We start from the raw sequence: 72,089 nt of genomic DNA, 5'->3' as shown, positions 1-72,089 counted from the left end.
TAAAAACCTTCAGTTGAGGTGGTGTTATCGGGATTACTTGGATTTGGGGTGACGTGGGGTCACCCACGGGTCTATGTATGGTTTGTTCACTCAGTGATTGATAACTTCGGAACGATTCTTGGCACGGTCGAGGACGAACATTTGTTTAAAAGGGGGAAAAGGTAACGACCCGAACGGTCATTTTGAGAATTAGTGTCCCGTTTGCCGGCTTAAGGTCTCGAGTAGCTTCATATTTTGTATTATGACTAGCGTGTGTGGTGGAGTTCTGATTTTTGATGATTCAGGATCAATTTGGAAGAAGGATTCTTGTTTTAGAAGCTTAACCGATAAGAGTTCACCGGGGTTTGACTTTTGTATAGACGACTCTGAAATGGAATTTTGATGATTCCAATAGCTTCGTATGGTGATTTTGGACATAGGCGTGTGTCTGGATTTGGATGTGGAGGGCCGTAGGATAATTTGAAGCATTTTGGCGAAATTGGAAATTTGAAGTTTTGGAAGGTTAAGAGGTTTGACCGAGAGTTGGCTTTGTTGATATGGGGCTCGGATTAAGATTCATAGAGTTTGATCAGCTCGGTTACGTCATTTGAGACTTGGATGCAAAATTTTATGTCATTCCGGGTTGATTTAATATGTTTTGGCACGAGTTGTAGAAGTTGAAAGTTCATAAGTTTATTAAGTTCGATTTGAGATGCGATTCGAATTTTTGATATTGTTTGATGTGATTTGAGGCCTCGAGCAGGTTTGCGTTATGTGTTGGGACTTATTGGTATGTTCGGACGGGGTTCCGAGGGGCTCAAGTGAGTTCCGGATAGGTTTTGGTTGTGTTGCGCTGGTTTTTGATGTTTCGACATTATTTCTTCAAGAATAAATGCTACCACATTAATAAAATGACCTCCAATTGTTGTTTTGATTGAAGCATTGGATCTGTGTCGTAATTACGGAGCAATAGCAAAAAAAATGTTGAATTTGGACATCGTATGAGCGACTTATGCTCATTCTAGTATCGGAGAAGAGAGCTAGTGCTGGTGCTTCGCATATGCGAAGTTGGGTCTGCATATGCATCTCCGTAGGTGCGAAGAATGATCCACAAATGTAGAAAATACAGCTGGTAGACCGCAGGTGCGGTGTTTTGGTCGCGGAAGCGAAATTCTCTCTGTATTAAAAAAAATCTTACTGCGTTTATTTAGTATTTTGAGCATAACTTGAGTTCTAGAGCTCTGATTGAGGTGATCTTTGTGGAGTTCTTCTCGTCTTTTCATGGGGGTCAGTATCAAACTAAACTTTTTTTATTTTAATATGATTACAAAAGTTCATTTTTGAATTAATCTTGTTTTGATTGGAGGATTGGGAGTTTTTATCAAAAACTTTTATGAAGAGAATAATTGGATTTTGAACATCGATTCAGAGTCGGAATTGGATGAAATTAGTATGGTTGGACTTGTAATTGAATGGGTGTTTGCATTTTGTGAATTTTATCGGGTTCCAATGTATGGGCCCAAGGTTGATTTTTGGGTTGACGTTTTAGTTTTTTTTAAAGATTGAAGCTTTATTATCCAGAATCGTTTCCTATGCGTTTTGTTTATGATTTGAAGTTTCTTTGGCTATATTTGAGCCGTCTAGAGGTTGTTCCACTCGAGAAGGACATCTTAGAGTAACGGTCCAGCTCCTTTGAGGTAAGTATCTTGCCTAAATTTGTATGGGCGAAACTACCCCTTAGGATTTGAGTCATTTGTGCTAATTATGTCATGTGAAAGCCGTGTACGCGAGATGACGAGTATGTACTCGGGCTTATATATGGAAATTTGACCGTTTAATGCTCTTAGGTTCTTATGTTCATTAGATGTGAAGTTGTTTTAGCATGTTAAATCCCCCATTTACTAAATTTACCCTTACGCGTCTTATTTGGAATTAATTGATTCATGTTTTACCCTTGTTGCCAATTTAATGCTTATGTGCCTAAATTGAAAATATGACCTCTTTATTGACATGCTATCTTTTCTGTAATTGCTTATCATTAATTAAAGTTATTATTATCCTTTCCGTAATTGCTTATCATTAATTAAAGTTATTATTATCCTTTCCGTAATTGCTTATCCTTAATTGAAGTTATTATTATTCTTTCCGTAATTGCTTATCCTTAATTGAAATCATTATTATCTTTTCCGTAATTGCTCAAACTTAATTGAGGTTTTGTTATTCCTTTCATTATTGACTTATCATTATTTAGAATCATTGATTCATGCTATCTCTCTTACCGTCGAGTTGTAGTTATGTGGAAATCATTGTTGCACGCTATCTCTCCCCTTGTTGAGCTATTCTTTGTGAAACCATTATTCTCTGTTATCTCTTTCATTGTGAGCTCGTTCGTCCGTTTTTTTATGTTATGAAGTTCTTGAGTTGATTTACTTATTTTATTCCCCTGTTATTGTTGTTGTTGCTGTTGTACCGAGTATTGGTGAGCCGAGGGCTATGCGTGGTTGTGGTATTGAAACTGTTTTGAGGAAATATTGTGGCATATGTGCACATGTTGTAAAGTTATTTTATTGTGTTGTTATGTTTTGGCACACATGGTAGTGTTGAGAGGATTGCCGGGGTGTTTGCACATGAGTTGTCCGTGCTATTGTTACTATTGATATTTGCACATGCGGCGTGACAAGGTGGGCTATATATGTGGGTTTGCGCATGTGGCGAGACAAGGTGAGAATATTATTATGTGTTTGCGACGAGACAGTGTGGGCATTTAATTTATTATTGTGCACGTGGCGCGACAAGGTGGGCTATGTCGGGGAATTATTTGTGATGACTTGTGATGGCCTGGGGGCATTGTTATTGTTGTTATTTGTGTAGTGGTATGCATACCCTGTGTGAGCTAGAATGTGTACATTTTGTGGTGATCGTTTCTTATGTGTCATTCATTGTCTCTACTCTTGCTTGTTTACTTGAATTGTGGTAGAACACTTGTACAACCATACACGTAAATAAATCACCCATATCGGTTTAAGAAGATGAATCCTGATGTTATTAAGAATTTACATGTACTCACATGTACTTGCCTTCTGTGTGAGAGTTATCCTGTTGGTACGTGAGTTGTCTGTGCAGCCTGATGGTAGGCTATAATCCCGTATTTTAGTCGCTTATCGCACTCTAATTTACTGCACTTCAATTGAGTTTGAGCTTTAATCGCTAGTGTTTTGCACTAATTAGAGCTTTGACGTCTGAGTCGGGATCGCGTTCGGAGGTCGAGAACCACATCCGAATTTCAAAACGCAAGGAAAACGATTCACTCTAACAAAAACACACAACCGCGGCGCGTGGGGCAGCGTGTGGGGCACCGCGCCTGCCCAAATTCTGCCCCAGTCAATTTTGCATGCTCTCTGACCAATCCCACTACAGCCCCACCTGGCACGCCGCCCAATGTGGTGCGCCTGTGCAATTTTTACATAGCTGGAGTCCAATTCGCCTAGGAAAAGGTATTTTTGTCTGGGCACGACCCTACTAAGTATAAATACATGTAAAAATGTTATTTTTAGGACTTGTGACACATCTTAGACCTAAGGAAGCCAAGGAGGAGGTGGATAAGCAAAAGCACATGGATTTCATCATTCAATCCTCACTCAAGATAAGAGTTTTGATCGTTTTATATTTTTCTTTTATTTAAATATTGTTGTGATGAATTGCTCCATATTTATGGAGTAGTTCTGTATAGGGTTTGATGGATTTGGTGTATTGATACTTGTTTGTGGATATTAACTCTAATTTTTATGTATAGCATCATTTTGGATGTTTTAATCGTTGCATCTATATTCACTTGTTCATTTAATCAATAGAGGCATAACTTGTGATATTCTTGCATTCTATCTTGTTGGTTGAATTCATTAATTCTTCTTAGTAATCGAAAGAGACTAATTGAATTGTTGATTAAGCCTAGTTAGGAGGATAATCGAGAGAGGTTCTCCTAGAGACCAATCCACTACTATCTCGTGCATATCTTCAATAATCTTAAATTAGTTTATCTTGTGAGGTTGAGACTTAATCGAGAGAGGAGTTTCTACTAAACAATTGAATTAATAAACTAGTGAATTCGAGAGACTCACTTGAACATTAGATGTGAATTATCTAGATTTAAATCCCAACATTTGTCTTGCACCTATCCTATCAACCCTATCTTCTCCCAATTGATAATCTTCTTTGCTCACAACTTGCGTCGTTTGTCATTAGACAAAAGTTTAGATTCTTAGTTAACTTTAGTTTTAATTACAAAAATCTAAATTGTTGATCATCTTCGATAGCAATCTATCTATAAACAATAAAAATACTATTTAACTCCAATCCTTGTGGATACAATATTATATTTTACTATATTCGTTTATCGAGCATATTTAAGTGTGTGTTTTGCGCTCGTCAAATTTTGACATCATTGTCGGGATTGGCAATCAATGGTGTTGGAAATAGTTTGTAGTGCTAATTCACGAATTTTTATTTTTATTTTATTTTTCTCTTTTTACGGTTGGTGTTCTTTGACTATGCGCAGGCTATAGGATAGATTGGTACATGACTCGATCATCTGGGAAAGAAGTGCAACCATACGAGCTAGAAATAGAGAGACAACTGTGATAGTTGAGGAAGGTAAGAAATCTCCCTGAGTATATAGAGAAGGTTGGGAAATCCTCAACCAAAGAAAACATGGCCAGAGATGATAATAATGTAGATTTGGCTGCGATGGAGGCAGCCCAACGAAGAGAAAAGGCTGCAAGGGATGCTGAAGAAGAAGTTATTAGAGATGCAAAAATTGCATATGAAGAAGAGAGAACTCAGAGAATGGCTCAGAATCAGCCCTTGGGTGCATACCAAATCGGAAACATAGCTCCCGGCCAAGGGTTATCAAGTGTGAGACCATCCCCAGTTGCAGCTAATAATTTTGAGTTGAAGTAGAGGTTACTTCAAACCCTTCAAAATTGTTGTGTCTTCTGAGGAAAGCAGAACGAAGATCCAAACAATCATCTAATGGACTTCGAGGAGATCATGAACACCTTCCAATATAATGGTGTGTCACAAGATGCAGTTTACCTAAGGGAATTCCCCTTAACTCTCAAAGTTGATGTAAATCATTAGTTTCGAAGCTTGCCCCAGGGAACAATTAGAACAAAGGAGGAGATGACTAAAAAATTTCTTGCTAAATATTTCTCCTCAGCTAAGATGGGCAAGTTTAGAAGAGAAATCCATAACTTCTGCCAGAGAGAGACTGAAACAGTGTTTGAAGCTTGGGAGAGGTTTAAGGAGATTGTGCAAAAGTGTCAGCATAGCGGAGTTGAACTCTGGATGCAACTCCAGGATTTTTGGGATGGATTGACACCGACCTTACATAGAACATTGAGCAATGCTGCTGGAGGTCCATTGATAAAAAAGACTCGAGAAGAGATAGTCACAATTCTAGATGAGTTATCTAAAGATACAAATCAGTGGCCCTTGGAGATTGCTAAAAGAAGAATATCAACTGGTGTTCACCAGGTTGATACTAACACATCTGTGCAGGTACAACTTGATGACATGGCCAAAGAAATAAGGAATCTGACCTTAGCCTCAGTACATAATGAGCCTCATTCAGCTTGTGATATATGTGGAAGAGGACACCCTACTCATGAGTGTCAAGCTACCATGGAGGAAGTGAATGCGGTGGGTACTTATAATTTCAATGCAATGGGTCAGAAGCACCCCGATTTTTCAAGGAGCTCACCTGGGGGTACAACAAATGCATGGCAATAAAATAACTCCAGATTTCAAGAGAGGCCGCAGTGTCAGTCTCAACAACCAATTTAGACTGGGTTAGATGTTTTGATGAAGTCTTTCCTTATCAAGACAGATGAGGGATTAGATGCTCATGGTAAAGCTATTAAAGAACTTGGAACAGATTTGCGTAACTTGTAGAGACAAATGCGACAAATTGTAAATATATTGTCTGAAAGAATCCCAGGTACTCTACCAGCTGATACTAAAAATAATCCCAAAGAAACGGTAAATGTTGTGCCCTTGAGAAGCACGCAAGTATTGAAAGATCCGACTCCAGTCAAAAAAGAGGTTATACCTAAAAAAGAAAGTGGGGAGGAGCTGAAAATTTAAGATGGTAAGAAGAATAAAGGTAAGAAGGGAGTAGAGAAAAAGAATAAGGAGGAAACTTCAAGAAGGGAGGACTCTAATGAAGAGACCAAGCACATGCCTGCTTTACCTTTTCCCTAATAGCTCTATATAGAAAAGTTGGACAAGCAGTTTGAGGGATTTTTAGATATGCTGAGATATGTTAATGTAAACCTGCCATTCACCGAAGTTCTCTCACAAATGCAAGCTTATGAAAAGTTCTTGAAGGAAATCCTTACAAAGAAGAGGAAGATAGAAGAGACATCAGTAGTCAAGCTCACAGAACATTGCAGTGCAATCTTTCAAAACAAACTCACACAAAAGTGTGGAGATCCAGGGAGTTTTACTATACCTTTCTCTTTAGGAACTCTTAACTTTGATAAATCTTTATGTGATTCTGGTGCCTCAATGAATCTAATGCCTTTTTCAATTTTACAGGAAACTAGAGAATTAGATTGGAGAGATAAGGTCTGCACCAATATCATTGCAGCTGGCAAATCAAAAACAGATAACACCTGAGGGGATATTTGAAGATGTCTTAGTGTGGGTGGATAAGTTTGTATTTCCCGTAGACTTTATAGTGGTGAAGATGGAGGAGAATAAGGAGATACCCCTCATCCTAGGAAGACCATTATTAGCAACAGGTAGAGCAATATTAGATATACATGAGAAAAAGCTCATTCTTAGAGTGGGGGGAGATACTGTAACGTTCAAGATGGATGTAGAAAATGGGGTGAAAAAGGAGAAGCCGGCTGCAAGTGTTGAGTAGAAGGTAAATGGTGTGAAAGAAAAGGCTGCATTGAGTGAAAATGATAAGTGTGGGGTGTACCCCAAGAAGCTGAAAAGAAGTTCTCTTCACGGATGTGTGCACTAGTTCGTGCGTGTGGAATGGATCCCGACTTTGATTCAGACCCCGACTAGTTCAGACGTGTGGAAAGAAGTTGTCTTCACGGGTCTACCTTATGCTTTTTAATTGTGTGCCATGGGGACATGCCACAACTTAAAGTGTGGGATGGGGGATATTTTTATGTTGTATGTATATTAGTCTTAGTTGTTGCTTTAGTTAGTTTGATATTTTTTCCTTTTGTTAGTTTGAGTAGTAAAAACAAATTGAAAAAAACATGAAAATTTTAAAAAAATTTATTTTTCACGATGATGGATATCATTCGACAGGTTTCTTGAGGGATTAAAGTCGAAAGAAAAAGACAAAAAAATCTTTTATTAGGTAGTGTGTCAATTCCCCATTGGTTTTTCTTTGTTCCGCGATTCTTTTTCAAGGGTTTTGTTTGAATCGGTGTAGTTGGTTTTTATTTTGTAGAAGTAGGAAACCTTGTGCTGTGATTTGAAATGAAATCAATATCTCTTGACTTTATTATGCCTTGAGAATAGTGAGTGCTTTAGTTGTGACACTTAGGCTCAGTTTAATAGAGTGTCTTGATAATCCGATCTTGAGTGAGTTATGTGCTATGTGTGTGAGAGGTTTTGTGTTATTATATGCATTGCATTTGATGTCTAGAACTTGCCACGTTTGTTTGCAAAGCGAAATAGTAGTTTTGTTCGGTCTTGGAAGTGATATAAGCATTTCTTTGTTGAGCCAGTTATATGCTTTTTTAATCACCTAATTGTTATGTATCTTAGTTAACCTGTTTGATCCAATAATCCTATTTCTTTGGCAACCACATTGGAAGCTTTACTCATTTGTTTGAATTGACCATCTATTTTAACCTTGTACCTCTCGTGAGCACTTGAAATTATTACGAACTTTGTAAAAGTTGAAGTGTGGGGTGGCTAGTTTGGCTTTTGAGTGGAACTAATGAAATAAGGAGAAAGGTGCACTGTTTTGAAAACGTAAGAGCCACATGAATTGAAAATATTAAGAAAGAATAGTTGTATTGTTGCTAAAAACTTTCATGGATAAGTGGTAACTCTTGATGTAATTGTGCTTAAATAATTTGGGAGTTGATGTATATTGATGTGAAGGTGGAGTTTTGGTTTGACATAAGTGTGGGGTTTTAAATGTTCGAGTGCATGTATTAAAGAGCTTAGGGAGGTGTAGTCACTCTTATATCTAAATGTATCCTACCCGTCCCGCAACCTACATTACAATCAATTAAAGTCCTACTTGATCCTTGACTGAATAAACTCGATTAGTAGAGTAGTACACTACGGGCAATCTTATGGTTCATCTTTGTCGCATATGAATGTTGTTTATGAGAGTGAGAAAATTCTTTCTATCTTGAGTTCCTAATTGTTCTTAAATTTTATTGTGTGGAACTACTCTATATTGTTGTGTAAGGGAACTTGATTTAAGAAGGAAAGGCAATGCCGTTGACCTCTATGTCAGAATAAGTGAGCGAGTTATAAAAAATGTGTGGTTCTTTTGAGTCAAATCCTGAGGTGAATATGTTACACTATTTTGCTTACACATTAAACTGTTTGTCGATACGACATCAGAGTATAGAGATATTCACATTTTAACGGGGTTGGACGCCTCATTTTTGGCTATTTGTGACCAAGATAATTTCCCAAACTCTCTCAACACCACTCTAACTGCTCTCCAAGTTTCCAAGTCTAATCCAAGGTGGTTTTACCTAGACCTATCCTCAAAATATAGCCTAAGTGAAGAAAATAGTCTCTATGGTGATATGATTCCATTAAGGGTGCTTGTAAGCTAAATGAAGCTTTGGTTCGAGTTTTTTCTAATTATTTAAGGTATGTATAACACTCTATTTCTTGGGCTTAAGCATATATATGCGTTGGTTAAGTTATTTGGATGATGAATTACAAGATAGAACTTGATGTTGTATAAGTTGTTGTCTCTTATTGGACTATTTTGGAGTTGTGTATATGACTTCATATGGCTGGAAATCATGAGGAATGGCTTGGTTATAATTTTCGTATTGTTGTTATACTTGTATATATTATTAGTATGCTTACCGCTCGTCGTGTTAAGTAGTAGTTCTGATGGTGACATTTGTGCACTTATTGTTATGTAAGGTGAATTGTGTTGTTGGGTTGTTTGGTATGTTGTGGTGCTGAAAGTATATAGTTGAAGGTCATATGTAATCTTGTTGTTTTTATAGACTTGGGGAAATAAAGGAAAACAAGGGAGATGCTGCCCGTTTAATAATAAATAAGCTTGTCGTTCGTTGTACGATAGTTGCATCTTTCGTAGCTTAACGATAGCACTATTATCGTTGTTGTAGATTAAAGTTCGATGAGACGATTTCAACGTGTTCATTGGATAGACTATGATAAGTCATATTAAGGCTATCTCTTCTTTACTTTTGGAATGATCCATATGATACAAACGAAATGAGCAAACATGCAACTTTCACAAATGGTGTTATATACGCGTATATTATATGTATATGTGTTATGGGGAAAGGTTACAGTGTTATATATGCACCAGCCACCTGATCAACTGGCATATATTTATGATTTCGCCCACTGAGGCCGAGATGATATGATATGATGCCCCCAGAGGCTTGATGATATTAGGTACGCATATACCTATGCATGATATGACATTTATACCCATATACATGACACTATGAAGATTTCAGGATTACTGAGCTATTCAGACGTACAAATTGAGTCGTTTACTCCATGTTTCTTTCACGTCTTTTATATACTTATTTTCATGCCTTACATACTCAGTACTTTATTAGTACTAAAGTCCCTTTTTGCATGGGGACACTGCTTTTCATGCCCGTAAGTCCTGATAGATAGGTTGACAGTCCTCCTAGTAGGCTATCTGCTCAGTTTAAGGTGTTGGTGCACTCCACATGCTCTAGAGTTGACTATTTGGTCAGTATGCTCTGGGCATGTATTGATTGGTATGGCGGGGCCCTATCCCAACCATTATGATTTTTATGTACACTTAGGGGCTTCTAGATAGATGTCATGTATATGGGTACTTGTATGGCCTTCTCGTCCTATGTATTGAGTCTACAAATGATCATGTCGCCCTTATAGGCCCTTATGTCACATGTGTATGTTTCTATATCATGCTGGATCGTCATATGTTGAGTATTCATTTAGGTTTTATTCTGGTTATATCATGAAGTCCCTTCTATCCTATTTACCCATGATGGTGTGATAAGAAATATACATTACGTTGGTACTCGATTGAGTAAGGCACAAGGTGCCCTTCGTGGCCCTCCGATTTGGGTTGTGACAATAAGTCCTTCTAAGGAGCCATCTAAATACTCGATAGGTAGATGTTGTTGTAGGCGAACATTGCAATCAGTAGAAACTGATCCCATGAACCTCTAAAATCCCTAACACAGGCACATAGCATATTCTCCAAGATCAGAATGGTGGGCTCGGACTGCCCGTCTGTCAGGGGTTTGAAATGTTCTACTCAACTCAACTTGTGTGCTTAACTCACGCTACACAGCTCTCCAAAAATACAACGTGAAGAGCATGCCTCGATTGGAGATAATTTACACTGGCACACCATGGAGACAAACAATCTCACGGATATTGGTAGGCACAACCGGAATGAAGTGTGCAGACTTGGTCAGTTTATCCACAATAACCCACACTGCATCAAATTTCTTCAAAGTCTGTGGGAGACCAACAATGAAATCCATGGTAATACGATCCCACTTCCACTTTGGAATCTCAAGTCTCCGAAGCAAATCGCCCGACCTCTGATGCTCGCACTTCACCTACTGATAGCTCAAACACCGAGCCACATACTCTACTATATCTTTCTTCATCCTTCTCCACCAATAGTGCTGACTCAAATCCCGATACATCTTGGTGACACCTAGATGAATGGAATACCGCGAAGTGTGAGCCTCCTCAAGGATAGACTCATGAAACCCATCCACATTGGGCACACATATCCGGCCCTACATCCGCAATACCTCATCATCTCTAATAGAAACCTCCTTGGCATCACCGTTCTGCATTGTGTCCTTAAGGGCAAGCAAATAGGGGTCGTCATACTAACGCGCTCTAATGCGCTCATACAGAGAAGACCAAGAAACCACGCAAGCAAGTGTCATGCCCAAAACTCAGGGTGCGCGACCGACGCTCAACCGAGATAACCCGACTGAGAAAGCATGTACATTACCTTCTACCCGAACTTATTCAAGAATAACAGTAAAATCCAATTTATTAATTAAGCGGTGAGGAGGATCAAGTAAACAACAACTCAAACTCGTTATTAGTAGTTACATCATTTATAAGTTTCAAACTACATACTCTTTCATATTTTGATGTGGAACATGTGATACAATTATAACATTACCAATTTGACATTCCCCATACCAACATACCACCCACGCTATGTCTACGGAGCCTCTATTAGATACAAAAGAGTACAATGATAGTGCCGGCAACAAGGCTCCGGCTATACCTCGAAACATAGTGATAAAATGAACAAAACATACCTGACCTCGAGTGAAGTGGGGCTCACCAAATTAGCTGGGAAAAGAGTGTAGTGCTATCGCATATTAGTGTCACCTATTGTGGAACCACTTGCATTCATTAAAGATGCAGTGCCCCCGGCAAAAGGGATGTTAGTACTGTTGAAAAATACTAGTATATATACTAAACGCTCTCTAAAAGAAACGAGCAGTAATGCAAGTAAGGACAGTCGTAATATCAGTAAAAGCCTCAAACAATTACCAAATATCAAATTAGAGATAAGATAAGTTTTAAATAAATTTCAAAATTTTAAGTTGGGAAATCTTTGGTACCGGTATACCACTATTCACAATTTCGATTACGATTTCCAACACATTCACCACCATTGTGCGGCATGGCGTCCGATCATGACCCGATCGGCTAGGACGTCTCATGTGAGACATCAACCAAATCACAATTTAAATTACCATTCTAACACAATCACCACCATGTGTGATTGAGACGTCCTAGAATGCACGAGTTATTCATGTATACAAATGATATTATGATAAACACAAAATGTCCTAGTAGTTTTGGTAGGAGTCATACTTATGGATCGGTTATGACTTGAAGAGGTTGATTTCGAGGATGACTCGAATGAGGAAATTGCTGGATGCATGATGTGCTATACTTTGTGGGCATATTAGAAATCTTGGAATGATTCGGGTTTGTTATTCATGGTGGATGTAATACGCACAGAGAAGGGATTCACACAGTTTCGTAAGATGGGCTTTCTTCATGAGGTATTTGAGTGCTAATTGAGCACAAGTTGTTCGCCTCGTATTGGCAATGCATTTGAGATTATAGTAAAGTGGATGACTTTAAAAAAAGTTCTAATCAGTTTAAGATTTATGTATCATTAATGATTCTAGATTTTAGTACTTCTGATGTTAAAGAAACAATTTCAGATTCACAAAAGGACTCTTTGGTATTGGCATTTTGGTTGTGGTATTATTGGATTATTAAGAGGGAATACAGTGTCTTATGTGCTTTAGGATAACGTGGATTTATTCTATGATATCTTGTGATGAGCTTTGGTATAGGATCGTACTGTACTGGCAATAATAAGTGTTAACTTGAAGGCAAGTCGGGGATAATTAAAAGAATGGGGTCAACTTGGTAGTGATTTGGGTTGGCATGGTAATACATTTCATCGATTCTGATGGCTTGGTTTTGTGCTAATGTGTTTCAAAGAGCTCCCAATGATTTCAACCACGACTTGGGGCAGATGTTTTCGATAGAGATGAGGACACGGTGGTATCAACAACTGAGCAACCCACCAAAAGAATGCCCATTCGGATGCCCAACTTGCCTCACACAACACATTAATACGCAATATAGAAAGTTAATAGGGCAAATCTCTCAAGCTCTAAATTCTTGTCCTAAGGGTGCACTAACAAGTGAAACGGTGGTAAACCCAAAGGGTGGTAACAATATTGGGCATGTTATGGTAGTTATCACAATAAGTGGAAAAGGTGGGAATGCACCCACCTCAAGTGGAAGGCGACTTGCTGATGCTGATAATGTAATGCAAGAAGAATAGATCTCGAACAATGTTGCTCAACCAAATGAGGAAGTTCGAGTTGATATATATGATAGTGTGGAAGAGACTCAAGAGGAGGTGAACCCGTCTAGGGAACACATCATTGACAAACCGGAGCTATTAGTGCATAAGTCAAGGGCACCATTGCCTAATCCTCCACCTACATACCATCAAAGACTTGTGAAGTAAAATTGTGAGAATCAATTCAATAAGTTCATTAAAATGATGAAGTGTCTTTCAATCAATGTGTCATTGGTAGAAGGTTTGGAACAAATGCCCAGTTATGCAAAGTTTATGAAAGATTTTGTGACAAAGAAGCAGTCGATGAATTTTGTGACTATCAAAGTCACTCATCAAGTGAGAGAGATTGTCGATTCAATGGCTCCTAAGTTGGAGGATCCCGGTGCTTTCACGATTCCTTGTACAGTTAGAAGTGCCGAGTTTGGTAAAGCTCTTTGTGATCTTGGGGCAAGTACAAATTTGATGCCCTATTCAGTTTTCAAGACTTTGTGGATTGATAAATTCATTCTTCTGGCGGACTTTGTCATTCAAGATTGTGAAGATGATTATAAAGTGACAATTATTCTTGGAAGACCTTTCCTTGCTATGGGTAAGGATCTTTGTGATGTTGAAGTCGGAGTACTCACTTTCCGGGTTGGTGATGAAAAAGTGGTATTCCATTTGTGTATGGCCATGCGACAACCAAATAGCAATGAGGTATGTTCTCTTGTGGATTTGGTGACTGATGTTATTGATGATGATACAAGTGATACTATCAATGTTGGTGATATGTTGGAAGACGTTTTGCTCAACTTTGATGATGATGAGATGGATGGTTTCGTGGAATGAGTGAACTCTTTAAAGGGAATAGTGTCGTACAACTATGCACCCCAGAAATTGTCTTTGGATCTTGAAAATAGGAAGACTCTTCTTACAAATCCTTCTATTGAAGAGCCACCTACCTTGGAGTGGAAGCCATTGCCTCCACACCATTGTTATGAATTTCTTGGCCCTTGTTCAACTTTACCGGTTATTATTTCCTCTTGTTTGACTAACGTGCAGGTAGATTCCACATTGACAGTTTTACAAAAGAGGAAGAAGTCTATTGGGTGGACCTTGGCGGATATTTGGGGTATAAGCCCCACCTTTTGCATGCATAAGATCAAGTTGGAGGATGGCTCTAAACCATCCATTGTACATCAAAGAAGACTAAATGAGGCTATACAAGAAGTTGTCAAGAAGGAGATTATCTCCGATAGTTCATGGACCTCTCTGGTTCGATGTGTCCCAAAGAAGGGGGCACGACGGTGGTCACCCATGTTAAGAATGAATTGATTCCTACAAGAACGATGACTGGATGGAGGGTGTGTATGTATAATCGCAAGCTCAACAAAGTAACAAGGAAGGATAACTTTCCACTTCCTTTCTTAGATCAAATGATTGATATATTGGCTGGTCGTGCTTTATACTGCTTTCTTAATGGGTACTCGGGCTACAACCAAACTCTCATTGCTCTAGAAGATCAAAAGAAAACAACATTTACATGTCCCTGTGGTACTTTTGATTTCATGAAGATGCCATTTGGTTTGTGCAATGCACCGGTGACTTTTCAACGGTGTATGATGGCTATTTTCACGGACATGGTGGAGGACTACCTTGAAGTTTTCATGGATGACTTCCCGGTGGTTGGGGATTCTTTTGATGATTGTCTTGCAAATTTTGACAAAGTGTTCACTAGATGTGACGAAACCAACTTGGTACTCATGATTGTCTTCCTCATGGTTGAGGAAGGTGTTCTCCTTGGCCATAAAATCTCAAGGAATGGAAGTGAAGTTGACAAGGAAAAGATTCAGGTGATTTCTAATCTTCCACCCCCAACTTCGGTGAAGGGCGGGCGGAGTTTCCTAGGCCATCCGATTTTTACCAGCTCTTTTTCAATAATTTCTCTAAAGTGGTGAACCCATTGTGCAAGCTCCTTGAGAAAGATGCCAAGCTCAATTTCAATGATGATTGCGTGAGTGCTTTTGAATTTTTAAAGCTCAAGTTTACAACTACTCCCATCATCACAGCTCCAAATTGGAGTGTGCCTTTTGAACTCATATGTGATGCAAGTGAAATAGCGGTGAGGGTTGATTTGGGGTAATGTATCAACACGATTTTCCATTTGGTCCACCATGCTAGTAAGACCATGAATAGTGCCCAAGTCAACTATATCGTTATTGTATTTGAAATTTGAAATTTCCTCCTGTACTTGATGGGTACCAAAGTTATTGTCCACACGGACCATGCGACGCTTCATTATCTTATGAGCAAAAAGGACTCCAAAGCTCGGTTGATGAGATGGGTACTCTTGTGGCAAGAATTTGATGTTGACATCCAAGATAGGAAAGGTAGTGACAACGAAGTGGCGGACCACTTGTCTCGTTTGGAGGAGGAGGGGTGGCCACATGATGGACTTGAAATAAATGACTCCTTCCCCGAAGAGCAACCTTTGGCAATTTCAATGAAAGATGTGCCATGGTTGGCGGACTTGACAAATTTTCTTGTGTGTGGAATCATTTCAGATGAGTTCTCTTCAAGCCAAAGGAAGAAGATCAAAAGGGATTGTCAAGATTATTATTAAGATGAACCATACCTTTTTCGGATTTATACGGACGGGGTAATTAGGAGGTGTGTATCGGAATAGGAGCAAGGTGATATTCTTGGGGCTTGTCATACTTCGCCATAGGTTGGTCATCATTGTGGAGCAAGAACGGCGGCCAAAGAGCTTAGCTGTGGTTTCTATTGGGCTGCTCTTTACAAGGATGCTAGTGAGTTTGTGAAAAGATGTGATGAATGTCAACGGGCCGGTGGAATCTCAAGTAAAAATGAAATGCCTCTCACAACCATTTTTGAGATTGATATTTTCGATGTTTGGGGCATTGACATCATGGGTCTTTTTGTGAGCTCTTGTGGAAATACCTACATCCTGGTCATGGTGGATTATGTGTTCAAATGGGTTGAGGCTGTCGCTTTACCCAACAATTAGGCGATAAGTGTAGTCGTTTTCTTGGAGAAGAATATTTTCACAAGATTTGGTTCTTCACGTGCAATCACAAGCAATTGAGGGTCACACTTTTGCAATAAAGCTTTTGAAACTTTATGTAGCAAGTATGGTGTTACTCACAAGGTCATGACTCCCTCTCACCCACAAGATAATGGGCAAGTGGAAGCCTCCAATCGGGAGATAAAGTGTATCTTGTCTAAAATGGTGAATGTGAATCGAATGGATTGGTCCAAGAAGCTTGATGATGCGTTATGGGCTTATCGGACGTATTACGAAACACCTATCAGGATGTCTCCATATAGGTTGCCAATCAATTAACTCTATTTCTTAGAAAGAAATTCATTGTGTTTAAAGTGGTGTTCGACAAAGCTTGTCTTCTTCCGGTGGAACTAGAGCACAAGGCAATGTGGGCTCTAAAGATGTTTAATCTTGATTGGGATGTAGCCGCTAACTTGAGCGGTGCACATTTGAATGAATTGGATGAGTTTCGGTACCATGCATATGTGAGTTCATCCTTTTACAAAGATAAGATGAAATATCTTCATGACAAATACATTTGGAACAAATAGTTCAAGGTGGGCGATCTAGTATTGTTGTTTAACTCAAGGTTTAGAATGTTTTCCGGGAAGCTAAATTCCAAGTGGAGTGGTCCATTTGAAATTGTTGGTGTGACATCTTTTGGTGCATTAGACTTGAAGAATAAGAAAGATGAAGTATTCTGAGTCAATGGGCACCATGTGAAGCAGTACTTGGTCAAGGTTGGAGATAGCCACATGATGTCGATCATTTACTTCACTTAAGGGAGCTTTGACATTGCTTCTTGCTGCGACGTTAATTAGGCACTTCTTGGGAGACAACCCATGTTCTTTTCCTTTTCTTTTGTAGTTAGATGTTATTTGTGTTCTCGCGTGATTTGAAGTGTGCTACAGGGTTGAGTGGACTTTTAAAAAGGGTGAAGTAAAAAATGGCCAAGTGTTCAAGGACCTGCGAACCGCACAATTCTATGTGCCACAACAGAAGGACATTCACGGTCGCACATTTCACATGCAAACCGCATAATTATGATCATGCAAAAGTGTAAAAATGTCAACTCGTTGAAGTTTGAGCCTATCAGTGCGGGGATAATCTGTGACCACAAGAGGAAATTTGCGACCGCACCCAAAAATGTGCGGACCACACATTATGATCAAAGAATGCTGACCCATGTGATAGATTGCAGACCGCACATGGAAATCTGCGGCCGCACTTGACCCCTTTTCCCTCTTAAGATTCTTAGTATAAATAGAAATCTTGAGTTCATTTTACACTTTTCCCTTTCCTCAAAATCGTTATTACTCTGCAAGATTTCTGAGAGATTTTCATTTTCCTCCCACACACCCACCTGTGCTTATACACCCAGCATACTCACTCTATCTGGTATGGTTCATTTCATGTTAATTTTTTGTGTTAGTTTAATTTTAAAAATTTTAATTCCTTTTTAGGACTTCTATTATTAGAGTTCATCCATGTGTCCATGTGGGGTATATCTGAATTGGGTAGTTGATTACCATGTTGCCATGTCTATTTGTACAAGTAATTGCCAAATCTAGGTAGAAAAAGAATGCATGTGCGTAATTTTTAAAATCTACGGCCGCACTTGAATTTGTTTCTTCCGCAGTTTAGGTGTTATGGGCAAACTGGTGAAGCAAGTGCATCTACAGCTGCACTTTAATTGTGCGGACCACAGAAATCTTAAAGGGGTCCCATTAAAAAATGTACAGACCGCAAATGTATTTTGCGGCCGCAAAACTGCCTCTGCACTATCGTTATAGAGGGGCTTCTGGGCCTTTGATATTTTTTGATAAATGTGTGGCCGCACTAGTAATTGTGCGGTCCGCACTTCCTGTCTGCAGCCGCACAACAAAAATCTGTGGGATGTAGATCCCAGTTCCAATAACCTATTTTTTTGGTCGTAATTTCACTGTATCCACAATGTTTTCCCTTGCCTACATAAGTCTCGCATATGTTGAATGATGAGTTGAAACTAACAATTTTCTTTGCTTTCATATAAGCAATGGTTCGATCGCACCGCGGTGGTGAAACTACTAAAGGAAAAGGTGAATCTTCTAGGGGTCGAGGTAGAGGTACCTTGCCCCTTGGCCAGCCCAAAACCATTAGGAAGAAGACCACAACAGGTAGACGGAGAGGTGCAGACCTCTCCGAGTCTTGTTCCTATGTCCCATCTAGGGAACCTTTAGAGGGAAACTCAGTCTATATTTAGGAGGGTTAGACACCAACACAGTCTAAGCCATAGGGAGATTTCAACTCATAGATGAGGCCTACTCATCTCACAACAATTCCGAGGGGTCAGAAAGTGCTAGCCAGACCTCTGATCCCGCAGCTGCCCCAGACACAAATGCACAGACTGTATAGGATATCCCCGATGATGTTAGAGGGGGAGATGGTACATCCACGGGTGTGGAGAGATTGAAGAAAAAGGAGATATGGGAGGTTAGGTTCATTAGCTTGATATCCTTCATTGACTTCCGTATGTGGTGGCCAGTATGATCCTTGACACTTGAGCAGCAGTTTCCTTTGAAGTATTTGGATAAATACAGCCTGACAGTGTTGAGGAAGTTCAGATCAACAAAGAGCTAGAGTCACATTGAGAAAGTTAAAGATGCCCAGGAGTACCTCGTCTGTGAGTTCTACGCAAATGTTTCTCTCATCAAGAAGGGGATGAAGGTGACTAATGTACGCAACCTCAAGATGAGGTTTGATCAGCACATGGTAAATGCCCACTTGGGGTTTGAGGACTTGAAGTTAAGGGAGTATCTATAGAAGTGTTCAATGAAAGAAGAAGTCCGACCTTGGCTAGTAGAGATCTTAGCACCACCAGGGCCACCACCACCATGGATCACTGTTGGGGTTCCTATTTAGCGGAACACATTGAGCTTTGAGGTGAAGGGATGGCAGACCTTTGTTTGTAGCAGACTGGATCCGTGCCAGAATGAGACTCATCTTCCTCTTCCTCGTGATGTTTTTGTGGCATCTATCATGGCCAGGTACCCAATTAATGTGGGTGTTGTGATGTCGTCCAACATTTCATTGGTAACATAACATACCAACACGGCTTACCCTTATCCCAACACTATCACATAGTACCTCACTGATGTAAAGTTAGATCCAAGATCATATGACACCAAAGTGAAGCCGAATAATCCATTTGACTGGTTTTTGTTAATGGATGTGACAAACCCAAAGAAGTGATCTCAGCCTTGTACCAACACAGGTCAGTCTGACAAGCCGAGAGTTGTAGTCACCGAGACAACTGACATTCCATCTACCTCTGTTGATACCTCTTCTAGTGCTACTACTATGCCTCTGCCATCACCCTCAGGTCTTACCACAACCCCTAGGGCAGCCCCTGCTACAGCTCTGAAGCCGGTGCCCATGCTTACAACTCGATTATCCTTTCAATACATTGGCGAGTCTCAGCAACTGGATGCAAATGACTACTTCAAAGTTGTCTGACATATATAGTATTTGTTGGAGCATAGTAATCTATACTGGTACCACGGGTCTCCTATTATCTTAATGAGAAGTTGAAGAAGATTCTGGACAACTAGAAGATGACCATGGACACTATGGTACATAACAAGTCGGTTATTGAGGAGTTGGCCAAAGAAGTGAAGAAGATGAGGAAGTCCCAAGCAAGCAAGAGATCGGTTGATAATCTTAGTAATGAGGTGACCAAACTTGTGGCGGTTGGGGATCTACCCTTTGGTATGTTACTTGTCCCAGACCAGTCCGTCCCAGATCCATATGCACCATCTGCACAGGTTGCACTAGCTGGCCAGTCTGATGAGCCGTGCCTTACTGCTGAGGCAGTATGTGTGGTGTTTGCCACTCCCACCACTCCTAGATATGATGATGATGATAATTTGGTTGATCTAATGGCAGATGATGTTGTTGGGGACACTGAGATGTCCAAGGATCCATAGGGAGTTTTCTTCGCCCTCTCTCTTTTCACTCTTATATTTTTAAGCATTTGGGACAATGCTTACTTTTATTTGGGGGAGGGGGGGGTGGAGTTTATTTGATTTGACATATGACACATTTTTTAAACATTTAAAGTGTAATAATTTGATGATTCTGTTCCTTTTCTTATTTGTAGTTTTTTTATCCTTAGTAGTTATTGTTCATTAGCTTCATTAATTTTCCACTTTAGTTCTTGTTTTGTTAGTATCATATTCTTATGTTTTCGTAAATAATAAGGCTTTGGTTTTCTTACTGCAACGATTATTTCCAGAGGTAATTTTTGTGTGAACCGGGTGACTCGTCCCGAGGATCGATGGCGTGACAACCTTCTTAAGGGAGTGAGTCAGTTTATATATGTTTAGGTAATTATAATAGTAATAATAAAAGGCCTAATCAATTCATTCTCATAAAAAGAGTGATTCATGCTTCATTTGGTACCAACACACTTAACTACGTGCTTATGGTTTGAAACAAGGTTTTTGAAAGAAAATAACTCTAGTTAGTGACTTTGAGACTCTTGAGTTGACTTTCGTAATTATTGAGTGGGTTATTTGACCATAGTGGTCTTTAACTTGATTGTGGTTGTTGTAGACTTTCGACTCTATCCTCTTTTAAGGTTTAGTTACGTGAGGAGTGAGGTGATCTTTCGTTTCTAGTCCAAGTGCCCATGCGAATGATCTGGAACTTTTCCCGAATGTGCTTCAAGGCGAAATCCTGGGTTTTCTTTGTTTGGGAAATGATGGTAGGCTTTCCTTGGTCAGTTTGAGCTTTCTATTGCCAACCAATGTTGTTATCCCTAGTCAACCCCCTTTGAGCTTCTAGCCTTTCTCATTTGATAACCATGATATAAGCCTTTACCCATTTTGTCGTGATCCTTTCTTGGCACCCGGACCTTCCTTAACACTCTTGTGAAATAAGTGGCCTAAGGCATAATGAGGGAGAGTTGAGGAATTTGAAAAAGGTAACAAGGAACCAAAAAGACAAAACAAATGATATCTATGAAACGAGAAGGCAAGAAAAGAGAAAGAACAAAAAAACAAAAAGAGAAGATGCAAGAAAGATAATAAAGGAAGGGTTGATGATTCAAAAAGAGGTAATGATCCCTAACATGAGCATCGAGGGAGAAAAATAATGAAATGCACAAGAAAGAGTGATGTCAAGTCTCTCTAGCCCCCAAGAAAAAGAGAATGCCTATAAAAATTGGTAATTGAGAGCCAACAAATGTAAATATGGAGTGCTTAAGGAAAGGTGTAACCACTTAACCATATGATATCGTACCCCAATCCAAAATCCTTCATTACAACCCGAAATCAGTCTTACTTGATTTTTAACCGAGTAAGCTTACATTAGTGGTGATGTACACAGGGGCAAGCCTATGGTACTCGAAGCCGCACTTGTGACATTCTGTTGTGAGAGAAGAGAAACCTTTCATTGATCTAAATATTAAGGGCTAACCTTTATAGTGAACTTGGCAAATGGAAAGTAGAGGAAGAAACGTTAGGATTCCACCATGATCTACATGATAAAACAAGAGTCCTCGATGAGTAAAGTCAATTCTTGAAGCTCAAATGTCACATTAGAACTATAGGTGCATGATATGTGAATGGTCAACTTGTTGACAATGCACGAGTGTTGTGTGTAATTGCTGGTCCGAACTGAGTACGGATGGCTTACCATTGACTCGCTGAAATGACATTTCACTCTGAGGAGATGGGAACTAATCTATTTGCTAGAGGACAAGCAAGGACTTAAGTTTGGGGGAGTTGATAAGTGTGGATTTTGAACAAGGACTTTGGACAAGCAAGGACTTAGTAACTTCTTGCTTTAGTTTTAGTCTAAAAGTGTTAATTTATGTTCCCAAAACTAATCGAAGTGTGCAAATTGCAGGAATGTTGGAGCTTTGGACTCTAATGATGAAACCCAACTAAAAGGAGTGTTTCAGATCATATGGAAAGAAGGGGCCAATAGACCAGAAGTGCGGACCGCAGAATTCTTTCTACGGCCGCAGATCTTATATAGAATCCCATAAGTGATTGAAGAGAAGTGTGGCGACAGAACATGGTTGCACTGACAATAATTCAAAAAGTTCATAGAGTGCACAAAATGACCAAGAATGAAGCCTTGCCAGAAGTGCGGACCACACATGATTTTTGCGGTCGTAGAAGCTAAAATGCAGCCACTGATCAAATTGTGCGGATGCAGAATCTCTCAAACTACAGACTCAAGCAATGTGCGGACTTTTTAAGGTCATGTTTTGATGTTTTCCTAGCTGTAGCCATCAATGTTTATCATTTCAAAGCCATCAATGTTTATCATTTCAATTTTATATTACGGCTTTAATTAGTGTTTCTTCTTTGTTTTCTTCATTTTCTACTATGAGTAGCTCGATTCTTACTAGGGTTGTGACCCAACCCTAGTGTGTAAACCTTATGGGTATTTAGTTTAACCCTTGTTTATGATTGGCTGTTTGTTATTTAGCCTTGTTCATGCTTTAATTTTATAATTAATGGTTGCAAACATTGATTAATGCCTATTTTACTTGCTCTTTACTTGAGAAAGATGGACCTAGTCTAGAAAAACATGGCTAACAAGAAGTTGGCCAGTTAAATATTTGACTAGCCTAATTAAAGGGTTTGAATTAGAGATAGGGAAAACCCGACTTCAGCTCATATCAACTATTTATCTTGATACCCATTTGAGCTTGAGAAAGTCAAAATGGGAAAAACCACTCTATGACCGGGATGTATTGAGTGGATAACTTAGAGTTGAGAGCTATGATAAACCCCAATTACTAAAACAAGTGTTAACATAATTAACCCATTAGGAGAACACCTAGGTGAAGGTTACATCCCTAGGCCTTTTTGCATATTTGAAAACAACCAAAAACAATTAGTCAGTTTTTAGTTTCATTTCTCTAGTTGATCATTGATAGTATAGTTTATAGAAGTAATTAGCAGAACCAACTTGATTGGAAGTGTATTTAAGTTTTTTCGTCTCCATGCAACAAGGATAGACTATAACATCCATTGTTAGCTCCCTGAGGAAATCGACCCTGACTCATAATTGCATACTATTCTTCCAATGATCTCTTCCACTCATTGTCGAGTATGGATTGGGAGTGGATCATATATTGTGCTGTCCGTTTATCCATGGTTATAGACATGTACTTCGCGTGTTTGTTGTTATTGCGCATATAGTTATTGAATTTAGAGCATCGTGGCATGAGCTATTCCATATGGACCGGTGTTCAGATCGGGTCATGTATCGCATTAGAGTAGATCGGAATATGATCCATTTTCTTATTTCATGTTTATTGTTCCTCCTTTATGTGACGGGTTCATAGAATCACGCCTTATAGTGGTATTTTTTCAGCTTGTGGTATGGTTCTCTTATTTGTTTTTCTTTCCAGTATTGGGTACATTCGAGTTGTTGCCTATTTGGTGCACGGGTTGCACTAAATATGGATCAAGGCGGTTCTGATGTGGCATGTTGGTTGAGCAGCTTATGCTGAATGAGATGAGGTTATTGGACGTGGAATAAGTGCTACCGGATTTAATTATAGTATGTTGGGAAAAGTAACTTTACTAGCCAGCTTAGAATTCGGCTATGGTTCTTTTCGGGTGAGACAACTCGGAGTTTGAGCCTTTGTCATTCTATTCTCTCACATATGGTGAGGACACGAGCTGGAGTTACTGAGGACCATGCCTCCGGAGCCGGTGTTGCTTGAGGTCAGGCAGGGGTAGAGGCACAGGCTGAGGAGGATCACGTGCTATAGCTAGATCAACTATCAGAGCAGCAGTTGAGGAGCTGCCAGTAGCTCCTGTTAGGGGCAGGTACTGGAGGTGCCTGTTGTTGCCCCGGACTGCAAAAGACCTTAGCACAATTCCTGAGCATGTTTAGTACATTGGCTCAGGCGGGGGTTGATTCCGGCTGCACCAGCTACTTCACAGACTAGGGGAGAAGCTCAAACTGCCGTCGCCCGCACCTTAGAGTAGCGGGCTCACATGGGTCAGGTTCCGGGTGTGGTGCCGGTATAGCCAGGTTTTCAAGTTCAACCCGTGATTAGGGCAGCAACATCCGAAGAAGAACAACTTGGACTTGTAAGGTTCAAGAAGTATTACCTTCCTACCTTCAGTGGTTTGGCTTCATAGGATGCACATGGTTTCTTAGAGGAGTGCGAGCGTTTTCTCCACACTATGGGTATTGTGGAGACGAGTGGGTTGTTTTTACTACATTCCATCTTAAGGGAGCAGCATATCAATGGTGGCGAACGTACGAGTTGGGTAGCATGGCCAAGGCAACTTCACTCATATGGGATCGGTTTTTCAGAGTTCTTCTTGAGGGAATATGTTCCTGAGACTCTTCGGGATGCCTGGCGCATGGAGTTTGAGAAGTTGTGCCATGGCACTATGTTATTGTCATAGTATGCCGTCAAATTCAGTGATATGTCCAGACATGCACATGCTTTGGTTTCTACAGTTAGAGAGCATGTCCGCAGGTTCATTGAGGGGCTCAACCATGAAATGTGGTTTAGCATGGCTCGGGATATGGAGTTGGATGTTCCATTTCAGAAGGTGGTAGAGATCGCTCGCAAACTAGAGGGCATGCAGGACTAGGAGGGAGAGGACTTACGGGTTTAGGAGAGAGAGAGGACAGGGAGGCTAAGAGGCCTCGTAGACTGGGAGGATCTACTAGTCGCTATTTTGGAGGCAAGGTACGCTATGATAGAGGTTTTGTGGGTCATTCTATTAGTTTTCACTTCAGGCTTTGCGCGGTGCTTCAGATATCCACGGGTCTTAGAGTGCCCATGCAGGACAGCTTACACAGCCACACCAGTGGAGAGTCTTCTTTGAGTGTGGAGATATCAGCCACATGGTGAGAGATTGTCCCATACTCCGAACAGATGTGTCACGGCGGGGTAACCAGGCTATGCGTTCAGCTCGAGTTGCTGGTATGACTGCACCGCCAGCTTGGGGTGCAGGTGAGGCCGCTAGAGGGCGCCCAAGAGGGGGCCTCGGTCCGTTGATGTACTTTCTATGGTAGGGATGAGGCTGCTGCACCAGATGATGTCGTACAAGTATGGTTTTGATTTTTTATAGTGGAGCATCATTCATATTTTGTTTTGGTTTTGCTTATCGGGGTAGCCTGTGTCTATTGTTTCGTTTTATTCATTATTGAGGGCTATAAAACTAGGAATGACTTTCTATTACCCATTAAGGTAGGTTTTGATGTGATTTTTGGGAGGTTGGTTACGATTTATGAATTAGATGCTCTACCGGTGTGGGATTTAAGCACGTGTTATGACATTGCTAGAGGAAATTGAATTAGTGTAAGGTTTCAGTTGGTATGATGTGTAATCTACTTGTGATTCAGAGCTGAGAATGGGATCCTCTTGTTTACATGAGGTTGTTATGTTTGGGCCGGGCTGTGTGCCGTGGTGAAGTTATATTAGGATGAGATCCTTGTGAGTTTTTGTATACTTTGATTCTCCCTTGTGGAATTAATTCGTAGTATGCTACTGATATGGAGTTGTGCCGGTTGGGCTTTTTTGATAGTACTTTCATATGTTCCCTCGTATATTCAGTCATATTCATGTTGTGCTTATTGGGGTTTAGCTTGCGAGCTGTGTGCCCAAGTGGTGTTGGGTGTGACTTGTTTATTTGAGTGAATAATCATGGCATCTTCGTGCTTCTTGCATTCTTGTCGGTGTTATGGAGGTTTGGAACAGGGTTCTAGCAGATATGAGGTTAATTGTCGGTGCTAGGTTTGGGTATGGACATCTATTGTGATTAGAAATGTTGTTATGGACATATGTGTAATGTGTTAGGTCATGTGTTTATATCTGGTAAGTGTATACATAGGTTATTGCAGCTAGTTGAGGCTGATACCATGTGTTGATGTAGGAATCAGGTCTTGTGGAAATAACCGGATGGTGAGAAATTTGGTTCTAAGGCCTAATATTATTGGTGGAAGGAAAAACCTTCAGTTTAGGTGGTGTTATCGGGATTACGTTGATTTGGGGTGATGTGGGGTCACCCGCGGGTGTATGTATGGTTTGTTCACTCAGTGATTGATGACTTCAGAAGGATTCTTGGCACGGTCGAGGACGAACATTTGTTTAAGAGGGGAGGTTGAGAACTAGTGACCCGTTCACCGGCTTAAGGTCTCGAGCAGCTTCAAAGTATGTATTATGACTAGTGTGTGTGTTGGAGTTCGTATTTCAGATGATTCAGGATCAATTTGGAAGAAGGATTCTTGTTTTACAAGCTTAAATTGTAATAGTTGACCGGATTTTTACTTTTGTATAGATGACTCTGAAATGGCATTTTGATGATTCCAATAACTTCGTATGGGGATTTTGGACATAGGTGTGCGTCCGGATTTGGATTTGGAGGGCCGTAGGATAATTTGAAGCATTTTGGCAAAAATTGGAAAGTGAAGTTTTGGAAGGTTAAGAGGTTTGACTGACAATTGACTTTGTTGATTTGGGGCTCGGATTGCGATTCATAGAGTTAAATTAGCTCCGTTACATCATTTGAGACTTGGATGCAAAATTTGACGTCATTCCGGTCTGATTTGATATGTTTCGGCGCGAGTTATAGAAGTTGAAAGTTCATAAGTTTATTAAGTTCGATTTGAGGTGCGATTTGTATTTCTGAGATTGTTTGATGTGATTTGAGGGCACGAGCAGGTCCGTGTTATGTGTTGGAACTTATTGGTATGTTCGAACGGGTCCCGAGGGGCTCGGGTGAGTTTCGGATAGGTTTGGGTTGTGTTGCGCTCATTTTGTATGTTTCGACATCGTTTCTTCAAGCATAAATGCTACCACATTAAGAAAATGACCTCCAATTGTTGTTTTGATTGAAGCATTAGATCTGTATCATAATTATGGATCCATAGCAAAAACATTGTTGAATTTGGACATCGTATGAGCGAGTTATGCTCATTTTAGTGTCGAAGAAGATAGTCGGTGCTAGTGTTTCACATATGTAAAGTTGGATCCGCATCTGCAATCCCGCAGGTGTGAAAAATGGTCCGCAAATGCAGAAATTACAGTTGGCAGACCGCAGGTGCGGAGTTTTGGTCGCGGAAGTGAAATTCCCTGTGTATTAAAAAAATCTAACTACATTTATTTAGTATTTTGAGCATATCTTGAGTTCTAGAGCTCCGATTGAGGTAATCTTTGGGGCGTTCTTCTCGTCTTTTCATGGGGGTCAATATCAAACTATAATTTTTGTATTTTAATATGATAACAGAATTTCAGTTTTGAATTAATCTTGTTTTGATTGGAGAATTGGGTGTTTTTATCAAAAACTTTTTCTAAAGAGAATAATTGAGTTATGAACATCGATTCAGAATTGGAATCGGGTGAAATTAGTATGGTTGGATTCGTAACTGAATGGGTGCTCGGATTTTCTGAATTTTGTCAGGTTTCGAGGTGTGGGCCTGGGGTTGATTTTTGGGTTGACTTTTTAGTTTTTTTTCAAGATTGAAGCTTTATTATCCGGAATCGTTTCCTATGAGTTTGTTTATGATTTGAAGTTTTTTTGGCTAGATTTGAGCCGTCTAGAGGTTGTTCCACTCGATAAGGACATCTTAGAGTAACGGTCTAGCTTCTTTGAGGTAAGTATCTTGTCTAACTTTGTGTGGGGGAAACTACCCCTTAGGATTTGAGTTATTTGTGTTAATTGTGTCATGTGAAGGCCATGTACACGAGGTGACGAGCACGTACTCGGGCTTATTTGTGGAAATTTGACCGTTTAGTGCTCTTAGGTTCTTATGTTCATTAGACGTGGAGTTGTTTTAGCATGTTAAATCCCCCATTTACTAAATTTACCATTACGCGTCTTATTTGGAATTAATTGATTCATGTTTTACCCTTGTTGCCAATTAAAAGCTTATGTGCCTTAATTGAAGATATTTCCTCCTTATTGCCATGCTATCTTTTATGTAATTTCCTATCCTTAATTAAAGTTATTATTATCCTTTCCGTAATTTCTTATACTTAATTGAAGTTGTTATTATTCTTTCCATAATTGCTTATCAGTAATTACACTCATTATTATCTTTTCCGTAATTGCTTATCCTTAATTGAATTTATTAGTATCTTTTCCGTGATTCCTCAACCTTAATTGAGGTTTTGTTATTATTTTCATTGTTGACTTATCATTATTTAGAATCATTGATGCATGCTATCTCTCTTACCGTCGAGTTGTAGTTATGTGAAAATCATTGTTGCACGCTATCTCTCCCCTTGTTGAGCTATTCTTGTTGAAACCATTATTCTTTGTTGTCTCTTTCATTGTGAGCTCGTTCATCCGTTTCTTTGTGTTCTGAAGCTCTTGAGTTGATTTACTTGTTGTATTCCCGTGTTATTGTTTTTGTTGCTGTTGTACCGAGTATTGGTGAGCCGAGGGCTATGCATGGGTGTGGTATTGAAATTTTTTTGAGGAAATGTTATGGCATATGTGCACATGTTGTGAAGTTATTTTATTGTGTTGTTATGCTTTGGCACACGTGGTATTGTTGAGAGGATTGCCGGGGTGTTCGCACATGAGTTGTCTATGCTATTGTTATTATTGATATTTACACATGCGGCGTAACAAGGCGGGGCTATATATGTGGGTTTGCGCATGTGACGTGACAAGGTGAGAATATTATTATGTGCTAGCGGCAAAACAGTGTGGGCATTTAATTTATTATTGCGCACGTGGAGAGATAAGGTGGGCTATGGCCGGGAATGATTTGTGATGACTTGTGATGGCCCGGGGGCATTGTTATTGTTATTTTTTGTCTAATGGTGCGCATACCGTGTGTGAGTTATACCGTGTACATTTTGTGGTGATCGTTTCTTATGTGCCATTCATTGTCTCTACTCTTGCTTGTTTACTTGAATTGTGGTAGAACACTTGTACAACCATACACGTAAATAAATCACCCAATAAATCCTGATATTATTGAGCATTTACATGTACTCCTGTGTACTTGCCTTCTGTGTGAGAGTTATCCTGTTGGCAGGTGAGTTGTTCGTGCAGCCTGATGGTAAGCTATAATCTCGTATTTTAGTCGCTTAACACACTCTAATTTACTGTACTTCAATTGAGTTTGAGCTTTAATCGCTAGTGTTTTGCACTAATTGTGTGTTTTATGCCCAGTAGGAGTGATTCCAAGCGATATAGATATTATGGAATGAAATCTAGCTATTTGGAGCTTTGAATACTGAGTAAAAGCCCAGGGGATTAAGTCGGAATCGCGTTCGGGGGTCGAGAACCTTATTCGAATTACAAAATGCAAGGAAAAAGATTCACTCTGACAAAAACACACAACCGCGGCACGCGGGGCAGCATGTGGGGCGATGCGGCTGCCCAAATTCTGCCCCAGTCAATTTTGCACTCTCTCTGACCAATCCCACTACAGCCCCGCCTGGCGCATCGCCCCATGCGGCGCGCCTGTGCAATTTGTACAGAGCTGGAATCCTATTTTGCGCAAGAAAAGGTGTTTTTGTCTGGCCACGATCCTACTAAATATAAATACATGTAAAAATGTTATTTTTAGAACTTTTGACACATCTTAGACCCAAGGAAGCCAAGGAGGAGGTGGAAAAGCAAAAGCACAAGGATTTCATCATCCAATCCTCACTCGAGACAAGAGTTTGGATCATTTTATGTTTTCCTTTTATTTAAACATTGTTGTGATGAATTTCTCCATATTTATGGAGTAGTTCTCTTTAGGGTTTGATGGATTTGATGTATTGATACTTGTTTGTGGATATTAACTCTAGTTTTTATGTATAGCATCATTTTGGATGTTTTAATCGATGCATCGATATTCACTTGTTCATTTAATCTAGAGAGTCATAACTTGTGATATTCTTGCATTCTATCTTGTTGGTTGAATTCATTAATTCTTCTTAGTAACCAAAAGAGGCTGATTGAATTGTTGATTAAACCTAGTTAGGAGGATAATCGAGAGAGGTTCTCCTAAAGACCAATCCACTAGTATCTCATGAATATCTTCACTAATCTTAAATTAGTTTATCTTGTGAGGTTGAGACTTAATCGAGAGAGGAGATTCTACTAAACAATTGAATTAATAAACTAGTGAATTCGAGAGACTCACTTGAACATTAGAAGTGAATTATCTAGAGTTAAATCCCAACATTTGCCTTGCACCTATCCTATCAACCCTATCTTCTCCCAATTGATAACCTTCTTTGCTCACTACTTGCGTCGATTGTCATTAGCCAAAAGTTTAGATTCTTAGTTAACTTTAGTTTTAATTACAGAAATCTCAATTGTTGATCATCTTGGATAGCAATCTAGCTATAAACTAGAAAAATAATATTTAACTCCAATCCTTGTGGATATGATATTATATTTTACTATATTCATTTATCGAGCATATTTAAGTATGTTTTTTGCTCGTAAAATTTTGACATCGTTGTCGGGGATTAGCAATCAATAGTGTTGGAAATATTTTGTAGTGCTAATTCAGGAATTTTTCTTTTTGTTTTATTTTTCTCTTTTTACGGTTGGTGTTCTTTGACTATGCGCAGGCTGCAGGTTAGATTGGTGCATGACTTGATCGTCTGGGAATGAAGTGCAACCATACAAGCCAGAAATTGAGAGACTACTGCAACATTTGAGGAAGGAAAGAAATCTCCCTGGGTATATAGAGAAGGTTGGGAAATCCTCAACAAAAGAAAACATGGTAGGAGATGATGATAATGTAGATTTGGCTGCGATGGAGGCAACCCAATGAAGAGAAAACGCTGCAAGGGATACTAAAGAAGAAGCTATTAGAGATACAGAAATTGCATATGAATAAGTGAGGATTCGGAGGATGGCACAGAATCAGCCATCGGGTGCAGTCCAAATCAGAAACATAGCTCTCGGCCAAGGGTTATCAAGTGTGAGACCACCCCCAGTTGCAGCTAATAATTTCGAGTTGAAGCAAGGGTTACTTCAAACCCTTCAATATTGTTGTGTCTTCAGAGGAAAGCAGAACGAAGATCCAAACAATCATCTAATGGACTTCGAGGAGAACATGAACACCTTTCAATATAATGTTGTGTCACAAGATGCAGTTTCCCTAAGGGCATTCCCCTCCACTCTAAAAGATGATGCAAAGCATTAGCTTCGAAGCTTGCCCCATGGATCAATTAGAACACGGGAGGAGATGACCAGAAAATTTCTTGCTAAATATTTCTCCTTAGCTAAGACAGGCAAGTTTAGTAGAGAAATCCATAACTTCTGCCACAACGAGACTGAAACTGTGTTTGAATCTTGGGAGAGGTTTAAGGAGATTGTGCAAAAGTGTCAACATAGCGGAGTTGAACTCTGGATGCAACTCCAGGACTTTTGGGATGGATTGACACCGACCTCATGTAGAACATTGAGCAATGCTGCTGGAGGTCCGTTGATGAAAAAGACTCCAGAAGAGATAGTCAGAATTCAAGATGAGTTATTTGAAGATGCAAATCAGTGGCCCTCATTGCTGAAAGAACAAAATCAGTTGGTGTTCACCAGGTTGATACTAACACATCTGTGCAGGTACAACTTGATGCCATGGCCAAAGAAATAAGGAATCTAACCTTAGCCTCGATACATAACGAGCCTCATGCAGCCTGTGATATATGTCGAAGAGGACACCCTACTCATGAGTGTCAAGCTACCATAGAGGAAGTGAATGCTGTGGGTAATTATAATTTCAATGCAATGGGTCAGAAGCACCCCGGTTTTTCATGGAGTTCACCTAGGGGTATAGCAAATGCATGGCAACAAAATAACTCCAAATTTCATGAGAGGCCGCAGTATCAGTCTCAAAAACCAATTTAGACTGGGTTAGAAGATTTTATGAAGTCTTTCATTATCAAGATAGATGAGAGATTAGATGCTCATGGTGCAACTATTAAAGAACTTGGAACAAATTTGCGTAACATGGAGAGACAAGTGCGACAAATTTCAAATATATTGTCTGAAAGAATCCCAGATACTCTGCCAGCTGATACTGAAAAGAATCCCAAAGAAACGGTAAATGTTGTGACCTTGAGAAGCACGCAAGTATTGAAAGATCCCACTCCAATCCAAAAAGAGGTAATACCAGAAAAAGAAAGTGGGGAGGAGCTGAAAATTGAAGATGGTAAGAAGAAGAAAGGTAAGAAGGGAGAAGAGAAAAATAGGAAGGAGGAAACTTCAAGAAGGGAGGACTCTAAGAAGGGAGGACTTTTAGACATCGTGGTTCACGCTAGGATCTCTTGCGGTTATCTTTGGTTTAGGATCATAGTGTACCTGCAAGGAGAAATGTTAACTTGAAGTCAAGTTGAGAAGGATTCGAAGAAATTGGTCAGCTTGGTAGTGTAAGGTCAGGATAGTAATAAAGGTAATTGGTTCCTTTGGTGTGGTGATGCTTTACCGGTGTTTTGTATCAATACACTTGGGTTTGACGGCTTGCGTGACTTGGTTAAGTTAGGGAAATTCAGTTTTGATTGCTTAGTTATGGGTGGGAGGGTTTCGAATAGTTCTTGATAGTGTCGAGGACGGCTTGGGTTGGATGTCTGACAGCTTCATAAGGAACATGCTGCATGTCATGATTTTTCTCCTGTATAGAGTCACGAGTTCTATATAACATGGATGGTTTTAGGTGTTTAGAAGAATGCTAGAATTATCTGGTACCGCACTCCAAAAGGCGCATTGTGCTTTGACTTGCAGATGCCTGACATGTATTACGCTAATGGCCCGATTGATTGAATATTGGTTTTCAAATTTATCTATGTGGCAATAAGGAATTATGGAAGTATTTCTCGTGGAATGATTGTGTATGATGAATATGTCAGTAATTTGAATAATGTAGTTGGGATCGGGAGATTATGGTGTTATAGGGATTTGAAGACGAAGAGAATTCTCATAGGCATGTGTTATAGATCATTTATTGTACAAATTTCTATTGTTATCTACCTATTTTGGGAGGATCGGAATTGATTTGGAGGCCATTGGTGGGCCTAATGAGAATGTGTATTCTACATCAGGTCAGATTTGTCTACCCAACACAGTTATTGTGGAGGGATGTGTTATTAATTCGAGTGGATCATATTCGTGTTCTGATATGTTCCATGTGTTACTCTCATATGCTATGATGGGTTGTGATCTGTTGATTACTTTTACCTGATGCGATTCTGTTGGGGGCCTTGTGGCGAAATTCGAGCGAGATAATTCTCGGGGTGTTGATTGGTTGATTGCGCCTTGGTTGTGGTCTTTCTATTTGTGGTATATTGTGCTATCCATTTTTGCATGGCTATTGTCATGCACTTCGCGTGTTTGTTGTTGATGTGTATATGGTTGTTTATAATGAGCATCACAGCTTGACGTATCCTATGTGTACATGTGTTTCGATTGGGTCATGCATCATATTAGAGTTATGTTGGGATATGATCCTTTGGGCTTAATTATTGTGTTGTTTTTCTCTCCTGTGTGATGGATTTATTGCATTGCGCTTCATGGTGGTATTTGTTGAGCTTGCGCGGCGGTTCTCTCATTTGATTCTCTTCAATTATTGGGTACATCGAATTTGTCGCTTAGTTGGTGCACTTATTGCATGGTATGCGACTCTAGGTAGGATTTGTGTGGCATATTGGTAGAGCAACTTGTATTGGATGAGGTGAAGTTATTGGGCCTGAATTGAGTGCTATCAGATTTGATTAAGCTATGTTTGGAACTATAGTGTCTTTAGTTAGCCTAGATTTTGTCTTTGGTTCTCGTCGTGCAAGAGAGCTCCATGACTTGATGATGTGATGGGGGGTTATGAGTTTCTTTGTGTTTCTTTCATCATTGGTTGTGTTCGAATATTTGGAACAAGGTTTTTATTGATAAGATGTTAGATACCGGTACATAAATTTCTATTTGAATGACTATTGTGGACGGAAGCTATAGCTATGTGTATCTAAGTTATGTGGAATATCATTTGAATACACTTGGGATATGGTTAAGGCTTGATGCAGTTTAATAATGAATTATACAACATATAGATGTGAGAATCATGTCTCATAATTAATTTGGGAAGTTAGAGATTGGGTTCTAAGGGTTGTGAGCTAATGTTAAGGTAATGATCATCAGTTAGATTGTGTTGTCAGACTTATATAGATTGGGATGAAGTGAGATCACCCATGGGTAAGGGCATGGTGAGTTTATACAGTGACTTGATGGCTTTGGGAAGATTCTTCGCACATCCGAGGATCAACACATGTTTAAGTAGGGGAGAATGTATTGACCCGAGATGTTGTTATGATAATTTGTATTCAGTTAGGTGTTTTGAGGTCATGCGTAGAAATGTATGGTGTATTATGACATATGTGTATTGTTTGTTTTAGTTCCTTGACAGTTCATGATTGAGTTGCAGGTACTATCACGCTACTCTTTTTGTATCTATTAGCGGCTCCGTAGACATAGTGCAGGTTGTACCTTGGTTATGGGGAAGTCAATCTAGTAATGTTGTAATTGTATCACGCGTTCCCCTCCTAAACTTCGAATGTGTAATGCATTATTTGGTAGACATATCCGCCACCTAGTTTGATGTTAGAATTCCAAGTGCTAGACATATTCGCCACCTACAACTTGTTATCGGTACGACCATGGATACACATAGATGGGGCAGTCACTTCTACTCTGCGCCAGGTTATGAAGTTTGAGAGGAATCATCAAGAGGTAATTATTCACGGGGATGGAAGCAACCCTATCTACACCAACCATATCGGTCTACTTATCGAGAATAATAGGAAATTGGGTGGAGAAACATACAACCGCATTGAGCGGGTAAATGCAAGAAAGTGAAGTTTCCTAGTAGTTCGGTACACTTTCAAAGATAAGTACAGAATTCATCGTACTGATCCACAAGACTCTACTAAACTAGCTCATTACTCGTGAGACCTAAGAAACCTAGTGCTCCAATACTAACTTGTCACGATCTAACTCCCACGGGAGCCACGATGGTGCCTAACACTTCTTGCCAGCAAGCCAACGATCTCATAATATCTTCATCATTTGAATATATCATAAGTATCTAATACAAATAATTGAAATTGTTCTACAACCATCCCAAAATCTGGTGTCAATGAGTACATGTCTGTGTAGTAGAATAGTAATGAAGAAAATAATGGAAAAGAGAGTCAAGGAATGCTGAAGTCATAGCACCCTTTAAGTTTCCAAGCAGGTACTAGCACAGATATACCGATCACTACGTGCCGATGCACCTGGATTTACACACGAAGTGTAGAGTGTAGTATGAGTACAATCGACCCCATGTACTCCATAAGTAATAGAACTAACCTTGGGCTGAAAGCAGCCACCAACTCAGAAGAAGACAGTCAGCTTCCAATGTAATGACAACACAAGTATAATAATGAAAATAATAATAAATAACTCAAAGGAATTAACATAGTCGACTCATTCATATTAAAGAAATTTAGACACGATTTCAAGTTCAACAATTGAAGCCCAAAACTGATAAGAACAAGTCAGCTACAACTAGCATGAGGAATGGTACATCTATATGCCTACATGTCAAATATGCATGATTTCACAGTGATATTCACATGTACTCTCACTCTTAAAATACTCAATCTGCCTGTCTCAGATGCTCACTCATCATACGCACGTAATCACTCATCACTGTACAGGTGTTTGACATCAATGCCCCTCACCAATGCACATGTACATATCACTGTGCCTGCGCTAACTATTGATATGTCAGACTCCGCAGGGGCGGATCCTACCCAAGCACTAATCAAAGCCAATAAGGCCTGATGCGGCATGCAACCCAATCAACATAATAATAATAGTAATAAAGCCAATATAGCCTGCTGCGGCGTGCAACCCAATCAACAATAACATTCTTAACATGGTTCTAAGGCCCACCTCAATCATCAATCTCTCAAGTCTCAAGGGCTCACAATCTCATACCACTCAGCCCAACAATGATAACATGCGATGTAACAATGAATGATGAACATAGACTGAGATATGAAATGCAAACTAAGAACCATGACTGAGTGTAAAGTTACTGTTAATGCATATAAATCAAACAATGTAAATAGCATCATTAGGTCTCAATCGAATAAGCACATAGCCTAAACATTATTTCTAACAGGAATCAAAACTCAATTGCTCTAACAAGTAGGAATTACACGGATAACACAAGACTTGAAAGCAACACAGAAAACAAATCAACACGTATTATGATTACCACGGTTCACGCCCACACACCTGTCACCTAACATGTGCGTCACCCCAACGCAACACAAATAACATGTTTTCCAAGGATATATACCCTTAATTCCAAGTTTAGAAATGTTACATACCTCAAAACGCATAAATCAATACTCCAACAAGCCTTGCCTCACTAATCGACCTCCAAACGACCAGAATCTAGTAAAATCAACTTAATATAATCTATACGTGCTATGGGAATTGATTCCATATGTAAAGCTAAGATCTTTAACAAAAATCAAAAAGTCAACCCCGGGCCGCACCTCGGAACTCGAACAAATTCAAAAATTCCGAAAACCTATTCAATTACGAGTCGAACCATACAAAAATTATTTAATTCCAACCATAAATTGACCCTCAAGTCATCACATCTCGCTCTCCAACAACATAATCTAAAACCCCCAAATTTCACTTCAAAATCACATAAACTAGGTGTAATAATCAATATTTATCAATAAAAATGATGAATCATCACTTACCTCTTCGATTATGGTGAAAAGTACTCCACATATTGCCCATAGCCGAACTCCACAACTCCAAAAATGAGAAAATTTCCAAACCCTTCGAGATATAAGATCTATCAGTGAAATCGCATCTATGATCAAAATCACCGCTTATGTGGTCAAAATCTCGCACTTGCGAGCTTTACTTAAGTCCCTGACCTTACACACTTGCGACCACATTAACGCACCTATGGGACCTCTTCTTCGGTACTTGTTTTGAATTTATGGATTACCAAAAATACACCCATTCTCGCTTCTATACTTAATTGACCGAACCTACGGTCTCGCAGATGCGGAACCTACCTGGCACCTGTGCCTTTCCCGCGTCTAGCCAAACCCCGCTCCTGCAGACCTTCATGCACAGAAGTGAATCTGCTTATGTAGGAACTCCTTCATATCTGAAACCCCTCCTCAACCAAGCCAACCTCACAGAAGTGCACAACTTGCCACACCTGCTACCATCACCTCGTAGGTGCGCTTATAGCAGACTTGAAGCCATCAACATTTCCTTAAGTCCAAAATTCAGTCTGAGTCGCACCTAAGGCCCTCAAGACACCATCCAAACATACCAACACATCCTAAAACATGATATAAACATAGTCGAAGCCTCAAATCACATCAAACAATATCAAAATCATAAAAGACACCCCAATTCAAGCCTAATAAAATAAAAGAACTTCATACTTCTAAAAATGTTGTCGAACCGCATCAAATAAACTTTGAATGGCCTCATATTTTGCACACTAGTCCCAAATGAGACAACAAACATATTCCAACTCCAAGAACCAAAATCCAAACCCGGTGCCAAAATATTCTATGCTCGGTCAAACCTCTCAAACTTCCAATCCTTCAACTTTTCAACTTTCGCCAAAAAGCCCCAAAAAAACCTACGGACCTTCGAATCAATATCCAAACATACGCCTAAGTCCAAAATAACCATACGAAGCTAGTAGAATCGTCAAAACTCCATTACACAGTTGTCTACACAAAAGCCAAACTCTTGTTAACTCTTTCAACTTAAGCTTCCAACATTGGGACTAAGTGTCTCGATTCACTCCAAAACTTCCCCAAAACAAATCCAACCACCCCGAAAGTCACATAACCACAAATAAACGTAGAAGAGACAATAAATAGGGTAACATGGATACAATTTACAAAAAGATCGGCCGCGTCATTACAATACCCATGATTTTCGACCTCTTGAACATTTTAGTAAAGAAGGTGTAGATCATGCCCCCAGGATCCCCAAAAAGAATGTTGCTTTCCCCTCAGGATAAAAACCACCATCTAGTGACATTGAATCAACAATAAATTGGCAGTCCAAAAATTCTATTACTCAAAATAGAATCGTGAACAACATAGATAGCACTTTTATAAATATTTCACACACTCATAGTAAAATGCTTAGAAAGGTGGAAAAATATTGAGAAAAAAGTTAAGTAGGTTGTAGAGAAGCCTTCTCAGCATGCAAAACTCATCAAAGCCTTACATCACAAGTTAGCAAGCGTGTAGTACGATATTTGTCCGTCGGGTACTTCTCTTTTCCATTTCTTCCAATAGAAGCACAAGGAGATGGTGTCTTTAAGAGAACAAATAAACCTCACGAAAACTGATCACTTTGTTCCCAGACACCCAAAAATTCTCAGGTCACTTCTCTTCCTCCCAAGTATATTCTCTTCCCAAAGCTATTCGCTTCCTAAGCTAGATTTTCATGTAACACTCCATATATTCGAATTAGGCATGAATGTGTAAAAAGAGTATACAGAGTGACGTGTATAAGATTCAATAAAATCGACAAAGTTTATGGAAGGCCTGTCTTCCAGCCTGATCAAGTAAAAATCTATTAGGAATTCAAGAAAACATAAAACACTAAAATTGTAGTTTTTTCAAATGCCCGAACGGATCTCCGTGTAATAATTTACATATTTTTTACTGGACAATGCGCAGTCTGCATGCTCAGCTATGCCATCAGCCATCACGTGTATGGTAACGCACTTGTTGTAGTGCCACCGCCCTTGCTGCACGTTCAGGTGCACGGTTGGGCCCTCAGTTGCATGGGCGCGCACCTGAAGGGTTGTTTTTAAAGCCGTACCTTGTTCGCTATACCCATTCCCCATAAATGTTCTATAGAAATGGAAGATCTCGAGAACCCAACTTCCTCCAAGGTCTCTCCATCATCCAAGGTAAGTTCTAGTGTTCATTCTAAGTTTATTTCAATTCACCAACACCTTATTAATATGGGTAAACCATTCAAATCATTAGTTATTCGATTGAGACATTGTTGTTGAGAAAAGAAATCCTAGAACTCAAATTCAAGATGATTGAACGTTCACCCTCTAATTGATTATATCATTGGATTAATGATTATAGACTTGAAGTTCATGAGATATTAGCTGATGGATTTGATAGAAAAGCATGAACGGTTATATGTTTGGGTTGTTGTGTAGCACCCCAGAAAATTTTGAAATACTTAAGCGCTATTAAGAAAGTTGATGTGTGCTAATTATATTATTTTTTGTGCAAACGAAGTATGGATATAAATTTGATATGATAATAAGTGTACGAGGCATATTATAAGTGATGCGGGTTCTAAGGAGAGCCCTAAGTCTAAGTCAAGTTGGAAATTACATGATAGACTAAAGTTCCAAATTGAGTACGCACAAGACCAAAAATTGGACAAGCATATATACATATATATAAGGGGTTATGTGATGAACAGTCTTTCAAATGAAAGACCTTCGAGTCTAGTTTCTAATGCCTCAAACCCTTTGGTTATTTGGACACCCCTACAAGAAGTTATGACAAAATTACCAAAGGCTGGCAGAATGTGATTCTGCGACCGCAGAATGGTCGCAAAACTGACCAGTTTAGCGGTCCATTTTGCGGACCGCATACCCGTTCTTCAATCTATTCTGCGACCGTAGATCTGAGTTCTGATAGTTCATTTTCCTATTTTTGTAACCCGACCCCATTTTGATAAATAGCCTTTGGGGTTCATTTTGAAGAGAAAAACCTGATATTTTTAGAGAGAAGTGAGAGTGTTCTAGAGAGAGGAAGAAGCTCAAGTGCTTTGTTCATCAAGATCTTGTCCAAGATTTGAAATCCAACAAGGAAATCTCACAAGATCTTCACTCAAGAGGTAAGGATCAAACCCTAATCTTCAATTTCGAGTTTGTGGTAAAAGATGGATGATGAGGAGTATGATTCTTGGGTGTAAGAGTATTATTTGTACATGCATGTACTAATAAGGTTTGTGGGAAAATTGTTGAGCTCAAATAAGTAAGGACTGGGTTGTGAAGTGAAATAAATCTTGTGGAAGAACCTTGTAACCAACTTCCACACCTAGTGTTTCATAAAATGCTCGAATGAGCTGAGGCCAAGAATATCTTCGTAATTATGGTTCACTTTTGATATGTTTCTAATTAGATTGAAGTTCCTTGGATTTATGGAACATTGTAGTAATTTAATGATAGTTCAAAGTGAGGTATGTTTGCTGAACTAGTCTCTTAGAATTGAATTCCATGATGTTCCCATAAGTTTCAAGTATGGTTGGTTCAAGTTCCATATTCTCATGTTCCGAGTTGTTCCCAATAAATTCAATCATCCTGAGTAAGCAAAGTGTTGAGAATTATGTATTCAAAATGTGTTCCTAATGTTCCTATCACGTTACGTTATGAAATTACTGACGCAAAATTAAAGTACTTTTAAGCTCAACAATAAATTTAAGTCAGGAAAATAATCGAGACTGAAAAATATTGCAATAATCATAGTATTTTATTTCAAATATTTGAGTGTACAATCTCTATGAATCCTCTGATTCTTCTTTTCAATAGTAAATAAAAGAGCCTTTGAGCTTAATCTTGAATTTTAATTTATTTTAATCCAAGTGCTTGAAGCTTGATCTCGATCTTGACGTATTTTTAATCCAAGGGCTTGCAGCTTGTTCTTGAATCTCCGTCTTGATCTTTTAATCCTTAGAACAATTAAATGCTTGTAGCTTTTAGAGAAATCTGCAGTCGATCCCTACGAACAGGTTTTGACATCACGAACTTGATGGGATTTTCTTTAGAAACAAGACGAACAACATGAGCTTGCAAGTAGTGGTTCAACTTTTGAATTGAGAAGACTAGCGCTAGACACAACTTTTCAATTGGCGAATAATTTTGCTTGTTTGGTGTCATCATCCTGCTCAAGTAGAAAAGAGAGGTTTTTTCCCCTCATTATTTTCTTGGGCCAACAGCGCTCCAACAGACCTTTCTTGTGCTGAAATATATAGCCAACCAGGTACAATGGGCGCTAATGAAGAGTGTCACCTAGCAGAAGATCATCATTTGTGAACGTTATTTTTTCCTCACAAGCATTAACTTCTTAAGGAGTGGACTCGATGAGCTTTTCCGAAGATGGTGCCAACGGTAGGTCATCACTCTTTTCTTCCCCTTCGTCAGCATGGCAACATGAGGCATCAATACTCCCATGGGAAATCTTCGTGCGGAACCATCAATACTCCTCTCCAAGGTCACTGGATGTCGTGGCTTTTGAGGGTAGTGCACCTCCACTTTTGGTTTCTTTATCACCAATCACTCGATTAATTTCTTGACGCAAATTTGTTGCAAACAAATTGGCACGCCCAATGGGACCAGTTCTGCCCTTCATCTCTTCATCCTGTAAATCGAAAACACCAAGTTTCAAAATCATTTGTTGCGATGGTCGAGTACTTCAAGTCTCGTCTACATGTTTCGGCAAGCCTACACTCCGACAAACCTTGAAGTATGGGGCATTTGTAGACATCAAAATTTTAACGAATCAAGCTAAATCCTAAATTCAAAATACTACAAGACTCTTGAAATCCTAGGAGTATATCAGGGTTTCTTGGAGGTTACTCTACCCTAAACCCTAACACACACCTATATAAAGGGATACATATATTCTCTTGAAGAGACATCTCGAAGATATTCTCAAAGAGATCAAAATATGGCCGGATACTTCTTCACAATCAAATAGTTCAAGAAGTTGGAGATCAAATACATCCCAGGAGGTCTGCATCATCCTACATTCGAGAAATATGCTGCTTCAGCCCTCGAATCACGGAGAGAAGAATCAAGGTAGAAACAGAATTGTACTCACAGTAGATTAGTAAATTTTTTTATTTATTTTGTGATTGTAGTTTAGTTTTCATATGACGAAAATTTGTTCTAAACAGTTTCAAAAGTCCATGATGAAAATATCTCAGACCATCCTTCACATATCTCTTCTTTATATTGATGATATTTTAGTATTCCGTGATACTTGGGAGGAGCATATAAATTTTCTCAATCATGTTGCATCTTTAATGCAAAAAAATGGCATCATCCTTTCAGCCAAAAAAAGAGATTGATTTTTTGGGAATGAATTATTCCCACAGAGAACACACCTCAGGTCCTCATATTACTAAAGAACATCTCAAGTTCCCCGATATTGGGTTCACAACGAAGCAAATACAATAGTATTTGGGAATAATAAATTAAGTGAGAGATTTTATTCCTATTTCTATACATATATTTCTCCTCTGACAGAAATTTTGAAGCACAATGCGCAGCCATGGGGCCAGGATCAAAACGATGCAGTGAGAAAAAATAAAAGAGATGTCTTAAAGTGTCAGAATCTTTGCACATTTCCTCATATGGAAATAAAATATTGCAGACAGATGCCAGTAATGCATATTGGAGCGCAATTGTATTTGAGGAAGAAAATATTTAGAGAAAATGTATGGTTACGCTAGTGGAAGATTCAAGGATGCTGAACAACACTATCATTCCACGTTCAAGGAGATTCTTGCTGTTAAAAATGGGATTAAGAAGTTTAATTTTCTTCTAATTCACTAACAATTTCTTATACAGATGGTTATGAACGCTTTTCCAAGGATGATACAGTTGAATTCAAAGGTCATTCCGAATCCGCAAATTCTCGGATGGGCTGAATGGTTTTGTCCATACAAGTTTCAAGTCAAGCACTTGAAAGGGAAATATAATGTTTTAACTGATTTTCTTTGAAGGAAAGTGTGATGACCCAAAATGTCATCTTTAATTTAAACATTCATTTCTATGTTATAAGACTTCGAAAGCACTATTCATCTCTGCTCGACTGCGTGCACATTCCGAATAATGTTTTGGAAAGTTGTTAATTGAAACATTGATTAAAATGTGAAATAGAGCTTTAAAACGCAACTAAGTTAACTTTGGTCAACATTTTGAGAAAACGGAGTCAGATTAGTGTTTTGATAGCTCCGGTAGATCCGTTCGTGATTTGGGACATGGATGTATGCCCGGAATCGAATTCGGAGGTCCCTAGCTCAAATTATTGCTATTTAATGGAAACTAAAAATTTAAAGGCTAAAGATTTCCAAAGTTTGACCACGGATTTGACTTTTTAATATCCAGGTCGGAATCCGATTTTGGAAATTTGAATAGGTTCGTTATGTCATTTATGACTTGTGTGCAAAATTTGAGGTCAATCGGACTTGACTTGATATGTTTCGGTATCAAATGTAGAAGTTGACAATTCTTAAGTTCCTTAAGCTTGAATTGGGGCATGATTCGTGGTTTTAGCATAGTTGGATGTGATTTGAGGTCTCTACTAAGTTCGTATGATGTTTAAGGACTTGTTGTATTTGGTTGAGGTCCAGGGGGCCTCAGGTGGATTTCGGATGGTTAACGGATCAAAATCTGGACTTAAGGAAAATTTGATATTTTGGCCTTCTGGTGTAATCGCACATACGGATTTTAGACCGCAGATGCGATCTCGCAAAAGTGGACAGTTCGCAGAAGTGGACGGGGTGTCGCAGAAGTGGCCCACGCATTGCAGAAGCGGGAAAAGGGGGAAAGGGAAGCCTGCCAGCCCACAAAAGCGACCCCAATTTTTGCAAAAGTAGAACCACAGATGCGGTCAAGTGTCCGCAGATGCGAAAAAGCCTGGACAGAACCTATAAAATCGGAAGCTAACCATTTTTACTCATTTTTTGTATTTTGAGTATAGGATTTAGGCGATTTCAAAGGGATTTTTCACGACTTTGAATTGGGTAAGTGTTCTATAACCAAAGGTGATTATATTTCATAAATCCATGTATATATTCATCATTTATTTCGGATTTAGATTGAAGAAATTTGAAATTTTGTAAAACTTTCCAAAAAACAAAAAATTTAAGATTTGAAGGTCCATATAACATCATAATTTGATAATTTTTGTTTGGTTGGACTCGTCTCGGAACGGGTGTTTGAGTTTTGTATGTTTTTCTGAGATTCGAGACGTGGGCCCCACTGTTGAGTTTTGAGATGAATTTCGGATTTTTATCCGGAAAATTGGTAAATTCATATGGAATTAATTCCTAGGATTTTTATTGAGTATATTGAATTGTTTATGACTAGATTTGAGGATTTCGGACATGCATTCGCGAGGGAAAGGTTTATTGGAATGTTGAATTTGGTTGCAAAGCGAGGTAAGTGTCGTGGATAACCTTGACTTGAGGGAGTAGAAAGTATTTGTCTATTTGCTACGTGATTTAATGTGCGGGAACAATGTATATGTGAGGTGACAAGTACTTATGCATTGTGGTTGAGTCAAAGCATGCTGGAGGAATTTATTTCATTTTGAATAATTGCTTATTTAATTAAGATATTCCTGCTTAAGTTTATTATTATTTATTTGATCATTATTCATGAAAGTTTTATTGATTTAATTATTGTTGAATATGGTGAGAAAGAGTGTAAAAGAACGAAGGGTGATGTCGTGCTATTTTTATTATTTATACTATCATTGTCATTGTGAGAAAGAGTGTAAAAGCACGAAGGGTGTTGTCGTGTCATTTTTTAGTGTAAAAGCACGAAGGGTGATGCCGTTCCAATTATTATTATTATTTATTTATCAGTTTATGGGAGGAATGAGAGTAAAAGCATGAAGGGTGGTGCCGTCCAATTTTTATATTATTAGTTGCTCATTTTATTGTTGATGAATTAATTGGGTGCTAAGTGATACTTCTCCTGCTGAAATTATTATATCATTCCCCTTCACATGTCCCCTGCAAATTTATAAATTGTTCTGTATTGTATTATTGTTGCTTCGTATTTGTATATACTTGTACAGGTTGTTTACGTACGTGTCTTGTCATAGCCTCGTCACTACTTCGTCGAGGTTAGGCTCGACACTTATGGAGTACATGGGATCGGTTGTACTCATACTACACTCTGCACTTGTGCAGATTTTGGAGTTGGTCCCAGCGGCGTACCATAGACGTTCTCGGATTCAGCTACTCAAAGGAGACTTGAGGTATAACTACACAGCGTTCGCAGTTCTGAAGTACCCTTCTATCTTATCATAGCTGTGTATTATCTTTTAAACAATATGGATTTTATTCAAACCTTTATTTGTATCATTTTAGTAGCTTGTGCACTTGTGACACCAGATTCAGGGATGTATTGTGATGATTCGGTAGTTATGTCTTCCGCACTTTATTTTAGTAATTGACTTCTGTTTAATTTAATTTGCTTAAAATGGTTAAGATTATATTAACGTTGGCTTGCCTAGCAAGTGAAATGCTAGGCACCATCACGGTCCTGAAGGTGGAAATTTTGGGTCGTGACAAGTTGGTATCAGAGCACTAGGTTACTTAGATCTCACAAGTCACAAGCAAGCTTAGTAGAGTCTGAAGGATCGGTAGGAAGACGTCTGTACATATCTCTCAGAGGATATGAAGTTTAGGAACAATATCACTTATTTCTTATTCTCTCGTGCAATTTTATTCTGTCATCGATGATTGAATCATTCTATTCTTATTCTCTCGCAGATGGCGAGAACGCATAATATATCTACCGACGGATAAGGGCCAGAGCCCCCAGTGGCAACTATGACCAGGGGTAGAGGTCGATGTAGAGGCAGAGGTAGAGCTAAGTCTAGAGCTCAAGCAGCAACACCTGTTGTAGAACCCTAGGTGGATTTGGAAGCAGAGATTCCAGCTCAGGCCATATCTGTAATACCAGTCCAGGTTCCGGAAGGATTCATAGCTACTCCAGTACTTCAGGATGCTCTAGTCCGTTTGGCGATCCTTACAGAGGGTGTGGCCCAGAATGGTATATTTCTAGTGGCACCAGTCGTCTCACAGGCTGAGGGAGGAGCACAAACTCCCACTACTCCCGCTCCGGAGCAGATGGCTCCACAGTATCTGGCTCCAGCAACCCCGCCAGTTGGGGTAGTTTAGCCAGTTGTTGTGGCACAAGCCGTTGATAGGCCTGCCATGTCATCTGAGGCCTTATTGAGACTGGATAAGTTTACTAAGCTCTTTCCAATTCACTTCAGTGGAACACCTTCCGAGAACCCACAGGATTATCTTGACCGCTGCCATGAGGTATTGCGGAACATGGGTATAGTTGAGACCAATGGGGTCGATTTTGCTGTATTTCAAATGACGGGTTCTGCCAAGAGCTGGTGGAGAGATTATACATTGAATAGGCCAGTTGGAGATCATACATTGACCTAATTTCTAGAGAAGTTCCTCCCTATCACATTGAGAGAGGATTACCGTAGGCAATTTGAGCGTCTACAGCAGGGCAGTATGACTATTACTCAGTACGAGACTCATTTTGTGGATTTAGCCCGTCATGCTCTCCTGTTACTACATATTGAGGGAGAGAGAGTGAGGAGGTTTATTGAGGGACTCACTCACCCTAGGCTTCAGATGGCCAAGGAGACCGGAAGTGAGATTTCCTTTCAGGCGGCTGGTAATATTGCTAGGAGGATCAAGATGGTTCTTGCACAGGAGAGAGGGCAGGGGTCTCATAAGAGGCCTCGTCAGTTCGGTTGGTTCAGTGGTGCTTCATCTGGAGGCAGGGGTACTTTTGGTAGAGGCCATCCTCCTAGGCTATTTCATTCAGCGCTCCAGGCATCCCACAGTGCTTTTAGGTGGTCACGACCCTTTCGTGTCTCATTCCGACCAGCTAGCGTACAGTGCACCACAAGCTCCTATTGACGTACCTCTGATCCGGAGTCATCAAAGTGGTTATCCAGATCGACATGGCTAGTTTCAGGGTCAGCAGTCACAACAGACGAAGACATGTTATACTTATGGTGACCCGAGACATATTGCTAGATTTTGCCCTCGGGCATCGGGCAGTTCACAGCAGCAGGGTTCCCATGCTATAATTTGAGTACTAGATGTTCCGCTGCCCGCCCAGCTAGCTAGGGTTAGTGGTCAGACAGGTAGAGGTGGAGGTTAGGCTGTTAGAGGTGGAGGCCGGCCAGTTATAGGCCGTCCCAAGGACGCGATTCATAGTGGTTTAGTCGAGCCTCGATTTTATGCTTTTCCAGCTAGGCCTGAGGCCTAGTCATATGATGCTATGATCATAGGTGTGGTTCATGTTTTCCATAGATATGCTTCAGTTCTATTTGATCCAGGATCTACTTAATCCTACGTGTCCTCCTACTTTGCTTCATATCTAGTTGTACCTCGTGATTCTCTGATTGCTTCTGTGTGTGTGTCCACACCGGTGGGAGATTCTATTATGGTAGATCATGTCTATCATTCGTGTGTGGTTACTATTGGGAGTCTTGACACTAGCGTGGATCTTCTACTACTTAACATGGTAGATTTTGATGTCATCTTGGGTATGGATTGGTTGTCACCTTATCATGCTATATTGGATTGTCATGCTAAAACGCTGACCTTAGCCATGCCGAGGTTACCTCGACTAGAGTGGAAAGGGACTCTTGGCCATTCTACCAGCAAGGTTATCTCTTACGTGAAAGCTCGGCATATGGTCGAGAGGGGGTGTCTAGCTTATTTGGCTTATATTTGCGATCCCAACACGGAAGTTCCTTCTATGGATTCAGTTCCCGTTGTCTGTGAATTTCCAGATGTATTTCCACTAGATCTGCCGAGAATGCCACCCGACAGAGATATGAACATCTATATCGATTTAGCTCCGGGCACTTAGCCTATTTCTATCCCATCATATCATATGGCCCCGCTGGAGTTGAAAGAATTGAAGGAGCAGTTACAAGACTTGCTTGATCATGGATTTATTATGCCTAGTGTCTTGCCCTGGGGTGCACCAATACTATTTATAAAGAATAAAGATGGATCTATGCGGATATGTACAGACTATCGGTAGTTGAATAAGGCCACTATAAAAAACAAATATCTGTTGCCAAGAATTGACGACTTATTCTATTAGCTTCGGGGTGCCAGGGTGTTTTCAAAGATTTATTTGAGGTCTTGTTACCATAAGTTGAAGATTAGGGCGTCCGATGTCCCTAAGACAGCTTTTCAGACTCGGTACGGACACGAATTCCTAGCGATGTTATTTGGGCTGACAAATGCCCCCGCAATATTTATGGATTTGATGGACCGGGTGTTCAAACCCTATTTAGATTCTTTTATGGTTATATTCATTGATGATATCTTGATTTATTCCAGCAGTCAAGAGGAGCATGAGCAACATCTTCGAATTGTGCTTCAGACTTTGAATAATAATCAGTTATATGCCAAATTTTCAAAATGCAATTATTTTGTTAGACTCAGTTGCCTTTTTGGGTCATGTTGTATCGGCAGAAGGCATAAAAGTGGATCCTAAGAAGATTGAGGTAGTTCACAATTGTCCTTGACCTACTTCAGCTACAGAGATCCGGAATTTCCTGGGTTTGGCAGTTTATTATCAGCGGTTTGTGGAGGGGTTTTCATCCATACCATCCCCACTGACCAAATTGACCTAGAAGGGTGCCCTATTCAGATGGTCTGATGATTGTGAGTTGAGCTTTCATAAGCTCATAACCTCTTTTACTGCAATGCCAGTATTGGTATTACACACAGGTTCAGGATTTTATACGGTGTATTTTGATACATCTAGCGTTAGGCTTGGTCTAGTATTGATACAAGATAGCAGGGTGATTGTATATGCGTCGCGGCAGTTGAAAGTTCACGAGAAGAATTATCATGTCCATGACTTAGAATTGGTAGCCATTTTCCATGCACTGACAATTTGGAGGCATTACCTTTACGGTGTCTCGTGTGAGGTATTCATTGATCATCGTAGCCTACAGTATCTGTTCAGGCAAAAAGATCTCAATTTGAGGCAGAGAAGATAGTTGAAGTTTTTGAAAGACTATGATATCACCATTTTGTATCACCCCGGAAAGGCCAATGTGGTGGCTGATGCTTTGAGTAGAAAGGCTGTGTGTATGGGCAGTCTTGCGTATATTCTAGTTGGTGAGAGACCGTTAGCTGCATATGTTCAAACATTGGCTAATCCGTTCGTGAGGTTAGATGTTTCAGAACCCAATCGAGTTCTAGCTTGCACATTCGCTTGGTCTTCTCTAGATGAGCGTATCAGAGAGCGACAGTATAATGATCCTTATTTGCTTGTCCTTAAGGACACGATATGACACGGTGGTGCCAAACAGGTTGTTGTGGGGGAAGATGGAGTTCTACGGATACATGGTCGTATTTGTGTTCCTAATGTGGATGGGCTTCATTAATTAATTCTTGAGGAGGCACACAGTTCCAGGTATTCTTTTCATCCGGTTGCCGCCAAAATGTATCAAGATTTGCGGCAACATTATTGGTGGAGGAGAATGAAGAAGGATATTGTTGCATATGTAGCTCGGTGTCTAAATTGTCAGCCAGTCAAGTACGAGCATCAGAGACCTGGTGGTTTACATCAGAATTTAGAAATTCCTGAGTGGAAGTGGTAGCGTATCACTATGGATTTTATTGTTGGGCTTCCACAAACTCAGATAAAGTTCGACGCAGTATGGGTCATTGTGGACAAGTTTACCAAGTCAGAACATTTCATTCCAGTAGTAGTTACCTAATCTTCAGAGCGGTTAGCAGAGATTTACATCCGCGAGATTCTCTGCCTTTAAGGTGTGCCCGTGTCTATCATTTCTAATCGAGGTACGTAGTTCACTTCACACTTATAGAGGGTTGTACAGCATGAGTTAGGCACACGGGTTGAGTTGAGTACAATATTTCATCCACAAACAGACGGACAGTCAGAGCGCACTATTCAAATATTGGAAGATATGCTTTGCGCTTATGTTATAGACTTTGGAGGTTCTTGGGATCAGTTCTTGCAACTTGTGGAGTTTGCCTATAATAACAACTACCAGTTGAGCATTCATATGGCTCCGTATGAGGCATTATACAGAAGACGGTGTCGTTCGCCAGTTGGCTGGTTTGAATCAGGGGAGGCTCGGTTGTTGGGTACCGATTTGGTACAGGATGCCTTGGATAATGTTAAAATTATTCAGGATCGACTTTGCATAGCTCAGTCTAGGCAAAAGAGTTATGCCGACCGTAATGTTTGTGATATTGCATTCATGGTTGGTGAAAGAGTATTGCTCCGGGTTTCACCTATGAAAGGTGTAATGAGGTTCAGAAAGAAGGGCAAGTTGAGCCCTAGGTATATAGGACCCTTCGAAATATGCTCCGGAAATATCATGGTGATCCGTCCCATGTGTTAGATTTCTGTTCAGTCCAATTGGACAAGGATTTGACTTATGAGGAGGAGTCGGTAGCTATTCTAGCCCAGCAGGTCTGACAGTTACGGAATAAGAGTTATCCATCAGTTCGAGTGCAATGGAGAGGTCAGCCGGTAGAAGCATCGACCTGGGAACCCGTGTCACTTGGAATTGCCGAGACCACGGGGACGATCGTGGCACTGGGCGTTGGGAGCCTAGCCAGGACTCCACGAGGCGCGTCCAAGGGGTCATGGGGCATGGCTGGAAAGTCGCCCATGACAGTACTAACATCCCTTTTGTCGGTGGCACTCCATCTTCAATGGGTGCAGGTGGTTTATTAGTGAGCAATTTTGATCCTCGTTAGCCGTTACTCCCTATTTAGCATATGTTGGTGAGCCCTACTCTATTCCGGGTCTGATGTCATTTGATGTTGTACTTTGTATTTTGAGGTATAGCCGGGGCCTTCTTGCCGACATTTCCATGGAAACTCTCCTGTTGTACTTACAGGCTTTGTAGACATGTTGTGGGTGGTGTTTGATGTTGGGAATTAAACTATAATTGTTGGTATTTGGCAAACATGTTATCATCATATCTCTAAACTCGTAATATTTTGGAAATTATGAATGAAGCTTCTAATGGAAATGAAATGTAAGTTGTTAATGAAATCGTTTCAGTGTTTGATTAATGGAGTTCATCTCCTCTTTATTCATGGTTGAGTTTGGGTAGAAGAAAATATAACAGGCTTGCTCGGCCGGGTTCACTCGGTTGAGCGCCCGGTGCGCTCCTCAGGTTTGGGGCATGACGGATTTGGACTTGGTTTTGAAAACCGAACATATATTTGGGCTCGTGGGGTAATGGGTAGTCAACATCTACACCTTGACTCAGGCTTGGACCGGCGGGGCCTGTGGTGACTTTTGTTGACTTTTTAGGAATTTAGTAAAGATTGCAACTTTATTAATCGAAATTGATTACTTTTGGATTATTAGATATTGTTGAGTTGCTTTTGGCTAGATTTGAGCCGAACGGAGATGCATTTTAAAGGAAAAGCTTTTTTTTGGTGTTTTGATTTGGCTTAATTGAGGTAAGTATCTTCTCTAAGCTTGTGTGGGGGAATTGCAACTTAGGATTTGGTCGTAATTGCATATTATGTTATGTGAGTTACGTGTAAACAAGGTGCCGATTGTGTACACGGGCATGTGTGATTTATGGCTGGACTTGAATTGGGGTTGTTTGCTATATGAAACATGTTTTATTGTTGGATACTCCCCGCACTCTTATGTTATTTTATTGTCCTTGTGCACGTTATTTTTGAGTTGTGAGACTATATTTTGACATGAGTATTGATTTTGTTGTTTTGTGATATTGTGGAACATGTGGACATGATGTGTGGGTTGATTGATGTTGTATGGAGTATAAGGGTGGCGAGATGCGCATGTGGTGACATAAGGGAGGCATTTCATTGTGATGCACATGCGGCGAGATAAGGGTGGATCAAGTATATTAAAACCAACCAACCAGAGACCGACACCGCCTCACATACAAAGCCTCATACGGAGCCATCTGAATACTCAATTGGTAGTTGTTATTTTAGGCAAACTCCACAAGAGGCAAGAACTAATCCCAAGAACCCCCGGACTCCATAACATAGGCACGAAGCATATCCTACAATATATGAATAGTTGATGACGTCCAAATCCACTACTAAAAAATAAATGGACACGATCGCATGTAATATAATTTACCTAACTATGAGTTGGGGTCGGATCCCACAGAAAACAGTATGTAGGAGATTAGGCGTGTAAGAAAATTATCACTTATTATGCTAAGCCAAACACATAGAATGGTTTTGGGAATATTTATGTCTAAATGCGAAAATCTAATTTAACCTAGAAAGAAAGAAAAATGATAAATGGCTACAAGCATGGATGCAATGGGAATTACACTCAAGTAACGATCCAATGCATTTCACCATTTTACCAATATGAGCGAGTTTATGTCAATTAGCCTCGAGTAATAATTCTATATTAGCTTCTTCCAAAGACTAACAACACTTCCTAACTGAATTATCCCTAAAACAACTAAGAAATTAAACTCACCCGAATATGGCTACAAGTAGTTCAATCCTATCCCTAAGTAGAATCTATAAATTGAGGGTTAAAGCCTCAAGTTCTTGTTAATTAATCTTTCCCAACCCCTAATTATATTTCCCAAAATTAATTCGAAGTTAATGGGCGAGTCATAGGGTTAGCTAATCCCTTTGGAAACATTAAAGAACAAGAATAATTAAAGAAATAATAACTCACTTCATTATAAATAAAAATTGTTCAATACATAAACATGATTTAATCCACTCTTTAAATATGAATTTTTCCATAAACAAGATTCAAGTGTTGGAAAAAATACTACACACTTGGATATTCAATACAAAGCAAGGAAATGAAGAAATGAACATAAATGGGTAAGAAATTCTCAACCAAAAACTCCAAATCTTCAAGACCCAAGTGTGTGTGCAAGAACCCTAGCTTTTAAACATGTCTTCTCTAGTCATGAGACTGAAAATTAAGCCAAAGTTGTGTTTCCAATAAGCTAGGTCGTGTATTAGTGGGTTTGGAATGGAGAAAATGTGAAATGCCAAAACTGTCCATAGCTGAAGCCCGTTGACCGCACCTGTGGAGAGATCCTCGCAGGTGCGGTTCCGCAGATGCGGATAGCCTCTCGCATAAGCGACCTTTGATGGAAAACATTTACTTCGCTGAAGAGGACTTACACGCGCAAATGCGGATATCAAGTGTAGAAACGCGACTATAGATGTGTGTCCTCACTTGCAGAAACAATCCCACTGAAGGTTGCCTGAATTACGGAGATGCAGCCTTCTCCACGCAAATGCGAGGTCGCATAAGCGCACAGTGTTCCGCAGATGCGGAATCGCTAAAGGAATTTGCACTTGTTTTACACTTTTTTGCTCAATTCCACTTCAATTGAATTCAACTCTTTTCTTGGCATCATTTACTTGAAAATCTAGCAATACACACCATAAACAACCTCATATCATACTTAACGAATACCGAAACAAAGAAAAGAGACTAAAATAAATAACAAAGTCACCACTCATCAATAGTGCGCATGGACTGTCCATCCGTTTGAGGGTAGAATGTTGTTCTCAACTCAACCCGTGTGCCCAACTCACGCTGTACAACATTCCAGAAGCGCGATGTAAAATGCGTACCCCGGTCAGAGATGATGGATACCGACATGCCATGAAGTCGCACAATCTCGCGAATATAAACCTGAGCCAGCTGCCCTGAAAAATAAGTACCACTGGAACGAAATGAGCCGACTTGGCTCCTATCCACAATCACCCATAATGCATCAAGTTTCTTTTCAGTCTGTGGGATCCCTACAATGAAATCCATGGTAACTCTCTCCTATTTCAACTCGGGAATCTCACGCCTTTGAAGCAACCCACCTGGACGTTGATGCTCAAAGTTCACCTCTTGACAATTTAGACACCGAGTTACATACTCCACTCTGTCATTCATCCTCCTCCTCTACCAATAGTGCTACCTCAAGTGCTAACATGTCTTAGCGGAATCCAGATGAATGGAGCACCGCGAACTGTGGGCCTCCTGCAAAATCAACTCATGAAAGCCATCAACATAGGGCACACATAGCCGGCCCAACATCCGTAACACACCGTAATTCCCAATAGTAACCTTCTTGTCATCATCGTGCTGGACCGTTTCCTCGAGGACAAGCAAATGGGGGTCATCATACTAACGCTCTCTGATACGACCATATAGAGAAGACCCAAAAACCTTGCAAGAAAGAACACGACTCGTCTTCGAAACATCCAACCTAACAAACTGCCCAATCTCTACGCCTTTCGACTCAAGGCATCGGACACCACATTGGCCTTCGTAGGATGATATAGAATGGTGATATCATAGTCCTTAGGCAACTCTAACCACCTCCGCTACTGCGAGTTAAGATCCTTCTATTTGAACAAATGTTGTAGACTCTGGTGATCGATATAGACCTCACAAGGGACAACGTACAAATAGTGCCGCCAAATCTTCAAGGCATGAACAATGGCTGCTAATTCGAAGTCATGGAAAGGATAATTCTTCTCATACACATTCATCTGTCTAGATTCATATTCAATCACCCTACCGTCTTGAAGCAACACCGCACCGAGGCAAACACACGACGCATCACAATACAGAGTGTAAGACCCCGAACCCGTAGGCAATATCAACACGGGGGATGTAGTCAGAGCAGTCTTGAGCTTTTGAAAGCTCTCCAACACTCCGCTGTCCATCTGAACGGAGCACACTTCTGGGTCAATCAGGTCATACGTGCAGCAATAGATGAGAAACCCTCTACGAAATGACGGTAATACTATGTCAAACCAAGAAAACTCTAGATCTCTATAGTTGAAGACGGTCTGGGCCAACTCTACACTGCTTCAATCTTTTTCAAATCTACCCTGATCCCCTCACTCAACACCACATGACCCGAAACTGCCACCAAGTCAAACCAGAATTGTCACTTTGAAAATTTTGCATACAACTTCTTTTCTCTCAAGGTTTGAAGCACAATCCTCAAATGCTGCTCATGAACCTATCGGCTGCGAGAGTAGGATGTCGTCAATAAACACAATGACAAATGAGTCAAGATAGGGATGAATTACATTATTCATCAAGTGCATCAATGTTGCTGGTGTGTTTGTCAGCCAAAATGACATCACAAGGAACTCTTAATGACCATATCGAGTCTTGAAAGCAGATTTTGAAATATCCGGATCTCGAATCTTCAATTGATGATATCCTGACCGAAAATCAATCTTTGAGAACACTCTGCCACCCTGCAGTTGATCAAATAGGTCATCAATGTGTTTCAATAGATACATGTTCTTTACTCTAATCTTGTTCAATTGCCTATAATAAATACATATGTGCATAGAACCATCCTTCTTCTTCATAAACAAGACCCGAGCACCCCAAGGTGACACACTAGGCTGAATGAAACCCTTATCAAGGAACTCTTGCAACTTCTCTTTTAACTCCTTCACCTCTGCTGAGGCCATACGATATGGTGTAATAGAAATGGGCTTAGTGCCTGACCACATGTCCATGCCAAAATTGATATTCCTATCGGGCGGCATGCCCGGAAGATCTGACGGAAATATATTTGGATAGTTTCTCACTACCGTAACTGACTCAACGGTAGGAGTATCAACACTAACATCTCTCACAAAGGCTAGATATGCATCACACCCCTTCCCAACAATCTGATGTGCCTTAAGGAAAGATAGCACCCTATTAGGCACATAATCCAAAGTACCCCTACACTCCAACCACAACAAACATGACATTGCCAATGTCACTATCTTGGCGTGACAATCAAAAATAGCATGATAGGGAGACAACCAATAAATGCCCAAATAACATCAAAGTCTAACATACCGAGCAACAATAGATAAACTCTGGTCTCAAACCTGCCAATAATAACTAAAAATAACTGATACACCTAGTCAACAATAATGGAATCTCCCACAGACATGGACACATCGATAGGAGAACTCAAAGAATCATTGGATATACACAAATACAGAGCAAAGTAAGATGATACATATGAATAAGTGGAGTCTGGATCAAATAAAACTGATGTATATCTATGACAAACCGGAATAATACCTCTGATAACTGAGTTTGATGCAACCGCCTCCGTCCAACTCGAGAGAGCATAACATCTGTCTTGGCCTACCTCTCTAGGGCTACCCCTACACACCCGACCTCCACTCCTAACTAGCTGAGAAGGTGGAGTGGCAACTGGTGCGGTAACCATGGGGACCCTGTGAAATAAGTGGAGCTTGAGTAGTATGTGGAGGTGCACCCATATTGAGTCTAGGGCAGTCCCTTACCAAATGAAAAGTATTACCACACTCAAAACAAGTTATCGGAGGACATGGCTGCTGAAAGTACCCCGTGCTGGAGGTGCACTAGATAGTGGCGGTGCATAATGGGCAACCTAAGACATGGGAGTAGCAGAAATACCATTGGAAGATCGAAGTGCTGAATGAACTGGACGACTCACATAGCCTCTACCATGACGGGCTGCAACTGGGGCACGAGCACCACTATATCCACCAGAATCTCGAGGCCTCTTGGCCTCCCTATCCTCTCTCTCTCTCTCGGCCCCGCAAATCCTCCAATCCCCATGTGATCTCTATCACCTGCTGGTATGGAGTATTAGTCTCCAACTCTCGAGCCATGTTGAATCTAATACCATAGTTGAGCCTCTTGATAAATCGGCGGACTCAATCTCTAATTGTGGAAACCAAGGTAGGTGCATACCTAAACAACTCATTAAACCTGAGAGCATACAGTTATACGATCATAGCACCATGGCGCAACTGCTCAAACTCCGCGCACCATGCATCCCAAAAGTTGTGGGGAATATACTCTATCAGGAACATCTCTGAAAACGGAGCCCATGGTACGGAGAATTCGGTGGCACTTCTCCAGAAAGCCCAATGCGTCCTCTGTAACTAGGTCACTAAAAGTAGGAGGATGGTACTTCTTGTACCACTCAAGCCTGAGCTGCTCCTCCTCATATGTTGTTTCCCTAACCTCGGGCTGAACTGGGACAACCGACTACTCTAGTATAACTTGTAGTACCTGCTCTACATGGAATCCCTACTTTGGGGTATAGGCCGCGGGAGTCTGTGCTCCTCCCCCAGCCCGAGATGTTGCCGATGAAAGTGGAATCAACCCCGCTTGAGCTAGAGTACCAAATATGCTCAAGAACTGGGAGAGAGTCTCCTGAAGTGCAGGGGTATCAACAAGGGCCGCAAGTGCCTACCTCCCAACTGGATCTACTAGTGGCTTCTCTGTTGCAGCTCAGGCAAGTGCTCTGGCTACACTACATGACCCTCCTCGGCCTTTCCCCGGCCCCAGCCCCAACACCGGCCTCTCGCGACTCTAGCAGGGGCGGGTATTTGATTATCGGATCCAACGGTATATGTCCTCACCATTTGTGAGAGAATAGAAAGATATAGATACAAAAATCAGAAGTCAAAAAGTTTGCACGATAAGGGATCAAAGAAGTGAAATTTCCTAACCGTTCCATAGCCTCTTGAAGATAAACACAATAGTCTTCGTACGGATCTGTGAGACTCTACTAAACCTGTGTGTGACTCGTAACACCTATGAATCTAGGGCTCTGATACCAAATTGTCACTAACCCAATTTCCCTCCGTAGGATGTTGTGATATAACCTAGTATGTAAGAGTAGGTAAGCCTAACATTCATGCAGAATTTAACTGAGAAAATGATAAAAACATTCAAATAACTCAACAACTAGCATAAAAGTACTCTGCAACTCAACAGAACAATACTCCCAATATCCGGTGATACTAAGTCACAAGCTCTACAAAAGTATACTGAACATCCCTCTACAACAATATTTATAAAAAGGGAAAATGAAATAGAACTAGATAGAGGGTGACCCCGATGCACGCGGACGCCGACAGGTATACCTTGGAGTCTCTAAATCTGAACTCTACTCACTGGAGCCTAGGTTGGTAAGAGGTACCTGGATCTGCACAAAACGATGTGCAGAAGTGTAGCATGAGTACACCAAAATAGTACCCAGTAAGTGCAAAGCCTAACCTCGGTAGAGTAGTGATGAGATCGGGCCAAGACCCTACTGAATAAATAAGAAAACTGAACAGGTATATAACAGTGTGACAATGATAAACAATGGAAATGAAACAATGAAGAAAATATACCAAGAATAGCTACACTAAACTAAAGCAATTAAGGCAACAAGAAAGAAAACAAGGAATAATACGCCAAGGACACAAAGCAACAAAAACACAAGTGATGCAATAGAAAGGTATAAACAAGAATCACTACCGAGGTACCGCCTCATAGTCTCATATCATAAAAAAATCACAATTGTTTTTCTTAAATCACCGCGGGAGTATTGCATTTAGTTTTGAAAGTGATTTTTCCCGAAATAGCTTCCCGTGTTTTAGCCCACCTTATCACACCACATGGATTCAAGTGGTTCCCCTGCTAGAAACACGCATATCAAGCACACCTTATCTCACCGCATGCGTTTCGAACCTAATCCTAATACCATCGCATGCGCATTAATATCACAACATATCACAAATTGCACCTCAAATACCCAATATCACAAATTGCCAAAGAAGTCAACATTAATAGTGTTTCCACAATAAATAGCCCATGGTTAAACCACTATATGCACAAGAGTCTCAACAATAGAGACCAAAACTGAATAACTCCACAAGAATGGTATTTCAACAATTTACAACGTTACCTCAATGTGAACTACAACCTTTATAACTTAATACCAAATTCAACAATAAGATATTCCAAGAAATAGCAACTTCAAGTAGGGGACTCATCGGTTAAATAATGAACAAGGAATAGAGAGGACCAAACCTTCAACTAAACATGTGAAGACAATTAGCAAGTGTTAAGACATGTATTAGCGATGACAAGCAAAGCATGTGAAGATAGAATAAAGATGATGAATATAACATATTGTGGAAACTCAATTAAAGGCTTGAAAGGAAACTACATAGCTAAAACCGGTAAATTACTTCATTTAGCCCGTGTACACACTCGTCACCTTGCGTACACGGCTTCCACATATTACAATTAACACAAAACAACACCAATCCTATGGGGTAATTCCCCCACACAATGTTAGGCAAGACACTTACCTCACAACATGCTAACTCAACCCACTAGTAAGCCTTTCCCACGATTATACAACTCTGAACGGCTCGAATCTAGCCAAAAACAATATCATACCATAAATACAAATTATAGGAAGCTATTCCGAACAATAAAGTTGCAATATTTAAAAAGAAACAGAAAGTCAACTCAAAACATCAACCGCTCGCCTCTCGGAACCTGACCAAACTTATAAAATCCAAACACCCATTCGATAACAAGTCCAACAATACAAGAATTACTCAAATCTGACTTTAAATTGCCTTCCAAATCCCCAAATTTTAGTTTAAGAAGTTTCAAAAAATTTCCCAAATTTTTCCAGCCAAATCACTAATTAGATGACAAAAATAACAATGGATTCATGTAATATAGCAAAATCTGGGTTAGAATCACTTACCCTGATGATTTCCTAGAAAACACCTCAAAACATCGCCATAAACTAAGCTCTCTAGGTCCAAAAGATGAAAATGTGAACACCCCCTTTTTTGCCCATCGATTTTCGCTTTTACGGGCACATTGTCGCACCTGCGAAAAAATCCATCTCAGATGCGATTCCAACTAATGGCATGAAATTTTGCTTCTGCTGACAAAATGCTCGCACCTACGAGCCCACTTCTGCGGTGCCTCAACCGCACCTGCGGTCCTTCACAAGCTCCTTACAGTTCTGCTTCTGTGAAATAACACTCACGCCTGTAGATGCGCATCTGTGCCCAGTTGTCCGCACCAGTGAACCCAGGCCTGAGCTAGCCTTCTCCGTTTCTGGGATGCGCCCTCACACACCTGCCTGTCCGCACCCACATGCAAAGCCTCCCCCGGTGCGATGACATAAGAAAAACAGACCTTATCAATTTAACCAAGTCAAAAATTATTCTGAATTCAATCCGAATCACACCCGGGGCTCCCGAGACCCCTTCCTAATATATCAAAATGTTCCAAAACACATAACGTACCTACTTTTCACGCCCCAAAATCGGGGAGCGTGACCAGGGCTCAACCGATTGAACCCGGCCGAGCAAGCCTGTTATATTTCCTTCTACCCAAACTCATCCATAAATGGATATAATACATATTTTCATTACGCCAATAAGGTGATCATGTCTACAATACCAATTCATTACCAATAGTTTCATCATTTTAAAGTCTTAAATTTCACGCACATTTTTCATAGTCTGAAATAATACCACAACATAACATTGTTTGACCTTCCCAACACCAATATACAACCCACACTATGTCTAAAGAGCCTCTATAGATGAAGAAGAGTAATATGATAATGCCGAAAATAAGTCCCCGGCTATACCTCAAACACATTACACAAGGAACAAAAGATACATGACCTCGAAATGAAGTGGGGCTCACCAAGTCAGCTGGGAAGAGGGTGTACCGATGTCACTGATCAATGTCTCCTGCTGTGGAACCACCTGCATCCATTAAAGATGTAGCGCCCCCGACAAAAGGAACATTAGTACCGTCGAATAACACTAGTATGTATAACTAAGCAACTTCTTAATAGAATGAATAATATTATGAGGAGGAACAATCATAAAATCAATGGAAGACTCGAACAATACCAAAACATCAAGTTAGAACCACATAAAGTTTCAAGTAAATTTCCAGATTTTTAAGTTGGAAATCCTTTGTACCGATGTATCATCGTTCACAATACCATTATTCACAATACCAATACCACCCTACTTTTTAGCACGGAGTTCGATCATGACCCAATTGGCTAGGCCATCTCATTAGAGATATCAACCACAATTACTCTCAATACCAATACCACTGTACCTTTAGCACGATATCCGATCACGACCCGATCGGCTAAGCCATCTCATTAGAGACATCAACCACAATCACAATTGCATTTACAATTTCCAATACAATCACCACTATGTGTGCGGTATGGCGTCCGATCACGACCCGATCAGCTAGGCCATATCATTCGAGACATCAACCTTTTTATATCAGTCATTTCATTTCATACTTCTTTCACATCTTTTCATTTCATTGTCACTGGTGGCAACAATTATAAAATCATTCTTGGTTTGATGCGTTGGAAACTAGACTCAAAGAGCTTTAATTTGATAGATAGATCACCTCCTAACTCTTTATAGTTTGGTAGCAGAATGCGTTTGAAGTAGGATGTCATGCGAATTGAGACATCCTTTCCACTTAATGTATCCAACTTGTTCCACACAAATTCTTGCCATTCCCAAAACTCCTTCGTATGTTCCAACACACCTTAAACACATATTTTGCATTTCAAAATGATATGGTTCTATCCCATGGGTATCCTTTAATACACAAACACATTATTCCCAAACACTGTTGGCGCACCTTAAAATCTTAAATCATTAGGAAATTTTAATATGGCCTTACATTCTCCCCCGCTTAGTATCATTCATCCTCGAATGAGGGTTAGAGTCCGCCATAGACACATAATTTGACTTAAATCTTTATCTACACACCAAAAGCTCAAACATTTGGCTAACTCCATAAATTTCGACAGAGTCTACCCTGTAACTAGGCCTATCCACCTGTCAGAGAATCCCATAAACCATTCCTAACAACATATACATAATCCGATGACACAATATACCATAAAGAAAACACCAATCGTGGCCTCATACATAGTATATTACCAGAAAGGAACACCCTTAGCATAAGCTATACAAATGATATGTAATTCATAGGGAACAATTTCATTGAACAATTACATAGCTATTCAAACAAATAAGGGTACTTCTTCTTCCTTTCTTCCTCGACCTCCCAGGTGGCCTCTTCAAACTGCTGGTTTCACCATAACACATTCACGAAGGCAATTTCTTTATTTCTCAACTTTTGGACTTGCCAATCAAAATTAGAAACTGGGATCTCGGCATGAGTCAATTCCTCATTAACCTCAATAGTCTCAACCGGAACAATGAGTGTCGGGTCTCCAACTACTTTCATCAATATAGACACATGAAATACCGGGTGCACTAATGACATCTCAGGTGGTCGCTCAAGCTTGTACGCAACCTCACCGATCCTCTGAATGATTCTGTACGGTCCGACATACTCGGGCTCAATTTCCCGTTCTTACCAAATCGCATTACATTTTTCATAGGGAAAACTTTCAAGAATACCCAATCATCTTCTTTGAATTCCAAATCCCTACAACGAACATCCGAATATGACTTCTGACGACTCTGAGCAGTTTAACCGCTGCTTAATGATCTTAACTTTTTCCATGGCCTGATGCACGAGGTCTGGCCCAATCAACTCTGCTTCTCCAATCTCGAAACACCCAATGGGAGATCTATATCTCCTTCCACATAAAGCCTCAAACGGTGCCATTTGAATGCAGGCATGATAAATATTGTTGTAGGCAGATTATATGAGTGGCAAATGATCATCCCAGCTACATTTGAAGTCTAGAACACAAGCGCACAACATATCCTCAAGCGTCTGAATAGTCCTCTATGCCTACCCGTCAGTGTGTGGGTGAAAGGCTGTACTAAGATTCACCTGAGTACCCAGACCTTGATGAAATTTCTTCAAAACATTAGCCGTGAACTGTGCCCCCCGATCAGAAATGATAGAAACTGGAGTGCCATGCAACCTGACTATTTCTTTGATATACAACTAAGCATATTGTTCTGCCGTATCGGCAACCTTAACTGGCAAGAAGTGTGCTAATTTTGTGAGACGATCCACAATCACCTAAATCAAGTCCATATTAATAATTTTCCACTTTCACATTGGAATTTCTATGTTCTGCGCCAGCCCACCAGGCCTTTGGTGTTCGGCCTTCACTTGCTGACAATTTGGAAACTTCGCCACAAAGTCCGCTACATTCCTCTTCATATCATTCCACCAATATACTTCCTTAAGATCATGATACATTTTTGTAGAGCCCGGGTGCACAGAATACCTAGAAGTGTGAGATTCAGTCATAATTCTTTCTCGAAGACCATCCACGTTTGGAACACATAGTCGTCCTTGGTACCTTAGTGTACCATCATCCATGCCAAGAGAAAAGGCCATGGTCTTATGTTTATGAATTCCCTTTTTCTGTTGTGCCAACGATGGATCATTGTATTGCTTCTCCTTGACTTCCACAACAAGTGATTATTCAACCCTATTTTGCACAATCACTCCTCCTTCACTAGAGCACAAAGCGAACTCACAAACTAGCCAATCGGTGAACTTCCTTGGCCAATGGCTTTTGATATGCCTCCAAGTGTGCTAAACTACCCATAGATTTCCGGCTAAGAGCATCTGCCACAACATTAGCCTTCCACGGATGATATAAAATATCAATGTCATAATCCTTGTGTAATTCAAGCCATCTTCTCTGCCTCAGATTCAGCTCCTTCTGTTTGAAAATATATTGAGGTCTCTTATGGTCCGTGAATATATCCACATGCACCCTATATAAAAATTGACGCAAAATTTTTAATGCAAATACCATCGCTGTGAGTTCTAAGTCATGTGTTGGATAGTTCTTTTCATGATTCTTTAGTTACCTAGAATCATAATCTATCACCTTCCCATGTTGCATTAATACATATCCACAAATCAATCTATACCCTCTGGTAGGGTCAACATCGGTGCCGTAGTCAATCTTGCTTTCAACTCCTGGAAACTCTTTTCACAAGCATTTGACCATTGGAACTTAATTGCCTTCTGCGTCAATTTAGTCAATGGAGAGGCAAGAGTAGAAAACCCCTCCACAAACTTTCTGTAATATCTAGCTAAGCCTAAGAAACTGCGAATCTCCATTGGAGTTGTAGGCCTCAGCCAATTCTTCACAGCTACAATTTTCTGAGGATCAACCTTAATTCCTTCACTAGAGACGACATGACCCAATAATGTAATAGATTCAAGCCAAAATTCACACTTTGAAAACTTTGCATATAACTTGTGCTGGTGCAAGGTATGCAGAACTACCCTGAGATAATTAGCATGGTCCTTTCGACTTCGTGAATATACAAGAATATCATCAACGAACACTATCACAAAGGAATCAAGGAACGAATTGATAACTCAGCTCTAAGATCAACGAAGGCTACCGGGGTATTTGTTAGCCCAAAAGACATCATCAAAAATTCAATCTGCCCATATCGGGTTCTAAAAGCTATTTTCAAAACATCCTGCTCTCTGATTTTCAATTGGTGATACCTTGATCGTAAATCAATTTTGGAGAAGTACCTGGCACCTTGAAATTGATCAAACAAGTCATCTATCCTTAAAATGGAACAACCTTGTTGAACTGCCGATAGTCAATACACATTCTCATTGACCCATCCTTTTTCCTTACAAAAAGGACCAGTGCGCCCCAAGGTGACACACTCGGCCGGATGAAACCTTTCTCTAACAATTCTCTCAATTGTTCATTTAGTTCCTTCAATTCTGCTGGTACCATTCTATTGGGCGGAATAGATATAGGCTGTGTGTCTGGCATCACATAAATCCCAAAATCAATCTCCCAGTCTGGTGGGGTCCCAGGGAGCTCATCAGAAAAGACTCCCGCAAATTCATTCACAACAGGCACTGACTCAAGTGTAAGTGCCACAGCATCTGTGTCGGCAACCCGGACAAAATGGTAAATACATCCCTTACTGATCATCTTCGTGGCCTTAAGGTAAGAAATAAACCTACCCTTCAGCACCACATCATCCCCCATCCACTCAATGAATGGCTCATTTGGAAATTCTAACCTAATGGTCCTGGTTCAACAATCAAGCTTGGCAAAACATCAAATTATTACATCAAAATCGACAATCCCCAATTCAATAAGATTGTAAATGGTGTCCCGACCACGCAACATGACAATACAATCCCTATAAACCCGCACGGCCAAAGTAGACTCACCAATTGGAGTAGATACAAAGAACGGCTCATGAAGTTATTCTGGTTCTATCCCAAATTCCATAGCAACATAAGGAGTAACATATGACAAAATGGAATCGGGATCAATAAGAGCATACACATCATGAGATTGGACAACCAATATATCTGTAACAACATCTGGAGAAGCCTTTGAATTCTGACAAACCACGCATACCATAGAAACGGTCGGATTCTCCCGAACTCTGTGCTCCACCACTAGCTGCACCATGCCCTGTGGGTGTTGGAGTGCCTCGAGCTGGAGGAGGTGTTGTGGATATAGTAGCTGCAGAACTAGCTGGTTGTGCTGCGCCTTTGCCCGCACCCTAGCGGGATGAACGACAATCCCTTTGAATGTGACCCCTAAATCCGCATCTGTAGCATATGGTTAAGTACATGTAGCATATTCCTAGGTGAATCTTTCCATACCTAGGGAATGGGGGCCTCTGCTGCTACTGGAATCAACCACCATGATGACCCAGCTGATAGGAGCCCCAGTTGCCCTGATAGGGCCATATTGCTACCCTCTCGCTCTATTATGTTCTTCAATTTGAGGGTCTCTGTATCTTGAGCGAATGCCACCATCTTACCATAGTTCATATCAGAAGTCAAGGAAGCTGTAGCGGCCTCATTAATTTCCAAGGGACAAAGGCCCTGCACAAACTGACGTACTCTAGTCTCTATAGTGGGCAACATGTAAATAGCATACTTGGGCAGGTTCTCATATGGTAATCCCACACACTCAGGCTACCTTGCCTCAGGTTCTCAAACTCAGCATCACGGGCTGCCTTAGTCTCGGCAGGCAAGCAATGATCAATGAAGGCATCGATAAACTCACCCCACTTCGCTGAAGGGATCCCTTCTTCACGGGACTCCTCCCATAGTTCAAACCAAAAATATGCCACCTCTTTCAGGCGGTAGGAAGCCAATTCCACTGCCTCCGTCTCAGTAGCACGCATAACTCGTAGAGTTTTGTGCATCTCATCAATGAAGTCCTGGGGGTCCTCCTCTTTGTTAGTACCCGTGAACACTGGAGGATCCAACTGGAGAAATCTTTTCACCCTGGAACTAGAAGAATCCCCTAGCTGACTCGAAGAAGTGGGTGCAACATTTGATATCTGGGCCTGGGAAGCCACTTTCTGAGCCAACATCTGTATGGCACCCCTAAGATCAACATTAGAAACACCATAATCGGAAGCTGGAACTGGAGGTGGAACTGGTATATCAGTTGGAGGGACCGTTACACCCTTGGTAGGTGTAGGGACAGGTGCGGCCTGATTAGTTGTAGTAGAGTTAGGCAGCGTAGTAATTGGAGGAATATTCTGACTCCTTGGGTGCTCACCCACATAATTAAATATAGAATCAACCGCCACTCCTAATGTGACATTGGCTCTGTGTCCAGTTCTTGCCTTCTTCTTAGGTGACATATACTGAAAGTTAGAGCAAAGCACGAGCAAAGAAGGAATAATCTTACAATCAGCTTTATCGCATGATCGAGAACATGAAAGAAGGGTATTATTTCTAAATACCCATGTAGCATCCTAATTATAGATGTGGTCGACAACACACCGATAAGAAGGACTCTACTAGATACGGCTTCGAGATATCCTAGGACAGTTTAAAACCTTAGGCTCTGATACCAAGTTTGTCACGCCCCAAAATCGGTGAGCGCGACTGGCGCTCAACCGAGTGAACCCGGCCGAGTAAGCATGTTAGATTTTCTTCTACCCAAACTCATACATAAATGGAGATAATACATATTTTCATTAATTAGCCAATAAGGTGATCATGTCTACAATCCCAATTAATTATCAATAGTTTCATCATTTTAAAGTCTCAAATTTCACACATATTGTTCATAGTCTAAAATGGAACAATTAATACAACCATAACATAACATTGTTTGACCTTCCCAGCACCAATATACCACCACACTATGTCTACAAAGCCTCTATAGATAAAGAAGAGTACTATGATAATGCTGGCAACAAGGCCCCGAATATACCTCAAACACAATACACAAGGAATAAAAGATACATGACCCCAAAATAAAGTGGAGCTCACCAAGTCAGTTGGGAAGAGTGTGTATGTAAGGCCCCGTAAATGTTTTCATAAAAACCCAGATTTCGGGATGCCAAAGTAGGTGTAGAGGTTAATAATAGTAGAAATTCTTTGCGGTGAGCTTACAAGCCACGGTTTTATACTTTTTGGATTGAATAGTGCGCTGGAGAGTTAAAGGAAAATGTTGGATAGAAGTAGGCATTTCTGCGGACTGCAAACTGGTCACAAAGTGGGGCATTTTTTATGTCAATTTCACGGCCATTATGCGACCGCATAACCATTTCGCGGGCCGCACTTTGGTCGCATAATCATCCTTAGATGTTTTAAGAGGGAGGTTCTGCAGTACACTATGCGACCGCAGAACCGTTCTGCGGTGCATTATGCGACCGCAGAATAGGTCTGTGGGCCACATAGTGACCGCAGACCTAGTCAGTTCCTCTCCAAGTTTGGTAGCCAAATTTTGCGGTCATTTCGCGGACCGCATAACCATTATACGGTCGCATATGCGACCGTAGAACCTATTCTGGAACTTCATTTTTGTGGTTCTTAAACCCGACCCAATTCCGTTAAAACACATCCCATAGACCATTTTTGAGCAAAAATCTGATATCTTTAGAGTAAGAGAGAGAGTCCTAGAGGGAGAAAGTGATTTTCATCAAAAGTTCACTTCAATTCTCTCTTAAACCTTTGAAGATTATCAAGAGAAGCACCCTAGGTCGTCATCCAAAGAGGTAAGATTCTATCACCACGCTCTTAATTCCGTTAAAACACATCCCATAGACCATTTTTGAGAAAAAATATGATATCTTTAGAGTGAGAGTGTCACGACCCAAACCGATGGGCCGCGACGGGCACATGGTACCTTACTCAATCGAGTACAACCATAATGTATCTTTCTTATTACATCATCATATACACGTGACATATGAGCCTAATAGGCCAACATCATCATTTATAAACTCAAAACATAGGCCGACAAGGCCGTACAATCTTTCACGTACACGACATATGTCTACAAGACTCTAAGAGTACATAAATGTCATAAAGGTCGAGATAGGGCCCCGCCATACTAATCAGTACATGTCCTAATCATACTGACAATATAAGCAACTCTGGAACAAATGGAGTGTACCAACATTTTCCGCTCAGCTGATCGCCTACTTGGAGGACTTTCAACCTGTCTATCGAGACCTGCGGGCATGAAACGTAAAAGTTCCCAGGCAAAAGGGACGTCAGTACAAATAATGTACCGAGTATGTAAGGAATGAAAATCAGTAAATAATTGACATAAGAGAAACATGGAGTAAAAGACTCGACATGTATGTCTACATAGCTCTGTGAATCATTTCATTTTTATAACGCCATGCATATGCATATAAATGTCATACCATGCATAGGTATATGCGTTCATAACATCATCAAGCCTCTGAGGGCATCCTATCATATCATTTCGGCCACTATGGGCAAATCATCAACGTATACCAGCTGATCGGGTGGTGGTGCGTATATAACGCCGTAACCTTTAAAAAGTCCCATATACACATATATATATATATATATATATATATATAAGCGTATATAAAGCCATCTGGTCATGGGTCAATGTGCATGTATAAATACATGAAATGCATATGAAATATGTTAATAAGATTTTCTCGGAATGTCATAAAAATAATATGCCTGTTAGATATATTTCATCAAATACGTATTTTTCTGAGACCCATGAACAGAAGATATAATAATAATTCACATGGAGAATCAAGAATATAGACACCCCTAATATTTCTATGAATAGAGTCATTTATAGAAATTTGTGCATTTGCTCGTTTCGTTTGTATCGTATTGATCATGCCAAGAAGAAAGAAGGGATAGCCTTAACATACCTGAGTCAATTCACTTGACAATTCCTCTAACATATGTCTTTTTCGACACTCACGTAACGACAGATCGAAGTAGGGAAAAATCCATATGATATTCTTGAGAAAGATTGCACCGTACTCCCTTAGAATTACAAAATCTCGTTGCTATTACTTGATACGTAATTGATCCACTAATTCAGACAACTCATACAAAGGTCCATGAGATGAAGCATCATTATCTAGCTCAAACGAAGAAGAAGAAGAGGAAGAATAAAATTCCAACAAACTTGATTGGAGGGAATAATCATCAGAAATACAATTTTCAGTTTCCATAATAACCCACGTCTGAACATTATTCATTTGGTTAGCACCATTCTTCTTTTTCAACCCCATTATATTTCTCCTTCTCTTGCAATTTCTTGGCAAAACAATTTCCCTATGTGTGTCACCTTGCTAATGGTGTAAGAGTCACTTATTTAAGCTCATTCTTTCTGCCACGTTTTTGCTCATTAGTCTTATCCAAAGACGTTGATTAATCAACCACTAATTATTAATTAACTAGTTAATTCCCCCGTTATCCAATAATTCACATAATTAAGGATTATCATAAAATGTTACACACTTTTAATACACTTTATACACCTTAATATCATGGCCATGTGGTACCTTGTATGGCACTAGTCTATGAATACGGGGTATTATATCTTAGACCGTATTTTACCCCAAAATGTCAAATTTCAACGAAATTCATTTTCTTCGATTTGCTTACCCTCTCACCTTCACGAATTTACTCATTATTTGCTTGAAATAGCATAAAAATCTTATAATCTCATTCCCGAACTTAAGTCGATTAACTTACAACGAAACTTTAACGTACAAAAAATGCGGGATGTAACATCTCATTTCCGAGCTTTCATCAATTTACTTATAGCGTACTTTCACGTGCGAAAACATGGAATGTTACATCATTCCCCCCTTTGGAACATTCGTCCTCGAATGTTGATTGGTGTACTTATCATTTTCATAGCCTATGTCTTCTAAATGCTTTATTACTCTCCTTACCATCTAGGCAACTGTTCTGTGAAAAAGGCCAGGGCATTCCCCCCTTTAGGCCTCTTTCTCACACCACGACTTATGGTCGGAATCCTTCCAGTCTCGTAACTGTTGCTACCTTCTATCATGCAGCTTGTGACTCTGACCTTGTAAGTGCGTTTATGCGTCTCTTCTTTCTTTCTTTTTCCCGCAAATTTTTATCCATTACTGAAGTTCTTCACTTGGTATTTTGTCAAACATACGAATATTGCTATATATTATTTCATTGACCCGGTTATCCATCCATATGACTTTACTCCATCTAAGTAGGTCATACTATACCATAACTCTTACCTCGATTTCTCGTTACGGAGGTTTGCTACCAAATTCCAAGTTACTTTCATTGCTTATCCAATATGTATAAATCTATGTCCTTTAATGCTTCCACATTACTGTTCATCTTACGAATCACGGCCTAATATCATCTCAAACTTTATAACTTTTATCCATCCATTGTTGATTCACCCCATTATTGATCTACTGTCTACCCCTGATAACTTAACCTTTTATGTAACACTGCCGTTAGGGTTCACGTTTCATCGGGGAACATCTGAAATGACTAGACTGATCCACCTTGGGCGATACCATGCTTTCATAATCGTATCTCACGGTATCCCAATGTGATTCACCTTGCATGGGTATTTTAATCATGTCCAATTCATGAGATCCCTTTCTTTTCTTCATCAGGTCATTACTTAATCAAAGGCCCAAAGTTTATCCTTTATCTATCACAATTACACCCTCATTCTATTACCAGGGTAGCATTCCATCTCTTCTAAATGCTATTAGTCTTAGACTCCTTTGAGTTCATTCAGGCTATAGTGAGATTTGTATAACTTAGAAAAACCATCTGCTCTTCTTGTTTTCATGGGCTTAATCCTGAGGACATATCCATTTTCGTTACCTTCTCACTCGCCTGTTCTTATCCTTACTCTTGTCTTCTAGAACCTTGTCGCTTCATCATACAATAGCCTGCGACCTACACATATCTATTTATATTACTTGCAACCTTTCAACTTGTTTGCATCATAGATTTCCTTATGTCATTTTGGAACATCAAGCGAGACATCACATCGCCTCTAACTCTTCTTTACTCTCTTAGTCAGGCTTTTCGATACCTAGACCATGAGCTGGAAGATATGCTACTAACGACGCCGCTATTATTCTTGGATACTGAATCCCTACGCTTTCTAGCCCTCTATTTGAAGTACGGATTATTCACAACCTTCTATTTTTTTAGTATCTCGAACGTTGTCCACCTTTTCCCTACTTACCTTAAAATATTGCATCACATCTCCTATCTCTTTCATGACCCCCCTCCCCCTTCATTCACATCCACTACTCGAAGCTCTATTATAATACTTGCACCTTAGCTATATACACAATCCCGTGGGAGCTTCATACTGACTTTTTATGAGGCTGGTATTCTTCTGACACCCTTATAGTATATGGCAACTGTACTATCCCTCTTGTACCTCTGATATTTAAGAGTGATCCTGCAATGTTCTCAATCACGAGGTCTATAATTTTCTAGGTCCAATAATCAGATTCCTGATTTACTTAGTTGGTGTAACTCTTTAGTTTCCTCTTCCTTCTGATCAGCCTTTATGTAGGCTTAAGCTATCTTCCAATCTGGGGCTTGTGGAATTAGTTATTACTTTAGCCTTTCATGGACGCTATGGAATATCCATGATACAATCTTCTAACAATTCAATCATTTGTCTATGACCTAGATTCAATTCTTTCCTTTAACTTATACTGGAGTCTTCTACGACTGTATGATTATCAACATATATGCTGCATGGATAATACTCCGAAAACTTAAGTGCATTCACAACGTAACTAACTCTGGATCATTGATCAAATAATTACTTTTGTTCCTTCTCAACTTACTTTAAATGTAAGCAATTACTTTTCCTGGTCGTTCTGCCACTATTTGCATGAATACTTGGCTTATCTTAGTGCCCACACATATTGGAATTCCATACAACCCATACGATCTTGAATATAACCTTTTGATTTT

The sequence above is a fragment of the Nicotiana tabacum genome, chromosome 2 (genome assembly GCF_000715075.1).
Source record: "Nicotiana tabacum cultivar K326 chromosome 2, ASM71507v2, whole genome shotgun sequence".
Lineage (NCBI taxonomy): Eukaryota > Viridiplantae > Streptophyta > Magnoliopsida > Solanales > Solanaceae > Nicotiana > Nicotiana tabacum.
This window is presented reverse-complemented; position numbering follows the sequence as displayed.